The sequence below is a fragment of the Panthera leo genome, chromosome D3, assembly GCF_018350215.1.
Source record: "Panthera leo isolate Ple1 chromosome D3, P.leo_Ple1_pat1.1, whole genome shotgun sequence".
Classification (NCBI taxonomy): domain Eukaryota; kingdom Metazoa; phylum Chordata; class Mammalia; order Carnivora; family Felidae; genus Panthera; species Panthera leo.
The window spans coordinates 15,732,699-15,785,109 of record NC_056690.1 but is presented as its reverse complement, the minus strand read 5'-3'; the positions used below and the strand labels follow the sequence as shown (position 1 = coordinate 15,785,109).

At 43.6% G+C, this 52,411-nt stretch overlaps 1 protein-coding gene across 3 annotated transcripts; it reads right to left on the bottom strand.

The window, feature by feature from the left end:
* Positions 1-2,167: 2,167 nt before the first annotated feature.
* Positions 2,168-33,173, bottom strand: TMEM233 (transmembrane protein 233). Of its 3 annotated transcripts, none has more exons than XM_042910398.1 (3): positions 7,683-8,235; positions 6,562-6,698; positions 2,168-2,252 (listed from the first exon to the last, which is right to left on the bottom strand). In XM_042910398.1, the coding sequence occupies exons 1-3, from the start codon at positions 7,833-7,835 to the stop codon at positions 2,219-2,221; spliced, it is 324 nt and encodes a 107-aa protein (XP_042766332.1). In that variant the 5' UTR covers positions 7,836-8,235; the 3' UTR covers positions 2,168-2,218. The 3 variants fall into 3 exon arrangements, 2 of the variants coding, with proteins under 2 accessions (XP_042766332.1, XP_042766333.1); XM_042910399.1 differs by lacking the exons at positions 2,168-2,252; positions 7,683-8,235 and adding exons at positions 3,152-3,235; positions 32,985-33,173; XR_006195210.1 differs by lacking the exon at positions 2,168-2,252 and having other exon boundaries at positions 6,613-6,698; positions 7,800-8,235.
* Positions 33,174-52,411: the final 19,238 nt, after the last annotated feature.

Here is a 52,411-nt window from a genome sequence, read left to right as displayed (position 1 = left end):
CCATTTTTCGTAATGGAATCACAAAAATTCTCTGCAGACATGTCTGTGGAAACCAATCCCCAGGAAGTTTTACTCCAACCAGTAATATAGAAAAGAAGATGAATTTGCTTTTATGTTTTTGCAAAAAGGCCAACTTTTTGCTTCTTTCCTACCTTGACACATATGCTTATTTCCAATCCTAATGCAAGGAAGGATATTTTGAGGCCAGGAAAGGACTAATTCCGGTTTATTTAGAAGCCATAAGCTTTACCAGTGCATAATGGCTTAATATTTGCTAACTTTGTGTCTGCTAATGGAAGACACATGGGATCCTTAATCTACTTAGGAGGCCAAGTTCTTCCTGAATGAAAACTTTGGAACATGAAGGCTTTTATTGCTAAGAATGACAAACAAGCAATTTTAATACATGGTAGGGCCCTGCCTGGCTATTTAGATGCCTACACAGCCGTCCAGAGTCATAAATTCAGTGGAGTTGCATTGTACGTGTGAATGAACGTGTGTGTGTGGTGAATGAACCATACATGTTTCTCAAAAAGAAAAAAGCAACTCTTTAAATGGAGCTGGAGATTCTGGCCATCACCCTGTACAATGGTCATGAGGATGGGTGGGTATATGACTCCTATACCTTCTGTGTGACTTTGGGGCGTGGTTCCAGTGTTGCACATATGCCATGCCAACTATTTCAGCTGGTGTTCAACCCAAGGAATGTCATCTCTTCCAACACCGGTGGGAATACTGGGTCAATTGGGCTGACCAGGATCCAGGGTGGGTGTGAATCTCTAATAGGGCATCCCCCCACTGTAGATGCTTCCAAGATGAATTTTGATCATACTCAAAGCTCACCTGATGCCCTGATGTTCGAACTTCACCCCTCAGTAAGGTGAGACCTTCCTGAATATCATTTGTCATATTTCTGGTGGGACATTTGTCTGCTTTACACCCAAGCTTTGTCATAGTCAACTGTTTTTGCAGCTAAGGAAATTCCACTGAATTCTTCAGGGCATCAGATATGTGACCATGAGCCTGATCATGAGGAGAGAGGGAAGAACAAACTTGGGAGGTGTGTAAAGTGCGCTGGGGAGTAGGGACGAAGCAGCAGATGTGTCTCGAGATGTAAAAAACATCTTGTTTTGTGGCACATATTCATACATGGGCAAGAATGTTCCTCCATCAGATGCAAAGCCCTAGAACAGTGTTTCTGCAACTTTGGAATGCTTAGAACTATTTTTGGGGGGATTGCTTATGATAATGCATCTTTCAGGACCACTTAGGGTCTTGATTAGAGGCCATGAATCTGCATTTTCACAAACATCCCAGCTGAATTTGTCACAGGTGACTCCGAGACTTTGAGAAACACGATTGGAATAACCTCACTTTGCTCGAATCCTCAAGGCACCAGCAGAAAGTAAAAGCCCGCAGACAGGTTGATTTAGGCTGGGGACTTGAACGATTCGATTGATAAATAGACTGCAGCAACATTTAAATTTTTCAGCTCTGTGCAATTCATTTCTCCCCTTTCCCCAGCAGCTGGAGAGCAGAGAATTTTCTGACTTTGAGAGCCTGCAAGTTTCTGATTCTATTTGCACCAGAATAGTTCTCTTCTGAGAGTGCCACATTCTGTCCCAAGCTGTTGAATATTTTAGTGTCAGTGATTCCCAGTTTTTGTGGATTTGATGTCCCAAATCTCTCTTTAACTGCCACATGGCTTACATGGATATCCTATTGAAAGAGACCTTTTTCTGAGTTTGGGTAAAGACTCTTATGACCCACGTTTATCCACCTGGGATTTCCATCATTTGGGAGGGAAGGGATTGGTTACAGTTCTCTCGATAAGGACACGTAGTAATTTTTTAAAAGGTCAGGACTTCGGGATTAGTTTCGGTGTTGTTGATAAGGATAAAGAGTAATTTTTTTTAAAGGCAGGATTTGACAGTTTTTAAACAGACTTGTCTGTTTATTTCAGACAGTTTTTGAATGAGAATCAGAAAAGTCACCTATTCAAGGCTTTTTGTCTCATATCCAGGCTTGGGCCCCTCTAAAGTCAGACTTCCCCAGAACCCCTCAGTGCACGCCCTTGCTGCCTTGAGGATTGTTACAAAAGAGCCTTCCTGTGGGTACTCTCCTTGGCGGTAACTTGACTCCCCTCCTTGGTAATGAATGAGATACGACACGTTTAGGATGATGACTTTGCTGATGTAAATGAAAACTGGCCACTCTGTTAAAGGCCAGCTTCTGTTAGCGCATTCTTCCTTCTGTGTTGGGAGGGAGGACGTTCAAGAGGGTTGAGTTGACCACCTGCGTCTAAACCCCAGGGTAGGAATGGGGAGCTGGAAAAAGCAGATTCTTGAGCCTCACTTCTGACTTAGCGACTTGGAATCTTTTGAGATGGGGCCCCGATACCAACTTCTTTTAAACTTCCCCAGGTAACTCGCATACAGCTTAAAGTTAGAAACCTCTGTCTTAGTAATTCCACATTGCCACTCAATTCCTCCTAGGGCTGGGAAATTTTATTTCAAAGGATTACTGAGAAATTGGCCCGTTATTGGTCTTAATGGAAGATAGAATTGATTTCATTCTCTACGGGCTAGTTTCTTTCCTACACACACACACACACACACACACACACGCACGCACACACACACACACACGCACGCACACACACACACACGCACACAAAGCCTTTATATTTGAATTTCTCCCTGGGATTCTAACTCTGGAAGATATTTTTGTTTTCTCTGATAACATGGAGGGAAAGGTATCTGAAGGGAACCTGACCATACAGATGGGAAGTAATTCTATCCTTACTTTATGAATAGGGAAATTGAGGCTGAGAGAGTAACTTGCCAGGGTGGTCTATGTAGTAGAAGTAGGATTTGTATCCTAGTAAAGCCAGGACTGAAGTCCAGGCTCCAACCACAATGAAACACTGTTTCTTAGGAACCACTGCTAACAAAATCTCAATCACAAGCATATACCGGTCGATGCTTCATCTCCGGATAGAAATATTTATATTGAGAATGGAGAAAGTCCCCATATGTGAAGACTTCTGTGTCCCTTGTAGAACTGCTTGGATGGTGTCTAATGGGCAAACTGATCTTTGAAAGCCACATTGTCTACCAGAGACTGCAAAGCAGATGATGTCCAGGCTGGAGATGTGGTTTTTGTATGTTTTTTCGTCTTGCTTTGTTTTTGGGTCTCACCATGTGTTTACATAATGTGAATTGGTTGTCAACGTCTAAAAAACAGGAGATGCGAAATGAAAACCTAGCTTTCTAATATCTTTTGAAAAATGGGCTCCACGGGGTCTGCATTCCAAGTGGTAACAATCAGCTGGACGGTGCTCTCGAACATCACAGTCCCCACCACTCATATTGTGCTGTAACTGGGAACATTCATGCGTGTTCCTTGCAGTTCTTCCTGCTTCCTTCATGCAGTGTTTTGATTTTGCTACCCTTCGTCCTGTCTCATCACAGGTTTTTGTTTGTTTGTTTGCTTTTTGTCTGCTTTTTGTAGGTTGAAACGTCAGCATACCACCCCCATATAAATCAGCTCTGGAGCTAGCCACAAGTTGAGTGCTATCTCCTGGTTTTGTTACTGAGTATACTAGCTATTGGCTTAGAGGCAATGTGGCACTGTGGTTAAGAACACAGCTTTCAGGGCACCTGGGTGGCTCAGTCGGTTAAGCATCCGACCTCGGCTTGGGTCATGATCTCACAGTATGTGAGTTTGAGCCCCACACCGGGCTCTGTGCTGACAGTGCAGAGCCTGCTTCGGTTACTCTGTTTCCCTCTCTCTCTGCCCCTCCCCTGTTCACACTTTGTGTGTCTCTCTCTCAAAAGTAAGCAAACGTTTAAAAAGAAAAAAAGAACACAGCTTTCAGAGCCAGATTATCCCAGGTTAAACCCTGCCTTTATCTCTAAGTAGCTGTGAGACATCAGGCAAGTTATTTCTCTTCTCCGAGTCTCAGTTTTCTTATCTGCAAAGTGGGGAGGTTGCTGTGGGGATTCAGCAGGGATTAATTCATGTAAGAGCTTAGACAGTAGCTGGCCTATTAAGTTCTATGTCAGTGTCGGCTGCTATTATTATAACCCAGCTCAACACTGATCTGGGCAGTATGTATTTTCACAAGTTCCCAGGAGTTAGGCCAAGACTTGGCCTTTTTCCCCTGGAACACTGTCCTTTGAAATTAGCTCATGAGTGCAAAGCCATGAGCTCTGTTTGGTAGCATCTTAAATTCTGAAGTCCTCTCCCAGCCATGTTGATAACAGCAGTAATAATAGGATTAGTAAATGGTTTGCATTTATATGTATACATTTTAATGTTGGGGCACCTGAGTGGCTCAGTCGGTTAAGCATCCGACTTTGGCTCAGGTCATGATCTCACAGTTCGTGGGTTCAAGCCCCACATCGGGCTCTGTGCTGACAGCTCAGAGCCTGTAGCCTGCTTCAGATTCTGTGTCTCTCTCTCTCTGCCCCTCCCCTGCTCACACTCAGTCTCTCTCTCTCTCTCTCTCTCAAAAATAAAAACTTTATAAAAAATGTTTTTGATGTTTATTTGTTTTTTGAAAGAGAGAGAGAGAGAGAGAGAGAGAGAGAGCGTGAGCAAGGGTGGGGCAGAGAAGGAGACAGAGAATCTGAAGGAGGCTCCAGGCTCTGAGCTGTCAGCACAGAGCCCCATGCGGGACTTAAACCCACAAGCTGTGAGATCATGACCTGAGCCAAAGTCGGACGCTCAACTGACTTAGTCACCCAGGCGCCCCTGCATTTATATATATATATTTAAGTTTATTTATTTATTTTGAGAGAGAAAGAGAGAACAAGAGAAGGGGAGGGGCAGAGAAAGAGGGAAGAGAATCCCAAGCAGGCTCTGCACTGTTAGTGAGAGCTTGACATGGGGCTCAATCTCACGAACTGTGAGATCATGACCTGAGCCAAAACCAAGAGATGGATGCTTAACCGACTGAGCCACCCAAGTGCCCCGAATGGTCTGCAATTTTTGTGCACCAACTAAGGAACAGACATCATGCTATACACATGCTGTGGGTCATCTAATTAACCTTCACAATAGCCTTCTTAAATGGATTATACTACTATAATCCTCATTTTACAGAAGAAGAAACTGAGGTTAAGCACTTGGCTGACCATCAGTCACAGTAGGTAAGTGGCAGAGGGGGAAACTGCGCCCAGGCAGTCTGTTGCCAAACCGGCACCGTTGGCCCCACACCCCACAGCCCCGTACTCACACACGAGCACATTATGCCTTCCTTAAAGGATAAAGTTGGTGTCTGCACATCTATTCTCTACCCATCTTCTTCATAGACCAACACCATCCATTTTCATCTTGCAGGCAAGAGACTTCCTTAGATGTTTTAGTGTCCCTTTTTCCTCTCTTAGGTCAAAGCCATCTATTCCCCGCACCCCCCCCCCCCCCCGTGACACTTCCTGTTTTCCCATCTTCCCCTCCATTCAGCCGCCCTGATTGTTCCCGGGTCTGGCTCCTCTGATAGGAAGTTGACATGGACTACCCTCTTGACTGCCAAGGTTGGGTTGGCTGATTTGACAGGCTGACGGGTGTCTGCGTCCTCCCTTGCCCACCAGGTGAGCTTTCCTGAAACCAAGTCAAAGAGGCTGACCTTCTCAGCTTGAGGGACATGGTGTGGGGGTGGGGGCTAACCCCCTGCTCTGGGGGAAGAGCTAGAAGATTTCTCAGAGTCCTTATCTGCCTTGCCAGGAGCTACACAGTGAGGCAGAGACGGATCTGGGCTTGTCATTTCCAGGTCTTGATTGTCCATTGCACGACCTTGCCCCTGTCAAGCCTCTGATGGAAAGTGTCATTGATTCTAGCCGATGGAGCCCATCTGAGCTGGTTAGAGAAATCAGGATAAATGTGCCCAAATCCAGAGAGAAACAGCAACAGCATCCATCTCTTTGTGAGATGAGAGCACGTTGGCAATACCAAAAATATGTGGAACCCTTCTGCTCTTACAGTAAGAACAGGTCGGCTAGTTGAGTCAAAATCATGAAATCATTCAGCAGATCAGATGGTAAGGCAGAGGAAGGGACTGAGGCAGTGAAAATCCATGTGGGATTCTCCCGTCTTCCTCTCTCGTCTCTCAGAGATGGGAAAACTATGGCCCATGGGCCAGATACCAATTTTTGTAAATAAAGTTTTATTGAACACAGCCATACTCATTCATTTGCATATTGTATATGGCTGCTTTTGTGCTGCAGTGGCAGTTAAGTAGTCACGACTGAGATGGTGACAGAGGCCTACAATATTTACCCTCTGGCCCTTTATGGAAAAGTTTTGTTGACCCCTGTTCTACACAGAGCAGCTAGAAGATGGTGGAGTTTTGGATAGCCTGGACCCTGAGTGCCTGAGCAGAGGAGAGACTGTCCACAAAACGACATGGTTTGTATAACACCAGTGAAATGAAAACGAAAACTCTTTTTCTTTGGCATCGTTTGCTACCAGAACATAACCTAACCTGTCCTAACAGATTCCAACGGGCATTCGGGAGAAGGCATTTTACACTGGGACAGATTCAGAGAGCCTACTTACTTCCTTGTGAAGTGAACTGCACAAGAAATACCGATGATCAGAAGGCCAATAATGATGGAGGCGATGGCCACCCACTTGGCATTCCTCCCAAGCCGCTTGGATCCTTCGATGTCTCCATCGTTGTAGCTGTTCAGAGACTGGGGGACACAAGGGAAGAGCTGGTGATGACAGACAACCCACAAGGAAAGACATGTGTTTCTCAGGCTGATCTGATCATCACCTCCTCCAGGAAGCCCTCCCTGGGCTGACTTACTTCCCCTTGCTGATTATTTTCATCTTAGCGTTTATCATAGCACATTAAAATGATTGATTGGGCCTCTCCTATTAGAGTAGAAGTGCTATGTGGGCAGGGACCACTATCTGGTGTTGAGCACAGTGTACCAGTGCCTGGTGCCATATTTGTCCTGTAGAAGATTCTTGATAAATATTTGTCTAATGTACAGGTATGCATGTCTCGTCCAACAGAATGGGGTTTGCAAACTCTGGCCCATGGGTCAAGTCCAGCCTACTGTTGCTTTTTTAATGCTTATTTTTAAGAGAGAGAGAGAGAGAGACAGAGACAGAGGATGAGCAGAGGAGGGGCAGGGAAAGAGGAAGACCCAGAATCTGAAGCAGGCTCCAGGCTCTGAGCTGTTTGCACAGAGCCTGACACGGGGCTCAAACTCATGAACTTTGAGATCATGACCTGAGCCGAAGTCAGACACTTAACCTACTGAGCCACCCACGTGCCCCCAGTCTGCTGATTTTTTATAAATTAAGTTTGTTGGGCACACAGCCACACTCATTTGTTTACTACACTCATTTGTTTTACTATACACTCATTTGTTTATCTGTGGCTGCTTTTATGCTACAACAGAGTTGGGTAGTGGGTCAGAGACCATACTTACTGTTTGGTCCATTACAGAAAAAGTTTACCTCTCCTGCACTAGAAGTTCAATCCATGAGGTCAGGGATCTTGGCTGAACTGTTCACCTCTATCCCCAAGCCAAGCTGTCATTCAACTGGTACCTACTCATATGGCTTTCCCAGCTGGTAAAATACTGAACTACTTCTGGTTGGCTGGTAAATAGCAGTTACCCCTCCCCTCCTGGCCCCCCAGCCATCGTGCGTGGCCCTCACACCTTTGACTCTCCGCAGACTTCCCCATGATCCAGCAACTTCAGGGTTACCAGTTGGCCCCATCCTGATTGAATATTTAGTTGCGTATTTAAATACTTGTTGAATATTTTAAACATCACCTTAGTTGCTAGTACTTTGAGCAGTGTCTGGTACATGGTAGGAGTTCAAGAAATAGGTATTGGCTAGTGGGTGAGAGATGTATATCCATTTCCCTGCAGAATATGAGTTCGTTGGAGGGCAAAGTGGAGGTGCTCAGAGAATGTTTGCTGCTGGGCTGATGGCCAGGGCAGCTGAACAGTCCTCTAATAAACCCTCCTTATCATAACTCCTACTGCTGACGATCCCCTGAAAAGTTCTGCTGCAGCTCAAAGAAGTCTGGAAATAAGTATTCATGAGTTACAGACGGAGGTTGATCAGTGTGGTGAATTGCAGATTTCAGTAGAAACCTCTGTTCTTCATCCCCAAATCGCCGCACTTCAGTGATAGATTGTTCCTCTTCTTGGACTTTTAAGGGGGATGAAGCACATGTAGGCAATTACAAGCCAGGGAAACACCCAGTAGAACACCGAGCTTTCCACTTCCAGAACCTTCCATTAATTCTTGGATTCTGGCCACCTTAGCAACAAGCTGGGGGCCTCAGCAGTGAAGGGGGCCTCGGCAGTGATGGGGCTTGTTCAAAAGACTGGTGTGAAGGGGGAGGCAGGAACCTGCAATGATACCCAGAACTTCCAGCAGCATGAGCACCAGAATTCTGGAGTGCTCAACCCTGAGTATTTACTACGGACACGTGGCTAGTGATTTTTGTTTGTTTTATTATTAGTTTTAATATTTATATATTTTTGAGAGAGAGACAGACAGTGTGAGGAGGGGAAGGGCAGAGAGAGAGGGAGACACAGAATCCGAAGCAGGCTCCGGGCTCTGAGCTGCCAGCACAGAGCCCGACGTGGGACTCAAACCCGTGAGCCATGAGATCATGACCTGAGCTGAAGTCGGATGCTTAACCAACTGAGCCGTCCAGGTGCCCCTCTTTGTTTTAAAAACAGATAGATGTGCTGAAAAGATTCAGATTTAATTGGTGTGGGGACCAAATACCAGTTTTCTAAAAAAAAAAAAAAAAAAAAAAAAAAAAAAAAAAAAAAAAATTGGTAAAATACATATAACATAAAATTTACCATTTTAACTATTTTTAAGTGTGGGTTCAGTTGCATTAAGTGGCAGTCACTAAAGTGGTTTTGTGACCATCACCACCAACCATCATCCCAAACTGAAATTCTGTACCCATTAAACCCTCCATTCTTCCACCCCCAGCCCCTCCCCTGGCAACTGCCATTCTGCTTACTGTCTTTATGGATTGGACCACTCTAGGTACCTCACATAAGTGGAATCATACAATATTTGTCCTTCTGTGCCTGACTTATTTCATTAAGCAGTGTCCTCAAGGTTCAGCCCTGTTGTAGCATGGGTTAGAATCCCCTTCCTTTTTAAGGCTGAATAACATTCCACTGTCTGTATAATATCACATCTTGTTCATTTATTCATGTGTCGATGGACACTTGGGCTGTTGCTGCAGAATTTTTTTTTAAGATTCTTAGAATTGAAAACCTGTGGTCTAGGCAGCTGTCCTTAATGCCCTACAAGGTCAAGGTGCCCACCACCTTACGATTTATCCCAGGGGCACCTGGGTGGCTCAGTTGGTTGAGCCTCCAGCTTTGGCTCAGGTCATGGTCTCACAGTTCATGAGTTCTAGACCTGCATTGTGCTGTTCGTTATCAGTGCAGAGCCTGCTTCAGAGCCTCTCTCCCATTCTCTCTCTGTCCTCCCCTGCTCACACTCTCTCTCTCAAAAATAAACATAAAAAAAAAAAAAAGATTTATCCCAAGGAAGCACGTAATAGAGCATGGGCTCTAAGTCCAGAGAGAGCTGAGTTCAAATTCCATGTGTTAGTCGCTGTGAGAATTAGAGGAAGTTATCAACCTTTCTAAGGTTGATACATCTGTATAGTTCTCATCTGTAAATTGGGGGCAATGGTAATAGCATCTCCTTCACAATAGAGGAGCCAACGACTTAACAGTAGTAGTTAGCATTGCCCCAGCACATAGTATATACTCAATAAATGTTAGCTTTTACTGTGAATTGCCACTGTCTATCTTGTTCTTCCTCCAACACTAAGATCTTTGGGGTACAGTAGAATCATCTGGGGTACTTACCAGAATTACAGATGATCAGGGTCTGCCTCTTGCTGGAGCAGAATCTCTGAGGACCTATGTTTGAGGAAGTTTGGTTTTTGTTGTTGTTGTTGTTGATTTATTTTTTGAGAGAGAGAGAGCAGAAGAGGGGCAGATAGAGAGGAAAGCAAGAATCCCAAGGAGGCTGTGCACCATCTGTGCAGAGCCTGATGTGGGGCTCGAAGTCACAAACCATGAGATCATGGCCTGAGCCGAAATCAAGAGTTGCATGCTTAACCGACTGAGCCACCCAGGCACCCCAGGAACTTTGTTTTATAGTCTTCAGATCAAAGTCAATGTGTAGAATGTTAGACCTCACAGTCCAGTTCATTTTTTAAAAATTATGTTTTTTTGCAATCCAGTGTAAAATTACGCACATTCAAAATGCTCTTAAATTGATCATTATCCTGTTGTGTTGCTTTGGAAAACCGAGTTCTGAGATGCACTTAGTTAGGGCAACGCACTGGTGTTGATGTAATCAGAGGGAAAATATAGGGAGACTCCTCCCTCCCCGAATATTGTCAACTCCTGGCTGTTTGGATGAAAACACCAGTTCCATGTTCTCAAGGGGGAAGAACAGTAAGCCTGTGCCATATTGAGGGGTACATCTATATCTGTGCATTGCCCCTGAGCAATGGAAGCTTCCTGAGCCACGTGAGTTGTTTGCTACAGGTCAGCAGAGCCAGGCTGGTGACCTGGCCGAGGGAGATTTGGGTGTAAGCCATGAGTGAGTCTTGTTCAACCTTTGTCACCTGCTGCCACTCTGGCATCTTGTATGTGACCCTCCTCTCTGCAAACCACCACGTTGCTGGGGCTCCTAAAGGGAGGTGCTGAGTCGTCTAGAATTGAGGCCTTGGTTGGCTTGAAAAACAGATGAAAGCCTCTTTCAGTATTAGCTATGGATTCTCCTTCCACTGCCCACCCCCCTTCCCACCCCCGCCATGAGTTCTCTTATGAATCTGTTTCCTCCTCTGGTCCTTGAGGAAGGGGCTGTCTATGGCATATCTGCTGGGTAAATGTTAGGATATGGAGAGATGAGCGTGGCAGCTTTAGAACTCCCAGATTTCACTCTGAAGGACCTCACTGGTTGGGAATCTCGGGGTTCAAGTTGGAGATCTAATAATGAAGCGAGAGGCAATTAGTTCCTCCCTCCCCCATTCATTGGCTGCCATTCTTTGTGTCTCCCAATTTGGAATTGCATACTAAGGGTCTCCTGGCAGATGCTATGGACTGAAGAGGTGGAGATGGGTTGTAGAGAAAATGCGTGGTTTATAAATCTTTTTCTGAAAAGCTTAGAAAGCAAACTATCCCATCTGCTGTGGAAGAACTAGAAAGAAACAGGGGATGACTTAGATACTTAACATTTATATGATCTTATTAGTTCCTTTACAGATTACAAATGTAATTTGTGAACACGTAAAGCATTCAAATGCTACAGAAACAGCCAGTAAATAGTAAGTCCTTTTCCTCATCCTATTTCCCAGGGATAACCATTGTTTGCAGTCTGGTGCATTTGCTTCTAGATACACCGCCTTCCCTCCCCCCCCCCCCCCATCACCTCGCTCAGCCCACCTCCCACCCCCTGCCCACGAATAATATGAAAGGAAAGCTAACACTTTCTCTTGCTTCCATTATGACTAAGTACCTCGTGTCTATCAGTCAAGATAAAGAAATAGCAATTTGTACCCTGAGATAAACCAAGAATACAGGGTCAGTCTGTTGAGCCTATATCCCTCCAATATTGAAACCTTGAGTATTTCCCATAAATCTTGGCAAAGACAACTTCATCTCCGTCTTTTGCGATGTTGGTGCCCAAATGGAGGTCACACTTTTGTGGATATTGTAATCTCTTGAGAAAGATACTATTTTGCTTTGTTTATTTGTTTATTTTTAAATCGTGAACAGATTATTGTAAAACTTGGTTACCTTGGCAGTTTCGCAGTGGTTTTCTTTAAATACTTGTGTTGTGCTTTTTATTGGGCTAGCTGGTCCTTTTGAAGGTGGACTCCCTTGCATTTCTTTCCAAGTGAATTTTTTTCTTTTCTAAATGTTTTGGCCTCTGAGTCTTTCTTTGACAAAATAATAATGATAACAGGTAACACTGATTGAGCATTTATATGTGCTAGGCACTGTGTTAAGTATTTTTCTAGGATTATCTCATTTGTCCTCATAACAGGTCTGTGAGGTAGATGCTTTATTGTTTCCATATTACTAATGGGAAAGTTGAGGCGCAGAGAAGTTAAAGTGATTTGCCCAGAGTCACCCAGCTAGTTTGGTAAAGTGTGGATGTGTGTATGTGAATGTTTGTTGGTCAAATGTAGTTCTTCTTGATGAATTCTATGCTTCTATCATTAGTCCAGTTTTCTATTAGTTTGTCTTTTTCTTATTGATTTGTGGGAACTTTTTACATATTGTAGATCCACATTGTGCAATAGGAATATAATGGGAGCCTCATATGTAATTTTAAATTTTCTAGTTGCCACATTAAAAAAATAAGAATAAATCGGTGAAATTAACTTTAATAATGTACATAAAAGTCTGTGTGTACACACACACACACACACACACACACACACACACACACACAGTTTGTCTGTTTGTTTTCTCTTTATTCCAAAAATATGAATGATATTATACTATCCTGTTCTGCAACTTGCATTTTCCCACTAATATAGGGTGTGCACCTTTCCAAGCTAGTGCTTCTGGGTCTGTCTCATTCTTGTTTTCTTTCTCCAGGCATGATTTAAAAATAGTGAGTTATATTGATGGATTTCCTAATGTTGCATTATCCTTACATCCTTGGGGGGCAATATCTTAATTTGTCATGGCACTTTTTGTTGTTGTTGTTTTTAGGTAACTTTTTGTTTTCAAATAGCTTCAAACTTACAGAAAAATTGTCAGTGTAGTTGTCTCATTCTTTTTAGTGACTTTGTCACTTACATGGTTGCAACTCACCCATAGACATTTCAGTTACTTAAAGGTTGTTGCAATTACTTAATATGCTTCAGTAGACATCCTTATTCGTAGAGTTTTGTGCACGTTTGAGCCTCTCCTTAGTTAGGATGGATTCCTAGGAATGAAACTGCTGAATCAAAAGGTAGCTGTGGTTACGTTTGGAGAGACAGAGTCAAATTGCCCTGCAAAAAAAAAGGCTAGACAAATTTACACCACCACTAACAGTATTTAAGTGCCCTGTTCCTCATATCCTTGCCAACCTTGTTTATCTTTTTTTTTTTTTTTTTGCCACTCTGATAGGTGAAAAAGAATCTCAAAATAACATTTCTTTGGTTTAATGCTGAGGTAGAGCTATCTTTATGTCCTTCAGACCTCTGCTCAAATGTCACCTTCTTAGAGAAACTTTCTAAGAACAGTGTATTTAAAACCCTCTCTGGGGGCGCCTGGGTGGCTCAGCCGATTAAGTGCCCAACTCTTGACTTTGGCTCAGGTTGTGATCTCATGGTTTGTGAGTTTGAGCCCTGCATCAGGCTCTGCGCTGATGGTGCAGAGCCTGCTTGGATTCTCTCTCTGCCTCTCTTTTTCTCTCTCAAAATAAATAAACTTAAAAAAAATCGTTAAAAAAAGAACCTCTCTCTGGTGACCAATATAGTGCCTGAAACATAGGAGATCAATAAATACTTGTTATATGAATAAATGTTTATTGGTCACCTGTATTTATTCTTGATGAATTTTGTACTTATATCCTTTATCCAGTTTTCTATTGGTTTGTCTTTTGCTTATTGATTTGTGAGAACTTTTTATATATTACAGATCACCACTGTGCAATAGAAAAATAATGGGAGCCACATATGTAACTTAGAATTTTCTAGTAGCCACATTAAAAAATTAAACATAAATAGGTGAAGTTAATAATATATATTTGATTTAACCCAACACATCCAAAATAATATCATTAAAAGCTTTGGTGCCCCATATTTCAAATACTCTATAGTCACATGTGGCTAATGGCAACTGTACTGAATAGCAGAGCAGATGATATACCTTAACCTGTTACATATATTGCAAAATTTTCCCCTAGTTTCTTCCAGTCCATTTTTCCCCAAATTATAACTTCTATTTTGATATAGATTGAAGCTCATAAGAAGTTGCAAACTATAGATAGTACCAAGAGTTCTCAAAATGCTTCACCAAGCTTCTCCTAATGATGATATCTTACGTAACCATAGCACTTTGTTAAAACCAGGAAACTGACATTGGCATGATACTATTAACCGAGATGTTTTTGTTTGTTTTGGTTCGTTGTTTTGTTGTTTTTGTTGTTTTGCTCTGTGTGTAGTTCTGTGAAGTTTTGTCTCACGTAGATTGGAGTGTCCACACTCAAAGAAATTCTCTCATATTACATCCTTCCCCTGTGTCTGTGTCTGTTGTCTTCTAACTTGTATACGTGGTGCTGGGATGTTGCCCGGGGTTCCTTTCTGAGCTGTAGACCTCATGATTCCCTAAACCAACCACTCTTATTTTCAGGTGCTGGGTGGTAAGGTGTCATCTCTGTTCACCATGAAAATTATGTTGAAAAGAAGGACTTTTAGTTTCCTTCCAGTTTTTATTTTCCTCTGTGAGGCAAATGAAACTTTCTCAGGACATAGAGCAAAGAAGGCCTCACCGCACATTTTATAAGGCTCTTGAGAGTCCCCAGCAGGGCATTTTCTCTGTTGTCCAAGCTTGGGCTTATGCTGGGAGAACGGAATAGTTATTATAAAACCTAAGGACAGCACCCGGGTCTTGGTCAGCTGCCTTGAGCCGGCAAAGGTCTCACTTTGATAGAAACGTGGGCAAGTTCCTTTCTCCTGTAGTAAATACTAATGATGTCACAGTCACTGCATCAAGTTATTTCAGGCTTATTTATACATCCCTTCCCTGGATGGACACCTGATACTCAAATACCCACGGAAGGAAAGTTGGTCAGGAACCAGAATTGAGGGTGACTGTTTCTAGGCCCAACTTCAAAAAAACCGTAGCAGGGACCAGCAAAACTGTGTCGTGAGGCTGCACAGCCAGGACTCCTGGCTGCCTGTCAGAAGGTTCAGACGACTCCTGGCATCCACATTTGCAAGAAGGAGAGACTCAGTATAACTCCATAAATTTTGCTAACTGGAGTTGAACACCAGGGGAGCCAACGTTCTGGACATTTGTAACACCTTACATCAAATGGTAAAACTGATCGACTGTCCTGAGCCAGACAAATATGGAAAGCACTTTGTCCTTTCTCTCTGGTCTTAGAGCAGAACTCTTGACACATTCTGCGTGATCCCAGATGAGATGGTGTCACCTATGGGGTAACTGCTGTGCAAGCCTGAGATGCAACTCTTCAGAGTCATGCTTTTTAAATTCTCCTATGTTGGTGGTTCCCAGCCCCCAGCTGACCTTAGAATTACCTGAAGGGACTTCACAGATTCCTATGCCTAAGCCCCCTCCCAGAGCAATTGAATCAAGGTCTCTGGCACTGGGACTCCAGCTTACTTTTTTGTAAGCTTCCCAGGTTATTCTGGGAAGAGTTGAGAACCACTGTTGTAGATGGACATCCATGCATCCATTCAAAAGCTGTTTGTTGAGCACCAACTATATGCCAGACAGTGCTCCCCACCCACATGGAGCTCACATTCTGGTGGAGACTGAAAATAAGTAAACAGGCCAATATGATGATTACAGAATCTTACTGAGGCAAGAAAAATGGGGTATAGGGAGGGAGCTTTTGCTGAGGTGGGGCAGTAGGCTGACATGTGAAGATTTGAGAAGGGGCCAGGCCTACAAAAAGTGGGTGGGGGAAGAAGAAGCCTGGCAGGGGAAACAGCACATGCAAAGGTCCAGGGGTAGGAAATAATTTTCTTGTTGAAGGTACTCAAGAAAACCCAGTGTGACTGAAATGTAAGTGTGAAGGAAGGAGGGGGAAGGAGAGAAATAAGAGGCTGGAGGTAAACCAGAGGCCAGGTTAGTTATAATAATAATGAATTATGGTAAAATAATAGTTAATATTCACGAGGTATCTATTTTATGCCAGGCCCTGGACTGACCGTTTATGCCGTCACATAATTGAATCTTCACAATGACCCTCATAGGGGTGAAAAATTTCATGCCCCATTTTACAGGTGAGAAAACTGAGACTCAGAGACAAGGAAGCAAATAACGTTTCCACGTTCAAAGACAACTTTCTAAGGGGGCTACAGACTTAAGCAAATGACCATAAGTTAACTGACAAAGCTCTTACAATAACTACGCCATTATGTCCACAAAAACCTATGAGCTTGATTCAATACACTGTTGATAACCCGGCTTCAGGAAGCTGACTTGATTCTAATTTAATAAAAACTTGGCCACTGATGTAAAAAAAAAAAAAAAAAAATAGGGCAAATATATCTCCAATCTGTGCTACAGATCTCCCTGTCAAATATTTTGAAAAATTTTTCATTTTCTTTGTTCTTGTCTACCACCAAACGTGCTCAGAAATCCCACGTTCACCCTCAAACAGAATTAGCCCCCAAACCCAAAATAATAGCCATGGAAGACATTGTCAGTTGTTTGTTTGTTTATATTTTGGTTTCCTGGTCCTTATGGATTAAATGAGTTAATACACGTGCAATGCTTCGAGCAGCGCTTGAGAAATAGCGTGTCAGTCGGTAAGTATTGGCTATTACATTGATGTTATTATTATTTTGCCATATGCCGATTGACAGAGATGAAAACAAATGAGCTATTAAATATACTTTATTTAATATGCTCTACTTTTATTTAGTATGCTTTATATTTCCCTTGCCCAATTGCGGCCTCCTAGGATTATGCCTACTGTTAAGAAAAAAAGACCTCATAAAAACCAAGAGGTGTCTTCCCCCTTGGTAGGGCAGAGAAGGCACATTCCTGTTACCTGGGACAGGTAAGCAGAGAAGCCCCAGCAGCCAGTGACACCACAGCGGGAAGCAGCTTTTTTGGAAGGCTCTTGATGTCTGATAATGCGTAAGGGAAGGGAGCGTAAGTCACTTGTGTGGGGGGATGGGACGGGAGTGCCGAGTGGCATTGGCTGGAAACACATCCTTGGCTCCCCATGGCCCTGGAACAGATGCACATTCTTAATCATGGTCTTCCGAGCCCTGCAGGGTCTGACATCCGCCTGCCTCTCCAGCCCCACTTGGAACCTTCCTCCTTGCTCCCCACCTTCCTTTTTCCGGCCCCCTGGTCTTTGTCCTGGTCATTTCTTCTGCTGGGAGCCCTCTTCCCTTGATGTCTCATGTGGCCAGTGCCTGCTCATTCTTCCCGTCTCAGCTTTCATGTCTGCTTCCTCAGGGCGGCCTTCTCAGGTCAGGTCACTCCGTCTTCACTAGTCCCCTGACCTACACGCTGAGTCAGCCCTCGTCTCTTTCCTTCATGGCATCTAAGTGACTCAGTTATTTTACTCTGTTGCTTATTGACTCATTGAGCGTTTGACTCCACCATCTGACTGTGAGCTCCATGAGGGTGGGCGCCATGTCTCTTTTTACTCATTATTCGTTTCCGGTGTCTGATGGAGGACCGGACACAATATTTCCTTAACTCTCTTCGACGAGGTCAGGTTGACAGAAAAGCAAACAAATAACACAAACAACGCAACCAAACACTGTAATGAAGCAGTTGGTTAACTTAACTTTCTGACCAAGGTAACCAGTCATTTTGGTACTGGCAGAACAGAGGGTAAACTGAGTCATCTAACTTCTGTGTCAGAGTCCTGAAGCGTGGGCTTCTGCCTTAGGATAGCAGACATGGGTTTGCTGTCTGAATGAGCAGAATGAGGAATTTTTGGCTTGAGGTCAAATGCTTATGAAGGGATTTCAGCTGCTTTCACTTCAGAAGCCAGAGTCACTGACAGTTTTTCACTTAAATGGACCCCACCACCCCAGTCCTTGTATATGTGTATGTGAATTGTGCTATGCTTCATTTTATTACAGACAATATTTACAATAGATGTTTGGATCTTTAATAGGGTAGTAGCTGAACTCAAAGGAAAATAAGGCCTTGTGTGGATGGCTCTGAGTCTGTTTTCCTCACTTGTAAAATGGGGGTGATAATATCTACAGCACAGGCTGGTTGTGAGGCTTAACTGAAATAATGAGCGTGAAGGGCCTGGTGTTACCTCATTTAATCTTGAAAACAATGTGGAGAGATCTGCATTAACATTCCCGTTGAATAGGTGGGAAAACCGAGGCTCAGAGAAGTTAGATGAAGGGGTGGGGTTGGGATTCGAACCTAGGAGTTGACTGTAGAGCCTGAACCACAAGTGTCTGCCTTTGAATCTGTTGCCAGTTCTTGTTGGGGAGTAAACGAGAGAGAGAGGCTCCGAGCAAAAAAAAAAAAAAAAAAAAAAAAGAAAAAGAAAAAAGTCGTTTCATTGAAAACTTTGCAACACATAGACCACTTTGCAACACATAGACCCCCCCAATGGTCACAAGGCAAGTGAAAGAAACAAGGACCAGACAACCCACTACAGAGGAGACAGCATTGCAGATTACATATCGGATAAGGGACTTGCATCCAGAATATATAAAGAACTCTTACAACTCAACAATAGTAAACAAACAACAATTCAAACAAGCAATTAAAATTGGACAAAGGACCTGGGCAAAGGATCTGAGTAGACATTTCTCCAAACAAGATATACAGATGGCCAATAAGCACATGGGAAGATGCTCACTATCGTTAGTCATTAGGGAGCTGCAAATCTAAACCACAAGATACCCAGGAGGGTGACTGGAATAAAAAGACAAACAATGACAAGTTTTACTGAGGACGTGGAGACACTGGAACCCTCCTGCGTGAAAATGTAAAATGGCATAGCTGCTTTGGAAACAGTGTGACAGTTTCTCAGAGTCGTGCCATAGAGTTACTGTATGACTCCACACTTACACTCCCAAGTATATACTTCTCACCCGAGAGAAGTGAAAACATGCATACACAAAAACTTGTCCATGCACGTTCATGGAATGTTATTTAGGATAGCCAAAAAATGGAGTCAACTCAAAAGTCTATCAACAACTGAATGGAAAAACAAAATATGGTCTTATCATACAATGAAGTATTACTTATCTTTAAAAAGAAGGACTGACGTGCTAAAACCTGGATGAACCTTGAAAACGTTAGGCTAAGTGAAAGAAGACTGTCGTAAAAGATCATATAATGCATGATTCCATTTATCTTTATTATTTTTAAAGAGGTATTAATTTATTTTGAAAGAGAGAGTGCACAGGTGCATGTGCAGGGGAGGGGTGGGGGGGGGGGCAAAGAGGAGGGCTGAGAGAATCCCCAGCAGGCTCCGCGTTGTCAGCCCAGAGCCTGACGTGGGCTCGAATGGAGCCAAAATCGAGTTGGACGGTTAACCGACTGAGCCATCCAGGCGCCCCCGTATGATTCCATTTATACGAAATGTCTAGAATAGGTAAATCCATGGATACGGAAAGTAGATTAGGGGTTCGGGGAAAGAGGTGTGACAAGTGATTTCTAATGATTATGGGATTTCTTTGAGGGTGACGAAAATTTATTGGATTTAAATAGTGGCAATGATTGCACAACCTTGTGAGTAGAATAAAAATCACTTGAGTTGTATACTTTTTTTTTTTTTTTTTTTTTTTTTTTAAGAAGCAAGGCCTGGTGACAGAGCTTTTGTATCTTGAGGGCTCCAGTGGACCAAATGGTGGAGGCCAGAGAATTGGTAGTGTCAGGCAAGAGATGATGTCAGGGCTGAGAAGCAGCTTGAGGGTATATGACTGTTACCCCAATGTCTGCTGGAGACAGCACGAGTTAACCGTTACCACATTGCAGTTTTGTGTGAGAATGTGAGAAGCACCTCTCAGAAATACAGAATGGAATTTTGTGGGAGCTGCCTTAGCAGGGAGGGCCAAGAACCAGTGAAGCCTGGGCTATTGTTTGTTTGTTTGTTTTTATTTTTTTTAACGTTTATTTATTATTGAGAGACAGAGACAGAGCATGAGCAGGGGAGGGGCAGAGAGAGGGGGAGACACAGAATCCGAAGCAGGCTCCCGGCTCTGAGCTGTCAGCACAGAGCCCGGTGTGGGGCTTGAACTCACAAACTGCGATATCATGACCCAAGCCGAAGTCATGACCGGAGCCGAAGTCAGTTGCCTAACCGACTGAGCTACCCAGGCGCCCCTGGGCTATTGTTTATTAATGTCTGCTGTATTCGCACTCACAGCCCATTAATGCCTAGGGAAACTGAGACCCAGACAGAAATAGATCTTACTTCTTTACTGACCAGATTAATTCTGAGTGATTGTTCTAGTTTAGAATGAATTGAAGTAAAAGTAAACCAAAAATTGGTCCTAAATGTGGGAGCAGGTTGGCTTGAGGCCTGGGCAAAGTAATGATCTGTGAAGAGCTCTTGTGTGACACCTCATCAGATAACAGAAGCCCTAGCTTTCTATTTGGTGACCGATTCTGGGATTCCTTCCTGGGGGAGTTAGGTCCATTTTCAGTGGATGACATAGATATCATAGCATATGTCCCTGGAACACACCATGCTTTTTCTACCCCTGGGCCTTTGCACTTCCTGGTTCTGCTCAGATCTTGCCATGACTGGCTTATTTTCATCCTTCAGCCTTTGCCAACCACACTTTCTAAAGTAGAATCTCTTCTCCACCACCTGCTCCCACTAGTCCTTCTCTCTCATACTTCTTGTATATTCTCTTCACAGCATTTACCACTCTCTGAAATGATCTTGTTTATGTGCTAACTTGTGTATAGTCTGTCTTCCCCCACTAAGACAAGTTCTCAGAGAGCCAAGACCTTGACTGTCTCATTCAACAAGCAGGGGAAGGCTGTGGTTGTTCTGTGCTGCCCATAGAGTATAGGGTAGGTGTAGGTTGGCTCATTTTGGGGGCAGAGTAGATCACTTTGGAATGAACAAACAGATCATCTATTTGTTTCCTGTATCTTATTTCTTAACAAGTTCAGAACTCTTGGGGGAAGAAGAGAGGCTAATTCACTGACCCAACACGTGGGCTGTTTCTGGTCACTGAGAACCAGCTAGCTCACAGATGCCCAAAAGGTTAGCTGTGTAAAGCTGACATTTATCTACAGGGTCACCATAATGTCTGGCACATAGTAAGTGTTCACGAATTGTTGAATGAGTGAATGAATGTGGGAGAACCCCTGCTCCTTGCTTCCTACCCTTGAAAAAGTGGCCAGAGGGTTCCTAAGTGCTGTGGTGTCTTCTCTGAGGGGACCAGGCATACTCAAGTGATGTTTCTTTGTGTTGGCTTAAAGCTCTCTTCCCTCAACTGAATTCCTTTTTCCAGCTTTTCCCTTTGAAGCTCAGGGCTAAGTTCCACCCAGTCAGCTTCCTTCCATAGTGTCAGGGGTCAGGGACCCCATAACTGGAGGAGAAGGCTAATGGCCCAGGCTCTCTCTGTCTTTGGTCGTACAGATGTCTGTTTGCAATACCCCTGCCTCTTCTGTTTTCCTTCTCATTGAAAATGGGCTTTGGACTTCATCACAATCAAGCACAAATATGGAAGGGACTTTTTTGGGGGCTCATGGGATGTTGAAGTATTGGAGGTGTTCTGGCCAGTGTCCATTTACTTTCGTTGGTAGATACCTAGGAGATAGTGTGGCCCAAGGGAAGGCATTATGAGCCACGTGTCCTTCAAAAGCATGAAGAACGTACCTCAGGAGCATCAGGTGACCTCTGTGCAGTTGAGAGACAGAACAAAAAAGTGGGCTTCGCTACGGAAAACAGTATGGCATTTGAAATTTTTGTTATTGTTTGATGTGTCGGGTTGCCAGTACTGAAATCCCAGTTTTGGAACGTGTTCCCTTTCCTTCGAGACACGTCTTGTCTTTCAAGACCATTCTCATTTTCACCATCCCTGTATCTCTAGTACATATTTGGCCAGTGGGAAGTGAAGTTACCTCCCTTTCTCTGTCTCTCTTTGTGTATGTGTCTCTCTCTATCTCTCTGTCTCTGTCTCTCTCTTACACACACAGACTCACATACCTGAATAGACTTACATCAATGCCTGAACATAGCCTCAGATACTTTTGTTCGGGCATAAGAACTCTTTATATAGATCAGCATTGTCTTAGATCCCCAACTCCTCGGTAGCAGGCTCCATCAAAATAGCTTGATGGGTGTGGGTCCTTTAGTAATAATGTGAGTTTTCAGATGACTTTCAGATTTCTCATTTAGATTTTGCTTGCTCCTAAGTTTCTGTGCCTAAAGGTAGTGCTGGAAATTTAGAGATGGGGCTTGTAGACCACAAGGCCCATTTCCTTGTCATCACCCTTCATTCATTCATGCTTGTCTGTCTCCTTCTCATGCTTCTGGGCTGTTTCTCTCCATAAATATCTTCAAGGACAAGTGAGAATTGTCCTTTTGCCCGTCTATCATTAAAACCAAAAAGCTAGAGAGGAATTCTGCCAGGCTTGATTGAGAGTATTATATGATGCTTCTTTTATTGATGGGGCAAGTCTATTAAAAGGGAAAGCTTTCAGAACATCAAAGCTGTATTCCTATCAAAGGGCAAGGCATAGCCATAATCCTTCAAGAGGCTAGATTATAAATTCCATGGGGCAAGGACCATCATGTTTGATTTTGCCCACTAGTGTCGTCTTTCTTTCCTTTAAAAAAAAAAAAATTCCAGGGGCGCCTGGGTGGCGCAGTCGGTTAAGCGTCCGACTTCAGCCAGGTCACGATCTCGCGGTCCGTGAGTTCGAGCCCCGCGTCAGGCTCTGGGCTGATGGCTCGGAGCCTGGAGCCTGTTTCCGATTCTGTGTCTCCCTCTCTCTCTGCCCCTCCCCCGTTCATGCTCTGTCTTTCTCTGTCCCAAAAATAAATAAAAAACGTTGAAAAAAATTAAAAAAAAAAATTCCAGTGTAATTAGTATACAGTGTTATATTAGTTTCAGGTGTACAATGTAGGGGTTCATCAATTCCATATGTTACTTAGTGTTACCTTTCTGAGCCTTGCTTCCTTGTGGATAAATGGGGCAAACGGCTTTCTTGCATATCCTTGCTGGGATTTTGTGAGGAAAGAGTGAAGTTGTGTCCATATGAAAATGCTTTGAGGAGTAAAGACATATGGACAAATAAGATGATGGTGATGATGATGATGATAATGGCGATACCACACTACCAAAATTGTCCAGAACAAAGAACAAATGAAATTATCAGAAGAGGGAGTTAAATATAGAAGGCCTCCTTCAGTTTGGGAGAATAGGACACATAAAGAATAAAGGAAACAGAAAGACGAATTTCTGAATTTCACCTACGGGAGAAGAGAGCATGAGGGAGAGAGAACATCAGCAGAAGTTTGGGGAGGGGGACCCACTAAAAACACCTCTGTTGGAAGAAAGTGGGGAGAGGTGGGCGTACAAGACAAGAATGTTAGGGATGGAACACTTCCATATCAACAATGGCTCAGTCCGTTAAGAGTGAGAAGCTGTATCATTAAGAACAGTATTTCCCAAAGTGTGCTTTGTGGTGTATTAGCCTTAGGATCAAAGGGTCCTGGGCTACATGTTAAGCAAATTATGCCCTCTGTTAACTCTGCCACTGAAGAGCCACAAGGCACAGTGTTGGCCACACGTTCTGAGAAACCCTGAAGGAAAGGAAGGGGTTTACTTTTGCTAAACTTAGCATTTGACCTTCCAATTTCATAACCCCCTCCCCGCCCCTTTTTTGGTAAAACTTGTTAACATTGGGCAGAACCAGTTGTCCAAGAAGCATGGTTCTGGGAAGTCTGGTTTAATTCTTGACCTTGGAGTTTTGAGATACGAACCTAATGCCAGCATAATTGGAGGTTTTCAGATATGTTCAGGCTCATGCTTTGAAGGCATCGCATTTCTGGGTGAGTGGCTCTGAACTGAAGAGAGTCGTCCCATGGACTAGCAAGTTGAAGATAGAGACCAGTTTCTAAGCATGGACCCACTGGTCTGCAGTGTGAGGATGCTGGTGAGCTCCAGACCAGCCAAGAAAGTTATCGTTGGGAACCGAGCCTTGGCCAGCCTCTCGGTGAATCATGGCATTAGCCTAGTAGATCTCCTGGATATTTTTCAAAAAAGTTGTGGCAGAAATGCAGAACATAGCTCAGAAGCAAGGAGCATCCTCAGAGATAAAGGTAGGAACAAACTTAGGCCTCTGTAGCCATTCATTCATGCAGTTCATTCATTCATTTATCAAATAAATGTTACTTACTGACGATGTGCTCTGCATTGTGCTAGGTGAGCTCAAGGGGCACACGTGCACAAATTGGTGTGAAGAAATAAAGGTGCACTGAGAGAAATCTATTCCAAGTATAGTGGGCACAACCTAGGGTGAGGGAGAAGGGCAATCAAAAAGGCCCTCATGGAAGAGGTGATTTTCCAGCTGAGTTTTGAAAGAGGAGTAAAATCTGCATTTTAACAAGATCCTCAAGTGCTTGAAATTTGGGAAGCACTCCCGTGGGAGGTGAGGCCTCCTACTTGGTCTCCCCTTGATGATTCTTCACAAGTTTCCTCCGAAGTCATCATTAAAATTCATACGTTATAAGTCAGAAATAATTTGCTTATTAATGACAAACTGCCCCTCAACCATGGCCTGTTTTGCTGACTCATTTAATAGCTGCTATTGTTATCTGGGCAGTGTTTGATGACTTTGGGAAATAGGCTCTGGTTGGACTTTTTTTTTTCCTTTTTCCTTAAAAAAAAAAAAGGTGTTATGGGGGCACCTGGGTAGCTCAGTCAGTTAAGCATCTGGCTTTGGCTCAGGTCATGATCTCCCAGTTTGTGAGTTCGAGCCCCGCGTCAGGCTCTGTGCTGACGGCTTGGAGCCTGCTTCAGGTTCTGTGTCTCCCTCTCTCTATGTGCCCCTCCCCTGCTCATGCTCTGTCTCTCTCTGTCTCTCAAAAATGAATAAACGTTTAAGAAAAAAAAAACAGCTCTTACAGAATTTTTTTAAACATGAAAAAAATCATGTTCCCATGACCCAGCTTCACGAGCCATCCATTAGTGGTCAATCTTGTTTTATCTATATTTCCCATATTATGTTATGATGCAATCATCATATCATTTTATCAGTAAATTAAAATAGTATTTAAAATGTATTTTCTTTTAGAGAGGCAAAAAAATGTTTTCTTTTATAGGAACACACAGATTAACATCTTGAAATAGATGTAGTCTGTACCTCCAATAGCCTAGGACTGAAAGGACTCCAATAGCAGTTTAAGGTCTAGATTCCCAAGTAACAAATGTCAGTGGCCACCCTCTGCCACATAGTAACAAACAAAGCAGGGGCTGCTTGGCTGACATGCATATCTATAAAATCTGCAGGCATCTATAACAGAAATTTCTAACAATGCCACACTTCAGGTAAGGTTCTTACCAGCTGGAACCGTTTTTTTTACCCTTCAGAGCTGCATGTGCCAGAATTCATAAGAAATAAATCACAAGGGTCTCTTAATATTAATACCCCGTTTCTCAGCTGACAGTCGTGTGGGAAGAGCTAGAGAGGGTTGGGGAGAACCCAAACTGAGAGGCCTTATTGGGTCTATAGTAGCTTACAGTAGCAATAGACCCAGTATTGGGTCTATTGTAACTTATTGGCTACAGTATTTAGAGCTCCAACTTGTGAGCAGTGTTAAATCTCCTGGGTCAGCTTCCTGGACTGAGAGATCTGTTATTTCCAAGTTCTGCCTTGGTCCCGTACACACACACACACACACACACACACACACACACACACACACAATCTCCTCTCTAAATTTAATTGAAGTCCGCTTGAAACATAGCTTGATGGATGAGCAGTCCCTGGTGGAGCCTGGGTCAGATGGAAAGAACAGTTTGGTTTGCCTTTCATCCTGCGGGTATTTACTTTCTCTTTGACCACAAACCTTGTCTTCTAGAGCAGATGTGGTCAGGCGTGGGGCAGGGCTATAGCTTCCTCTGCCAGCCCACGACCAGATAATGGATTCTGACAATGGCTTTCAGACCACCCATCCACTATCCACTGAATCTTCTGCGGGTGTATGAGACCCATTGCCTTGTTATGAGGAGGATTTCTCTTTGCCTCTTTTCTGTGTTGGATCTTTTTTTGCTGGATTCTGTGTCTTTCTCTTTCTTGATTTACTGCTTTGTTTTGGGGGAGCACATCCTCCCATAGCTTTCTGAGAAATGGTGTATGGGAGATAGTTTTTGTTGTTGTTGTTATTGTTGTTTGGGTTTTTTTGGGGGGGATCTTGAATGTCTGGAAATATCTTTATTCTCTCCCTTGACCAATTGTTTGGATGGGTCTAAATCGAGGTTGGAAACAATTTTCCTTCGGGATTTGGAAGTCATTGTTTCACTGTTTAACTTTCAACATTGCTGAAAACATGGCATGCTCTTTCTTCTTCTAAAGTTTGTAGGATTGGGGAGAAATTTTACCCTTAAATATCTGAAATTTCACCACGATGTGCTTTGGTACACATTTTATTGGGTATCAGGGGACTCTTTCAATCTGGAAACTCATGCATTCAGTTCTGAACATTTTTCCTGTAATCATTTATTTAATAATTTCCTCTCTTCAATTTTCTTTGTTCGCTTTTGGAACTTTCCGATTAGATGTTGGATTTCTGGGAATGATTCTCAAATTTTCTTATATTTTCTTGAGTATTTTCATCTTTGGGGGAGAAAATATCCTTCCTCATTTTTTTTTATTGTGACAAAATATACATAACATTTACTCTCTTAACTATTTCTAAGCGTACAGTTCGGTGACATTCAGTACATACACATTGTTAGGCAGCCATGGCCACCACCCTCCCCCAGAACTTTCCCTGTCTTCCCAAACTGAGACTTTGTATCCATGAAATAATAACTCCACATTCCCCTTACTCTGCAGCCACTGACAACCACCATCTCCTTTCTGTCTCAATGAATGTGACTACTCTATGTACCTCATGTAAGTGGGATCATGGAATATTTGTCCTTTTGTGGCTGGCTTATTTCACTCAGCATAGCGTCTTCAAGGGGTATATTGTAGCATGCATCAGAATTTCCTTTCCTTGAAAGGCTGAATAAATATTCCATTGTATGTGTATACCACCTTTTATTTGTCCATTCATCTGTTGATGGACATTTAAGTTGCTGCCACATTTTTCCATCTTTTTGATTTTTGTATTACTTCCCTGAGTTTATCTCAACTTTGACTTCTAATCCTTCTGTTTTGTTTTTTTTTTAATCTACCCTCATATTTTTAAGTCCCAAGCTCTGTGTTTTGCTTCTCTGATTTATTTTTTTTCCCAACCTATTCTTGTTTTGTGGTTACCACCCAGTTTCTTATTTCTCTGAGGATGTTCATCATCTGGCCTTGAAGTTTTCTTGCGCCTCTTGGCATTATTTATTTCCTTGCACTTCATTTCTTCTGTAAACCACAGGTCTCTTAATTCAGAAGAATTGCTCCCATGTCCAATAATCTGTGACTGCCTGTTCATATTTGAAAGTGAGACACTGAAAAACTTCCTGGAAGTTTTGTGTGTGAGGATGGGGCTTGTCAACGGGTGGGTGGCCTGGCATGACTGGGTGGCAGTTCCATGATTTCTCTGGAGAACTTCTAAATGTTTGTGTCTGCAGGTTTGTTTTCTTTTGGTATGACCACATTCTTGAAGAGAAGTTCTCCAGTCTCCTACCTGGATGCCAGGGTAGGGGTACTAAGTGGGGACAGGGGCTAGAGCCTTCCTTGTTCCGTGGTGTCTTAACTGTAACCTCAGGTGTCTAGAGCCATTGTGTTTAATCTCACCAGAGAGCAAATCTCCCATCTTTTGTCAGGGTTGTTGAGGAAGTAGGTGCCTACTGCATGGGCTGACAGATGACCTCTGGTAATAATGACTTCTTAAACAGACTTGCAAAGATTCCTCCTCTCTTTGGCCCTACTTTTAATTCCTACCTTCAGAAGTGATATCTTCAATGGGTGCCTCCAATTTCTGAGTCTTTCTAGAGTTTTTTTAGGGTACACTGACTTTATTCTTGTTGGCTTCTTCTTCTGCAGGATTCAGATTTCAGTGTTATCTACTCTGTAAAGTCAGTCAGTGTTCAGCTAGCCATTTTCCATGTTCCAAGATTTTGTCACCTCTTTCATTGCTTCGCCTGTTCTCCTAATTTGTCCTTCGGTGTTTGTGCCCTTTTAAATTCACTTACTTTCATTTTAAGTGGTTTTGGAAGGGAGTGGAGGAGAGCAAGCATGTTTAATATTCTGTGCTTAACCAAAAGTCTTCCTTGTTTATTCGTATGCATTCCAGTTTAGCATTAATATTTACTTTTAGGCTGCAACAGTTATTTATTCCAGTGACATATTTTCTTGTCATTGCTTTTGTTCTTACTGAATTTTCTAGTCTCAATAAAAAGAGAAAAACTGCCACTGAAAAGGCAATGGCTGTATCCCTAAAATGTACACACCGTCATCTCCATCATCATCATCATCATCATCATCATCATCATCATTGATACTTATTGAATGCTAGCTGTGTCCTAGGCAATGGGATGAAAACATTTAACTTTTATCATCCAGTCTTCACAGCAGTACTTGGGTAAGTACTATCACAATGGCCATTTTACAGGGTTGGAAAACCAAGCCTCAGAAAGACTGAGTCAGTGGCATGAGATCACAAAAGTAGCAAATGGCAGAAAAGGATTTGAACCTCAGTGGTTGGTATCTAGACAAGTTCTCTAAGTGTGAGGGAGAAGTTCTGTTGAAAGAAGGCTTATATATCACCCAGTCAAATGTCATTGGCTGTTTCATATTCACTCTTAAGAGTGACCAGATTGGTTCAGCTGTGCAAATGACTGTATCACGTACTCATCAAGTATGGAGGCTGAGCATGGATTCAACTCCAGTCTCTTGAGCCAGGTAGCAAATACCAGCCACACAAACAACAGATGGTGAACTCAACCTGAAATTGCCAACACTCCTGCAATTTGCCTGGAACCTTTCTTCTACATCTAAGAGCACAGAAATCTTGCTGATCTTATTTACTGCTTGATAGAGGTAAAGGAGTATATCGACATCTGGAATCGAGCATGGCACATAATAGATGCTCAAGAAATATTTGTTGCACAAACAGACATTCTTTCTCCAGAGTCAGAAGCCGTATGGAAGTTATGGAGTTCCTTTTGGATGGAATAAACAAAGATACCCAGGGATGGATGGGAGCATGGGGAATGAGGCTTGAAAGCCAGCCTGAAGCTCCATTTTCCAAGCCATATGGCCTGATGCAGGGCTCCATCTGTATGGAGAAGGGGTGCCATTTTCAAATTCCTACGAATGTGCAATTTGGGCTAGCAGTGGCTCAGGCCGGGGACAAGTTCTTGAGACATCTGTCCCTGAAATTGAGTACAGGTTAAGTGCACTTTCAATGCAGGCAGAAGCAAAGATGTCTATGTCTCTGCCCCTGGCAATGCTTGGCTCATCAAAGTTTGGATACAACAAGCCATGTTGTACCAATTCTCACCTGTAGGGCACTGACTGCCTCACAACTCCCAGGACTTCCCTACCTCCACATGGGGGTGGTGGGAAGATCACAGATGCCCACACACAGCTTGAAGAATGTTCTTCCAAATGTATATTTTTCAAAGTAGTTTTATTATCCCTCAACATCTCCAACTGGGTAATTTATAGAAGGCTTCTCAGGCTTGGTTTAATAAAGAATCTCGATTGTTTCGAGATTTGCTGGTTCTTCCTACAGTTCTGGGAACTAGTTATTTTGAGCCTTATCAATATTTTCCATACATTCACATTCATGTGACTTTGTATTATCTTTACCGTGTTTCTTGATTGGGGTGTTGTTGATATTTGGGGTAGGTCAGTTCTTCATTGGGTGACAGACTCCAGCATTGCAGGATGCGACTACTCTTAGCTCTTTCCAACAAATGCTGGTAGTGCCCCCACATCACTGCGACACCACAGTTTTTGAGTGCCTCCATGGGGAATGGCATCACTCCCAGCAACGGTGTGCCTGACTTTACCACAAATTATGGATAAGTCAGACTTGGAAATAGCCAGATGGAAGCCCGCAAGACACCCTAGGGAAACACACAGCTGGCCAAGTTGGTCAGCCACCTCCTTCCTGCACACCTTTCCTCTTCCTCTTTATTCTTTGGACTTTGGAGTCTTTATCATGAAATGTGTTGAGCCCAGATCCACATGGTTTCAATGGGAAAGCACCTCAGAGGGAGTGCAATGGGGAGGGTGTGGGAAGCTCTTTTTTAGAATTTGGGTTTCATTTATTTGATGTTCTGTTTGGCTTCGTATGTGACATATGTTGTTTCCAGGCTCCAGATCTATCCATCTGTCTGAAAATTATTGCATGTACCTAGCACACTGCTGGGAGCTCGACATGCTTTATCTTGTTCCATCCTTATAACGCTTTTGCTCCAGTTAAAACGCTTTTCAAATTTCCATTTTCTTTTTTTTTTTTTTTATAAATTGTTTTAAATGTTTATTCTTGAGAGAGAGACATACACACACAGAGTGCAAGCAGGAGAGGGGCAGAGAGAAGGATCCGAAGCAGGCCCCAGGCTCTGAGCTGTCAGCACAGAGCCTGATGCAGGGCTCCAACTCACAAACCGTGAGATCATGACCTGAGTGGAAGTCAGATGCTTCACCGACTGACCCATCCAAGTGCCCCTCAAATTCCCATTTTCTAGATGAAGAAACCAAGGCTTTGAGAAGGTATGAAACTTGCCCGTGGTCAACATTCCCAACTCCAGTGTCTGGTTTCTGGCATTGGAGTGGTGTCTTGCTATAAAACTACTGGAAAAGTCTTGAGAGAGGGAATGGGGAGGAGGGGGTCAAAAAAAGAGGTTTCCATTCAAAGCATGTACCAGTCTTATCCCCAGGACACACCAAGTGGCATCATTAGTATCCAACCTGTCACCACCAGCTGGAGTGTTAGCTCATATCCGATCAATGAAGGAAAAAGCCTTTGCAGGCAGTTTTATAATTGGCACTGGGAAAGGGGTGAACCGTCTGCTGATTCATTAATAAATCAGGATAGAGTGTGGGCACCGATTCCAGCCAGAGTGTCTGCTGCTGCTTGGGGAATTTGGCTGCAGCATCCTCCCCAGTTCGCTGCAGAAAACCCAAGACCGGATATCTCTCTGGTGAGGAAGGAAGGGAGGAAACTGGCTGGCTGGTTCTAAGGAACCTGATACCACGGTTTTCCTGGCTCCAGTGGGGAAAAAGGCAGCAGGAGTTGAGCAGACATCATGATCCATTCACACCATTCATTCATTCATTCATTCCCTCACACATGCATTCATTTCATGTATTTATGGAGCATCCATCACCTGCCAGATTCTCTTCTAGGTGCTGAAGATACAGCAGCAAACAACACTGGCGAATACCCCTACCCTCATAGGGCTTATACTCTAAGGAAGGGACACAAACAGTAAGCGCAGTAATAAGTAAAACAATGTATCAGATGGAAGAGAAGTGCTTTGGGCGGAAAACAGCAGGGAAAGGGGAGTAGAGCTTGTGGGGATTTTGATTTTCAACACTGACATCTGAGTAAAGATCTAGTATTAGCGTCATGCTGGACACTTGTTCCAAGCGTTTTATAATCATCTCATTAACACAGCAACGTCAAGAAATTATGGCTATGATTATTCCCATCTGACAGACAGAAAGAGGCGGAAGGTAAGAGAGGTGCAGCGATTTCCGGAGATCGTACAGCTTAGTCTGTGGTCGGAACTCGTGTTTGAAACCAGGCAGTCAGAGTTTCAGCGGCGGCCCGCTTGCATGCTGGTGCAGACAGCGGACAAACGGGGTTTGGGACAGAGCAGGCTGAGCGTGCAGATGAAATCTTTGTGTGTACCCACCAAGCGAGTGTGGGCGGACTTGCGTGGGGGACGGGGGCGGATCTTCAGCTCGATCTTCCTGAGCTGAATCCCACTCTCGGTCTGCGGCTGCGGAGTTGGGTCGCCCAGCTGCAGGCGAGGTGGACCCGCGGGAGAGGGAGCTCGCTGCAAGGGTTGTCCCGGGACAGTGCCGGTCGGAACCTCACCCCGCCGCCACCCCCGGGCCAGCTGCTCCAGTCAATAAGGCGAGGGCCTCGAGGACGCTCGCCGCCCTCCTGGTGGGTTTCTCCCGGGAGTTCCCACCGGGGCTGAAGGGGGCCGCGGAGCCCAGCTCTGGGAGGGCAGACTGGAACACCAGCAGCGTCTGGGCGAGAGAGGCGCGCGGTTCGGGAGGCGGGCGCGCACAGGGCACGAGGAGTACCCCAGTGCATTCCCGGGAGCGCCCCGGGACAGAGCGGTGGAGGGGTGCCAGGGAGCCCTTGGGGGACGCCAAGAGAGGCGGAGATAGGGTAGGCGCGCCGCAGAAAGAGTAAAAGAGAGGCGAGGGCGCATGTCGGCGGGGGCGCTCAAGAAAGGCCTGGAGAGAGTGCAGGCCGCTGGAGAGAGGGGGCCGGGGTGGTGGGTGGTGGGTGGTGGCGGAAAGTGCCAAGGAGAGGGAGCTGGCGTAGGAAGAAGCAAGAAGGAACCGTTGCCTGGAGGGGTGTGCCTAAGAAAGCACGGGACCAGGGTCAAGGAGAGGGCGTCGGAAATCTCTTGGGGATCCCCAGAAAGACTGTATGCTAAAAGAGTGCCACGCGCTGGAGAGGGGGGCCCCGGTCGCGGCACGGAGCGGGCCGTAGAACCGGCGCGCTCAGAGAGTGGGGCGTGCTGTTGCCCGCACGGGTGGCGCACTTGGAGGTTCCAGAAAAGCAGGTTGAGAAGAGCCGCACCGGTGCTCAGGGATGTCAGAGGAGACAGGGAAAGAAGCCGCAGAGTCCACGGAAGAACTCCCCGTGTTGGAAAGAGTGCACCCACCATGGGCGCTGGAAGGACGTGGAGAGCCGGCCTGGGAGAGGCTGGGTCAGGGCTCTGAGCGCCCCAGGGAGAGCAGAGGAGGCGCTAGTGGTTGGTGGCGGAGTTCTGAGAGCCTGAGAAAAAGGAGGGGGCGCAGAGGACGGAAAACCCCGGGTGCGCCGGGCAGTGCGTAAGGGAGCGGTGGAGAGCGCGCTGGGTCCCCAGTACTGGCGCAACGCTGCCCAGGTCTCCCCTCCCCGATTGCTCCAGGTCCTAACTCACTCACCATGATGGAGAAGACGAAAGCCACGATGTTGATGGGGTACGCGGGGCAAAAACACGAGACGATGGCGAGCCACAGGTAGTTCTTGGGCCTGGGCACGTCCTCCTCGGTCTTGTCATCCTCGGTGTTGGCCTCGGGACTGCTGTCCAAAGCCCTCTTGAAGTCCGCGCTGGGGTCGTTGTACTGAGACATGGGCGAGGCCGGCGGCACAGGGAGGGCGGAGGAGCGCACGGTCGGCGTGGTCTGGGACTCTGGCCGCCCGCTCTGGCGAGGCTCTGAAAAGCCAGCGGCGCGGGGCTCGAGGGAGACGTGACCTCACTTCTCCGGCGTCCTCCGCCTGGGCTGAGGGACGTGGGCCAAGAACCTCGGCACAAGAGGGAGGGAGGGAGCAAGGGGGTGAGGAGAGGCGGCGGGGAGGAGAGGGAGCCCGCCCGCTTGAGTAACAGGGGGAAGGCACTTCTTGCAGACACACCCAGAGACCATCAGACAGACGCACAGACTCACTCCTGAGTCCAGAATGGCAGGAGGCACAGGGAAGGGGAGAGCGAAGGCCCTTTAAGGTGCAAACTGGCCCGCCTTTGGTCTGAAGAGGACCAGGTATCTTTTCGAGCTGCTGTATTTGAATACACTAAGTGTAACGGAGGGTAATGCAACCTTATCCATGTGGCCACAGAGTTCCTCCTTCCTCTTGACTAACAATTTGCTTTTCCTGACCCAATCCCTTCTGGTACTCAGACCCTGAACACTGAGCCCCAGTAATTTCTCTTCCCCAACAGGTGGTCTGGGAGCAAGGTACTAAACTTTGGGCCCAACCTTTCAGGCACTGCGCAGGGGGCCTCTGGAGACTGCAGCGGTAGCATGGAAGAACAGTGCCGGTTGCCCTGTGCCGTGTGCCCTGGACTTTTTCCCAACTGTGCAAACAAGGAACCCTCTCCTCTCCATTTTTCCACCTATGGAGCCCCTGGAGGGAGAAGCAGGTGGATCTGGTTGGTGTAGACAGTTCAAGTGGATAACTGGGATGGGGAGAAGAGAGACGGGTCCACTTTGGGAACCCAGATGAGTATAGCAATTGCATCACTAAGCAATTCATGGGAAGGACTATGACCAGAACTGAGGCTCCAAATCCAGACAGAGGTGGGAAATTGTCACATTTGAGCTGACTGACCTCAGGGAAGTCTTTTCACCTCACTGGGCTCCAACTCCTTCATCTGAAAAAAGTGGGTAATAGGGACCCTCAAAGTTCACAAAGTAGAACACTGTTAAATTGCATTTCAAACCAGGTGAATCTAAGTGCTCAATACATGTTAGTTATTATTAGGAAACTATTTCTGCAAAATATAGTCCTTCTGCAGTATCTCAGACCCAATATCCATTGGTGAAAATATTTCACCAAAAATCCAGATATTCTGAGCTGGCTGGTCACAGAGAAATGCCAAGTAATTTTATTATGTGTGGTTTCAAAAATAGTTGCTCACATCATAATACATCAAAAGTATTAATCATCTGCTTGGCTTTCTCAGAACATGAACTGATTATCTGGGATGCTTTCACTTCTCATGGGGCCATACTGATTTCATTATCTGCCTTCCTCACTGGACTACAGACTCACTGAGAGAGGGGACCATCTTGCTCATCTCTGGATCACCACTGGCACAGTGCCTGGAACTGAGTATGTGCTTTGTATAGCTTGCTGGGTGAACACATAAAAGATGAAATAGTGCCTTCTCCACCATGCCTTCTCCCCCAGTTTGGTTGGTTAATCAAGTGGGAATAAACCAAAACATTGGATCAACCAAGTTCTCAACCAAGTCTTTGCTTTGACTGTTCCCTCTACCTGGAATGCTGTTCCCTTAAATGGCCACATGGGTGGTCCTTATTTCTCAGCTATCAACTCAAAGTCACTTCCTCAGAGATAGGTCTTCTTTTTAGATTTATTTAGTGTAGGTCCTCACAGTAAATATTACCCTACGTTTTACCAGCTTTTTTACGACATGTATCATTATTGTACTTTGATTATGTGTTTACCATCGGTTCTTTCTCCACCCTATATGCTTTGTAACCTGTTCAGAGATCTGTCTCCAGCACTTAGAATTTTCCTGGCACATAGTAAGAATGCAAGGAATACTGCTTGAATAGATGAGAATTACCCGTGAGTATAGCAAAAATGATTTCCAGATTTTTAAAAAAATTTTTAATTATTTTTTGATTTCTGGATCTTCACCAAGACCTACTTGAATTAGAATTTCCCTGGGTGATACCCCAGAAATCTGTATTTTTAGAACATTCATCAGCGATTCTGATACAACTGAACATTTTCTTGTATGTCACTACTGTCCCTCGTTCTTAGGACGAAGTCTTGGATCTTTAGTTTGGAGATCCCCTCTGGAACTTCAAACTCAGTATGTCAAAGGGAACACATCTAACCTCCTAAGAACCTGCTTCTCAAGGCTTGGACCTTAGCTAGGTCCTGTCCACTTCTCCAACCATCTGTCCTACCAATTCTCTCCTCTCACTATACTTCAGTTAATGAAGGTATTTTTGCTCTATTCGCAAATACACCTAGCCTTTTCCCACCTCAGGGACTCACATCTGCTGCTCCTTCTTCCTCGAATGCTTCCCCTTCTCTCCACTTCGTGGGCCCCTCTCATCTTTCAGGACCCATCACCGCATGTGTTACCTCCTGAGAGAGTCCTTCCCTGACCATCTAAATATGGCCCTCTTATTTCCCACCCCATTACCCTGTTCATTGCCTTCATCACAGTTATCACCACCAGAAACTGTCCTCTTTGTTTATTTGTTTACTGTTCACTGTCTGTCTTCCCCATGAAAAGATAAACTCACAAGAGCAGAGATTCCCCAACCCCCCACGCCCCACCCCCCACGCCCCGCCCCCCGGTTCACTACGGTATCCCCCGTGCCTGGAATAGTTCTTGGCCCTTAGTAGGTGCTCTGTAGATACTCATTGGATCAGTAAACTTGTGCATTTAGTCATCCAGTTTGGGAACTCTTCTCTTTCCTTCAGCCTCTACATGAATGAGTCACCAAACCCTACTGATTCTGTTGCAAACACACTCTTCCCTTCGTTCTCTCTTCTCTTTCCCCAAGGCCAGTGTTACAATTGCAGCTCTTATCAACAGTGCAAAGGCTCAGTGGATTCTCTCTGAGCCATGTTTGTGGTCTGAGGCTGGTGAATTTAGTTGGTATGACTAAGCCCAATGTTTGGGTACCCAGTGGAATTTTGCTGATTCAAGGTCATGGACTATATTGTTTGCTCCAACCCACTTGTGCCACCCAGGGAAATACAAAAGAAGGAGTTGTTGACTCAGCATGGCCCATCTCCTCTGCCAGGGAAACACCTGTTCAACACTGGTCCGACACTCCAGAATCACCAAACATTTACTGAGTACCTATTGTCTGCCTTTGATGCATTCCCTAGATGCATCATCTCATTTGATTCCTACAGCACCATTGGTGAGGTACAGATGAGGGAACTATGACAAGCTGGGTAAAGGGACTTGTGTAAGGTCTTACAGCTAAATGGAGGTGCCAGAATTTGAACGAGGTCTAAGCTACTTGTTCAGCTAACAGGTCCAGGCAAGAGAGTTAAATGGACATCTCTGAAGTTTGCTGAAGTTATTATATTCCACTCAAGAGAGATGGTTTAATAGCTGTTGACTTATCTGAAATGTAGCAGTGAAATTGCAATCACTTGAAATATTTACAATTAAATGGAAAAGAAAGTGCCCACACCAGAAAGTGTAATGTATATGGTGCGGATTCTTGAGGGATGCATTAGACCACTCAGTAGGGGTTTCCAACTCTAATTTCCTGAGCTTCACTAATTTTCTCTTGAGAGGTCAGTTTATTACTCTTGGATGAAGCCTACTGCCTGATTGCTTAATAGTGTGACAATACCTTCCCTTTTTTAAAATGAGAGGGAATAGCCTGACTGGGAGAGAGAGAAGACTTAATTGGAGCTTTCTGGAAGCTGATATAGCAACTTACACTTTTGAAATTTGAAATAAGTTTATTTCCAAATGTAAAAGTAATGTGTATTCATTCTGGAAAAGTTCAAAAATGAATGAAAGCATAAAGAAGAAGAGAGCTCAACCTATAGCCTACCATCCAATAGTAACCACCCCCCAAAATAAGAGAATATTTCCTTCTTGTTCCCTTTCTACATGTGTATATTTTTCTCCAATAAAGTGGGATTGTAGGGGCACCCAGGTGGCTTAGTTGGTTAAGTGTCTGACTTCCGCTCAGGTCATGGTCTCGCAGTTCGAGAGTTAAAGCCCCGCATTGGGCTCTGTGCTGACAGCTCAGAGCCTGGAGCCTGCTTCAGATTCTGTCTCTCTCTCTCTCTCTCTCTCTCTGCCCCCTCCCCCAACTCATGCTCTGTTTCTGTCTCTCAAAAAGTAAATGTTAAAAAAATTTTTTAAGTGGGATTATATACAGTTTTGTTTCCTGCTTTTCTCAATGTTATATCACCTTTACCATTCTTTACAGATACATTTATGATCTGCATAATTTCCCATTGATTTGATGGATTGTTACTTATGTAACCATTCCTCGATCATTAGGTATTTAGGTTATTTTTGGTGGGTTTTTATTGTTAAACAAAATATGAAAAATGCTGTGACTTTGTACTCAATTTAGCATTTGTGATCATTTCTTTGTAACTCGTGATTTTATAGGGGAGAGATCTGTCTTTGGAAGGGCAGGAAAAAAAAAAACCCTTCAGATTGGCTGGTTGAGAAATTGTAGCATGAGATATGTACCAAAGGTAAAATTAAAATGTAGGCCAAGGGAACAGTCACAGATTCAATGGACTACAGAAATGAAGTGATTCGAACAAGATGAAATGAGGTGAATTCAAAGAATAGCTTCTCAATGCCAAATGGACCCCCAGATCTATGATACTTAATAGGGTGATTTTAAATCTACGCCTTTTGGTTTTAGGTATGTCTAGGATTCCAAAATAGAAGGAGGGAGGGAAAGAGTGAGAGATAGGGGTAGGGGAAGAGAGAGAGAGAAACGGAGAGAGGGAGAGGAGAGGGAGAGAGAGAGGGAGGAGATGGAGAGAGGAGGGAAGGGGAGAGAGGAGGAGAGAGAGAGAGGAAAGGGAGAGAGGAGATGGAGAGAGAGGGAGAGGAGAGGGAGAGAGGGAGGGAGGAGATGGAGAGAGGAGGGAAGGGGAGAGAGGAGGAGAGAGAGAGGAAAGGGAGAGAGGAGATGGAGAGAGAGGGAGAGGAGAGGGAAAGAGAAGGAGGAGAGAGAGGTTCTGCTGATCTGTGAAAATGGAAAAGTTAAGGCTCCAGATCTTTAGGAATGGTAAGACGTTGAATGCATCTGCTTCCAAATTTTGCATTAGTCTCAAGTACCAGCCTCTGACAGTCATAAAGTAACTGCTATGGTCTCAGGGGTTTGCTGCAGAAGAACAGTGTCTTTTTGGCTAATATTATTAGAAAGCCATTTACCTTTCCAGTGTCCAACAATTTTGATCTTCTCACAAGGATCACAAGTGGTGGTGGTTGAGGGGGAGCAAGGCTGGAGAGAGAAAGTATGAGGGGGAAACAGATTCTGTACTGTTAATTTTTTAAACCATGCCTTTTTATGAAACCACTTTCGGGTAGAGGGGCACAAAACACAAATTCTCTGACTTAAAACGCAATCCTTTTCCCATTCATCTGTCCTCCACTCTACCAGAGAACATATCATTTTTTATATATCAGTATACCATTATATATATCCATACATGCATGTATAATAAATATAATAAAATATAATATAATATAATATAATATAATATAATATAATATAATATATATACACAGGTAGAATATATAGATAATATATAATATCCAATAATATTATATAATATATATGCACATGTATAATATATATTGATAATGCATAATAATTGATAATATATAATAAAGATAATGCTGTGTTTTGGACTATCCTGTGCAACTCCTGGATGAACCAAATAATTAGCAAATGTTATAACAGTGGTCCTAGAAATCAGAAAGAAGTCACCCACACCCCAATATCCTAGCTATTGATATTTCCCATGAAATTTCTCATGCCTTGTGTATATCCAGGTACATTCCCACACACTTGCAGTGAAAGTGTACACACAACTTTGTATCTTGATTTTTTTTTTATCTTAATGCCCTATGCTAAATCCTTCCCACGTTGTGATCCTCTGTTGAATCGTCTTTGATGACTTTAATTAAATTTTATGATAACTGTTTTTCTCTTGTTGGATAATTTTGGAGCTCGGTCAACTTTGGTGTTAATAAGGAAAAGGGGATTTTTTTTTTTAACAAAGATGCTTCCAAGCCCTTCCTTCCTCTTCTCACTGCCCTACCCTGGAAAGTAGGATGAAATGGAGACATTCCAAGCAGCTGCCTGCGCTGGAGGTGTGGGAGAGGTCTTCTAAAGCACAATCATTTCCAAAGAATGTGGATTGCAAACCATTTACAGTTTGAAAGGTTGAACATCGATGTGTGGAATTGGAACCTGGAGTAATGGGAGGGGGAGTTCCTGGGAGTGATAGATGAGCAGGCTTGGTTTGGAGAGGGTATTAGGAAGACTGAAGTGGAATAGACAAGAATTACACTTACATGTGGACTGGAGAGGAGAGCTATGTTTGGAGGGTATCATTTGGTGCACCTGAGTTAAGGAGACCAGATGTCTTGTCAGCTGTGTCACACTGTATTAGTTAAGTCTTCCTGTGCCTTCAGAAATATTTATTTGAGAAGCTACCGTGTGTCAGGCACCGTTTTGGGTGCTAGGGATATGGTGGCAAGCAATAAAGCCACGATCCCTACTCTTACTGAAAAACAGATAAGGTGCTTACAATTTGTGCTGAAGGAAATAAAACTGGGTAATGTGATAGTGACTTGTAGTAGGGGATACTTAGATGGGGTGGCTGGAGAAGGGATGCCAGATAAATCCTGTTGAGCCCTGGAGACACTCTCTTCCTTTCTCCACCCCATCTTTTTTTATTTTAATTTTTTTAATGTTTATTTATTTTTAAGAGAGAGAGAGAGAGAAAGAGAGAGAGAGAAGCAGAGAAAGAGGGAGACACAGAATCCGAAGCAGGCTTCAGGCTCTGCGCTGTCAGGACAGAGCCCGGTGCAGGGCTCGAACGCATGAACTGCGAGATCATGACCTGAGCCGAGGTCGGCGGCCGACTGAGCCCCCCAGAGGCCCACTCCACTCCATCTTCTGACCCAGCAGTCTGCCTTGAATGTTCTACATCCAGGCCCAACACCATATGGCGCACTGCCTGTTTTTGTCAATAATGTTTTATTGGAACATAGCCACACCTGTTCATTTATGTATTGTCTGTGGCTTTTCTCATGCTATGATGTCAGAGTTGAGTCATTTTGACAGAGACTGTATGGCCCAGAAAGCTGAAAATGTTTACTGTCTGGCCCTCCGCAGAAAATGTTTGCCAACCCTTTTCAGCTGCAACAAGCTTCTTTGTCCTCTGGCTTCAGATGGGTTTGACCAACACGGAATCCTGGCAGGAGTATAGAAGGAGGGAGGAGAGTGATGTCGGGATATTTTCTTCCTTGGTTCTCTCCTTGCTGAATTGCCTTGAGCTGGTGAATCACTGGGTTGAAGGTCATGGCTCCTCCAGGGAAGCCTCTCTAAGGAACTCTCATTTGGGGTTCCAGAGAGCCCCATTACCCTCTCCTTCAGGCCCAGGAGTGACACTGGCCCCTCTGTTGCTTCTGCGGTAACGTACTATCCATTGTGGCTCCCCACACCTTGGTAAGTAGTCCTAATGTTCTAATGGGAATATGCCAATTGAGTCTTGCTGGGTCCATGACTGACATAGAAGGTCTCCTTGGGGAGGTGACATTTGAGTGGAGATCTCATGGCTAAAGAGAAGCCAGACATTTGAAGAACTGAAGAACGAGCATTCCAAGCAATGAGAAGAGCATGTGGAAAGTCTTTGAGGTGGAAAAGAACTCAGGATGCTTAAGAAACCGAAAGAAGACCAGTGAAGATAGGAGATGGGGTAGGAGAAATAGGCAGGGCCAGATGATGCAGGACTTTTCCAGCGCAGGTAAGGAGTCCGGGTTTTATTCTAGGAATAATAGGAAGCCTTAGAAGCATTTTAAACCAGATTTTGATGTGAGCCAATTAATGTCATTTTGTGCTAATCAGTTGCATTAAGTGAGTTGCCAGATATAGAATGTGACTAAAATTGGCTTTGGGAAATTTATTGGAAGGAGGATTTATTTCATGAGCTCCAAGAAGAGTTAGACAACGTGACCTTGGGGCAGGCAGGACTCAGGGCAGATGGGGACTTTACCATAGGAGTTAGGGTCTTCTCGTCTGGCTCCCGACCCACCTATGTCCGTGGATCAAACTCCAAACTCTTGTGAGAGAGAATCTGGCATAACTCAGGTCTAGTGTTCCTTGGGCTCCAGGTAATGGGCTGTGTAGAAGTCATCTGTTCCTTGATTCTTTTGCAAATCTTGTGCCAGATGTATGCCTTGTACTGTCCTAGGTGCTGGGGGTGGTTAAAATGATGAGCTAAACACACCTGTCCATGCCCTCATGGAACCTGTATTTCAAAGGAAGAGAACCCTTCCTTTTGGAAAAAAAAAAATGTAAACAGGAAATGCCCCTTGTGTGCAGGGCCTTTATCTGGTCACAGTTCTGTGACCAGAGAACGAACAGAGCCTGGCACAAAAGAGGTGTTTAATAAATATTGGTGGATTGACAACAGATAATAGCAAGGGACTCACTTAGGAGCGTCAAGGAAGGCCTCACTGAGAAGTTGACATTTAAGTTGAGGTGAATAGCATGAGAAGGAGAAGCCATGTGAGGAGCAGGGAATAAGCCCACTAGGCAGAAGGAATAGCATGAGCAGAGGCTTGAAGTGAGAGAGTATTTAGACACACAAACATACACACACAGGCTAACACACACATCTTAAAGGAAGGGGGAATTGGTGTGAACTTGGACATCCCCCTTCCAAAGGGATGTAATTCAACAGACATGTCAGGAAATGGCTGTGGCAGTCTCTACTTCAGGGTCTCAAGTGGACTAACTGTAAAGTGCTTGAGTTGCCTTGCAAATGACCAAATCTCAGCAACTCTAAAAATGGAGCCATTTGTGACTGATTTTTAAGTGCTTCAGAGTTTGAAGAATGCAGAACTTTATCCCTTCCCACACTCATTCTTGTGGTTTCTGAAATACTTTGAAGCAAAAGCATCTAAACTTGGGGTCACGTGAGTTCTAGGAACCTTTTTGGACTGGATCTCTGCTACCTTGTGACCTCTGTGGAGATCATGCTTTTTTGTTGTTTCTGGCTGTTTTTGCTCTTTGGTTCTCTGAAGCCTCTCTTTCCTTCCCTGTTGTCTTTTTGCCTCTGAACTCTTGTATCATATGCCATGCCACTGGTTGGAATGATGATGGACACTTTCCCCACAGCACCAACTCCCCCCCACTGCCCCCAAGGTTGTGCACCCATCACCTGCTCTTCTACAGAGAAGGCCCAAATCACTTTACCTCCTAACTTCTTTTTGTCATTTGTACGTTGCCCAGGTTTATACCATTTAGATTTCTTCTCTATAATACAGAAAAATTAATTCTTTTGGGTTTTGTCCAAAGGTTAAATTGAAACCATAAACTGATAGTTTCAAAGCGTTACATAAACGTCACTTACCGAAGAATGAATTTGTGTGATTGGACTTACTGGACTTAGGTGTCATTAGGGTTGTGTCCTTTAAAGGAGATACAATTAGGGCACCTGGGTGACTCACTTGGTTAAGCGTCCGGCTCTTGGTTTCGGCTCAGGTCATGATCTCATGGTTTGTGAGTTCCAGCCCCACATCGGCCTCTGTGCTGGCAGCGTGGAGCCTGCTTGGGATTCTTTCTCCCCTTCTCTGTCTGCCTCTCTGCTTCTCTCTTTCTCTTTCTCTCTCAGAATATATAAATGAAATTTTTAAAAAGTTAAAAAAAAATAAAACAAAGGAGATACAATTAATAAAACTTGGGAGGAGGGATGGTGGAAAGGGGAAAGTATACGACATATTGTAACCATATGGCTATTGTTATTTCCTCAAGCCTGTCTAGAGTCTGTGTCAAATACATTAGATGACTTATCTATTTTTTTTAGAGCTCTCTGACTTCCTGTTATAATTTGAGCCATTTGTTTTCATACGCACTTGCACAGCTGTCATTCCTGGGATTTGTTTTTATTGCACTCCTGCCTTAATTGTTATGGTTTTTTAAAAAGTCTGGATGTTTGGTAGGACAAAGCCAACTATCTTGCTTCCCTTCTTGGCTATTCTTGGCTATTCTTTTGGCTGTTCTTGGCCCTTTGTTCTTTCTTGTGAAATGTGGGTTTTTGATCTCAAGTGCAGAGAGCTGAGTTCATCATACTCCTCTGTTCATTGTATGTGTTATCATTGGCCTATTCATGGTTCTTCCCTTGTTTGGTTTTATTTTTTGACCCCTTTATTTTCATATTCTTAATCCCCTTCCACATCTTACCCACCTGCTCCTGCCATAGGCACCCACTCAAGTGTGTTTGATATATGTGTCTGGAGACCTGTGTTTCCCTGTAAAATGGATATTGTTATTTTAGATGTATATGTGTTCAAGTGATACAAACAGTATCATGCAAAAGATTAAAAATTTTTTTTAATGTTTTATTTATTTTTGAGAGAGAGAGAGACAGACAGAGCATGAATGGCGGAAGGGCAGAGAGAGGGAGACACAGAATCAGAAGCAGGCTCCGGGCTCTGAGCTGTCAGCACAGAGCCCGACGCAGGGCTTGAACCCGCGAACTGCGAGATCATGACCTGAGCCAAAGTCTGATGCTTAACCAACTGAGCCACCCAGGCAGCCCACGATACAATTGTTTCTTAATTCTTAAAAGCAATACCATGGTTTTCAGATGTATCATGTGCTGTATGTACCTCTAGTTAATTCCTCTGAACTGTTTGTTGCAAGGTATGCCAAAGCACACATTGGTTACAGTTTTGTTTTTAAATTTTATTATTTTTTAAAGTTTATTTATTTGCCTTGAGAGAGACGGAGAACGCAAGTGGGGAGGGGCAGAGAAAGAGGGAGGGAGAAAATCCCAAGCAGGCTGCATGCTCAGCACAGAGCCTGCTGTCAGGGGCTTGAACTCAAGAACCGTGAGATCATGACCTGAGCCAAAAGACACTTAACTACCGCAGGTGCCCCTGGTTACAGTTTTCTGTTACATTTCCCCCAGTGATGGACATCTAGCGATAGTTAGCTCCCTACTACACAAGCAGGTTTGCGATACACAGCCTCATGCATGTCACTGTGTGCTTCTGTGTGAGAGTTGCTATGAAGTGTATGTGTTCAGGGGAGGGGAAGGTTCAGCAAGGTTATTGCATATACTGACAATATACAGGTATCTGTAAAATCTCTATAGTACAAGAACTAGGTCCTAGGGCTTACATTGATTTCCTTTCACAGAATAACTGCCAGGTTGTTCTCTAGAAGGATGGAACCCATTTACACTCCCGTCAGCAATGCATGGAGATTCCAGTTATTACCTTACTTTCCAATCTTTGCCAGTCTGATAGAATAAAGTGGTATCGTATTGCTTTAATTTGTATGTCTTTGATTATTGGTGAGACTGGGCCTTTCCTCATTTATTTGTCAGCCATTCTGGTTTCCCGATCTGCAAATTGTCAATATCCTTTTCTGAATTTTTCTGCTGGAGTTTACATATTCTCTTGTTGATTTTGAGTTTCTTTTGTTTTCTAGATGTGAATCCCTCATCAGTTTTGTATGTTACAAACACCTTCTCTCAGGCTACCATCTACTGGTTAACTATGTGATTTGTTTTTTCAACAAGAATCCTTAATTTCGATGTACTCAGAACTACCAGTTTTTCACTTATGGCATGAGATTTTGGATTTTATTTAATAAGTTCTTCTCCATGGGGCGTCTGGGTGGCTCAGTCGGTTAAACGTCTTGACTTCAGCTCAGGTCACGATCTCACGGTTCGTGAGTTTGAGTCTCGTGTTGGGGTCTATGCTGACAGCTTGGAGCCTGGAGCCTGCTTCAGATTCTGTGTCTCCCTGTCTGCCCCTCCCTTGCTCACACTCTGTCTCTCTTTGTCTCAAAAATAAAATAATAAACATTAAAAAAAAAACAAACTCCTTCTGTATTTAGAGACCACAAAAACTCTTACAATGTCTTATGTTAGATTTCTGGTATCACATTTGGCATTTAGGTCCTCAAGGAATTTGGTGTTCACCTTTGTAAAGGACTGTGGTAGGGATCCAACTTTGTTGCTGTTGTTGTTGTTTTGTCCAAATAATGAGCTAGTTTTGCCAAATCATTCATGAGTTTGGATTTGTTTGGTAGCAAATTCCTATACCAGTGCTTCATGGTTTTTAACGCTATGACCCTGTATGATGTGGTAAAATTTGGTAGGGTGAAACTTCCTCATTGTTCTTATTTGCAAAATTGGCTTAGCCAGTTCATATTCACTTTTTTTTTTTAATTTTTTTTTTTAACGTTCATTTATTTTTGAGACGGAGAGAGACAGAGCATGAACGGGGGAGGGGCAGAGAGAGAGGGAGACACAGAATCAGAAGCAGGCTCCAGACTCTGAGCCATCAGCCCAGAGCCCGACGCGGGGCTCGAACTCACGGACCATGAGATCGTGACCTGAGCTGAAGTCGGACGCTTAACCGACTGAGCCACCCAGGCGCCCCTCATATTCACTTTTAAATGCTTATTTATTTATTTGTGAGGGGCGGGACAGAGATAGAGGGAGACAGAGAATCCCAAGCAAGCTTCTCACTGTCAGTGCAGAGCCCAATGTGAGGCTTGAACTCACGAACCGTTGAGATCATGACCTGAACCAAAATCAAAAGTCAGACGCTCAACCAATTGAGCCACCTAAGCGCCCCACATTCACTTTTGAATAACTTGCCTAAAACATGCACACAATATATTTCATGGATGGGAACAAAATTTGTCACATATTCGAGTGTTTCCAAATTTACATATATTTATTTTAGGACTTCTTGTAGGTATTTCAATCTTTTATAGTTTTCTTCATAAAGGTCTTCTATTCCTAGGTATACAATAATTTGTGTTGCTATTTGAATAGGATAGTTTTCCTTTTACATGTTCTAACTACACATGTAACTCCATGTAGTTCTTGGAATGTAGAGATTTTACAGATACCAGTATGTTGTTAGTATATGCAATAACCTTGCTGAGCTCTCTTATTGGTTCTAATAGTTTATCTATAAATTATCTTATATTTTCTCTTCCAATCATATTGGTTATAGAACTTTCTTCTTGTATTCCATTTGTTTAAAATTTTTTTTTAATGTTTTTTAAAAATTTTCTATCTGAGAGAGACAGCGTGAGCAGGGGAGGGGCAGAGAAACAGAGACACAGAATCCGAAGCAGGCTCCAGGCTCCGAGCTGTCAGCACAGAGCCTGATGCAGGGCTTGAACTCATGAGCTTTGCGTGAGATCATGGCCTGAGCTGAAGTCGGACGCTTAACTGACTAAGCCACCCAGGCACCCCAAACATCATTTATTTTTGTTGTCTTGTTGGAGTGGCTGAAATCTCAATTACAATTTTAACTGTAAGTAGCAAGTATGATATTTTGATTCCTGACATTAATGGGGATGTTTCTAAGGTTTTAACAATTCATCTGTTTGTGGTAGATTTTTCAAGAAAATGTTAATTCTTTTTTTATGAAAGTTATGTTTTATTAGAACTCTAAAGTTTACATGTGTATCTTTTCAGGTTTGGGTGGAATAGAATTCAGTAAAACTATGTAATTCAGAGTGATGTCTTATCAGTTGTTCTAGAACTTTTTTTTTCTTTTTGATATCCTTTATTGGTTGAGAAAGTTTTCCTTAGTGTGTTAATTTTTAAATCATTAGTAGATGTTAGATTTTACTGAATGCCTTTCTTGCATGTATCAAGATGATGATTCTGTTATTTTTAAAATTATTTTTTCGGGGCACCTGGGTGGCTCAGTTGGTTGAGCGTCTGACTTCAGCTCAGGTCATGATCGCTCAGTTTGTGGGTTTGAGCCCCGTGTCGGGTTCTGTGCTGACAGCTCAGAGCCTGGAGCCTGCTTCGGATTCTGTGTCTCCCTCTCTCTCTGCCCCTCTCCCACTCATGTTCTGTCTCTTTCTCTCAAAAGATGAATAAACGTTAATAAAATTAAAAATAAATAAAATTATTTTTTCATTTCCATTTTCTGTTCTCATTTCTGGGATCGTTTATTAGACATACTTTGAATGTCTTGGGTTATACCTTTATAGTTTTTTAGTTTTCATACCATATTTTGAATCTCTTAGTCTCTCTTTATGTTCTGGAAGATTTTCTCAGATTTTTTCCAGGAGGTCCACTAAATCAAAAATTGTAGGCAATAAAGTTTTAATTTCTAGGAACTCCTTCGTATTTGCTGCAAACTTCGGTATAATTAGAACCTACAATTATCATTACTAATAATTACTATTTAAAAATGAATATCTTCTTGAATCTCTATGAAGATACCAATTATAATTTTAGGGAGTTTTTTTTTTTTTTTTTTTTGAGAGAGAGCGCATGCACACAGCAGGGGAGGGGGAGAAGGAGAGGGAGGGAGAGAATCTTAAGCAGACTCCACGCTCAGCACAGAGCCCAATGTAGGGCTCGATCCCACAACCCTGGGATCATGACCTGAGCTGAAGTCAAGAGTTGGATGCTCAACCAACTGAGCCACCAGGCACCCCCTAGAGATTTTTTTTTTTTTTTTTTTTTTTTTTTTTTAATGCTTTCTCTCCTTTGTAAGTCAGTTGTGTTCATCTCAGTTTTCAAATGTCTGGGGACCTTTGGTTGTCCATTGATATTTACAATGGAATTGGTTAACTAATCCTAGAAGCTATTGTGGATTTCTTCCACTTTGTATGAGACTGTTTCCAGCAGGACTTTTTCCCTGAATGGAAGGCCATTACTGTGTATAACCTGCAGAGTAACTTGTATTAGTTATCTCTTGCTGCAAAACAAGTTATCCCAGTTATCCCAAAATGTAGCAGTGTAGAACAGTATGTATTATGTCATGGTTTCTGTGGATCAGGAATCTGGGTGCCTTTTTGATAGATACCCCTGACTCAGGGTATCTCCTAGGCTGGGACTGCTATCCTTTCAAGGCTTCACTTGGGGGAGATTCATTTCCAAGGTTGTTCTCATGGCTGTTGGTTGGCCTCATAGCCTTGCTGGCGGTTCACATGGCAGCTTGTTTCTCTAGTACAAGAGGAGAGAGGGAGGAAGGGAGGAAGGGAGGGGGAGAAAGAGAGAGAGAGAGAGACAGAGACAGACAGATAGACAGGGCAGTGCGGGGAGGGAGAACGTTTTTGCAACCCAATTTCAGAAGTGACATCCCGTCATTATTGCTGTTTGCTACTGGTTATAAGCAAGCAGTCACTAGATTCAGCACATACTCAAGAGGCGGGGATTGTACAAGGGCATAAATGCCTGAAGGTGGAAATCATGGGGGGGGGGGCATCTCAGAGGCTGCCTGCCATAATACCCTAGGTCCTGTTACTAGCTCCCAATGAAGAACTGGGGCTGAGTAAGGTTAAATCGCTTGCCCAACATCCCACAGCCAGTCAGTCGTAGAGTGAAGTCCGGAACCCAAATGGAACTACTTTCAAAGTTTTCCCTCTTAATTGCTATGCCACCATCTTCCAAATTGTAGGATGCATCACCAGTGGAATGTAAAATCACTTAAGGTGATACAGAGAATCTTGGGTTGGTGCTAACATGCCTTTTATCCCTTTAACGCTCATTAATCTCCCATTTAACCAAGAGAGAACTGACCTGGAGCTCAAAGTCTTGGGAAGACAGGAGTATCTGGCTAGACTTTAATAACACTGTTTTCCATTAATGGTGTTTCCTTCCAGTTGTGGCAACTAGGAGTGGCTTTAAACTAATGATAGTGACGTAAAATTTTCTTTTAAGAATGCACCCTGAACCTGGGAAATAAGTTAATTAAAGTAAAAACTGCAAAGATGGCGTTCAGATATGGCGAACATAGTGAAGGTGATGCATGGATTGTTCAAGCTTGGGAAATACTGCCTAAATTATAACGCTTCGATTCCGAAAAGGACCTCAGGGATAATAATCGCATTCTTCTGGTTCAGTCTTTTCTTCCTTTGTTGTATAGACATGTAAAATGAAATTGAGAGAGGGTGACTTCCCCAAGGGTACACAGTTCCCACGATCACAGCCCGAAGCTCCATGGCCTTCATGCCAATGTTTTCTTTTCTCCTTCTTTTATCTCTATTAGTTGTCAGCTTGAAATACTTTTTTTTTTTTTTTAGCTCTCCCTATTTTAACTCCACTGTTTCCAATTCACTTTTGTCTAATCAGACTTTCTCAGGAGCGGCACTGTTGGCCTTTGGGGCAGGAGAGTTCTTTGTTGTGGGGTGTCCTACGCACTGTAGGACGACGTGAGGCATCCCTGGCATCCACCCTACTGGGTGCCAATAACATCCTCACCCCCAGTTGTGGCAACCAAAAATGTCTCCAGACATTGCCCAGTGTCTCCTGGGAGGCAAATTCAGCCTCGTTGGGCATCACTGCTCTAAAGCAGTGGGTTTTTTTTTGTTTTGTTTTGTTTTTTTGTTTTGTTTTTGTTTTTGTTTTATTTTGAGAAGATCTCAGGTGCTGGTGCTGCTGGTCTGTGGACCAGGCATTGAATAACATTGCTGTAACTACATAGCCCACTAAGGTGGCTATTTTTTTTTTCCTTACATTTTTGGAGACTGTGCATCAGAATTGTGATGCAAAATAACACTCCATTCAGTACAGTATTGCTATGTGGAAGGTGGGGACTCCAGCATTACATTTTCAGAAACAAATTGTTCCTGAGGGGGTAAAAGGGAACATAATCTAGTTTTACTCCGCACCCTTAGCAAATTAGAAATCGACTGGATAAATTAAAAGGAAATGCTCATCAAAAACAGACGTTTCATTATTTGTTATTTTTAAAGAAGTTAACGTGCCTCACCTACGTATTTAGCAAAGCACAGTTTGAGAAAAGTTTATAGAATGTGTACCCTTGAATAGCCGCTAAATGTGCTGCTATAATCCACACTAAGGCGGGGGGGGGGGGGGGGGGGGGGGGGGGCGGTGCTCAGACTCTTGCTAGGGGGCAGAATTACCATTTTTAATTGCTTAAGAGAGCTTCCTGAGAGAGCTGCACATTAGTGAGGATTTGGAAGCAGTTTGTGTATAAGCAGGAGGAGTTGTAATGCTGTCCTAAGTATCTTCAATTATACATGAAGGAGTGGGCTTTCCATCACAATCCAGCAAAAAAGCCCTTCTTGGGCTCTTGGGGAATTTTCATGCATTAAGGATTGAAACTTCCCTGGATCTTTTTGTCCAATGAAGGTACAGCATGCTTTTGGTAAGGGGTGGGGGGGGCAAATCTCTGTATTGTTCTTTTGAGTAAGAGTGAAAGTGGGTTTTTAAAATTCACAATCATAGTTGGTAGAGCCCATATTTGACTCCTTCTCTTTCTGTCCCCATCAACTGTCTCCTCTCCCAACCCCTGTCTTCCTTTTTCTCTTCTTTCTATTCCTTTGATCTGTTTGCAAAGTGGGTATAATGAGGCACACGTGTGACTCTTTTGTTTCATGGTTTGTACTCTAAGATGCTCTGTTTTTTTTTTTTTTCCTTATAAAAACCAGAACAAAGCAGCATAGTTTCAGGAAGTGGGATGTAAACTTGTTTATCATCCATAATAACTTCCAACCATATGGCATTGGTTTTTGCTGGATGACTCCCATTTCTTCAGGCAACCAAAATTTGGGAAGGGCAGAGTTCAGGCAATGAAGAAAGAAGGTTCCAAACATTAGGACTAATCAAACTGGTACGTAACGCAATCCATTTCTGAAAGTTTCCCGGCAGAGTCTGCCTATGTCAGGAAGGTCGGGCAGAAGGAGCCAGTCTCCTCCCTGGCTGCTCACCAGAATCACCTGGGGGAGTTTTCCAAAAGAGGCAGATGTATTTTTAGCCTTGGGTTCAAATCCTGGCATCTCTATTTTTTTTTTTTAATCCTCCCTAAAAACTCAGATGGAACCAACTAGGCTCTGGTCCCAAATGGCATTTGGAATCAATCAGTAAATTAGCAGAGCTAAAAGGTCCCTTAGAAGGGCCGGAGGACTCTCTGACATCCTCCATGATTTTAGGAACTAATTTAGGTCAGGGATCATGTGTACCACGTGGAGAATAATGGTAGTCAATATTGTGTAACCTAAAATGGCATGGCGCATGCCTGGACAGGTCAAATCCTTGGTCCCCCACTTGCTTGGACAAGTCACCCAGTCTCTGTGAGCCTTGTTTTTTTTTTGCCTGTAAAATGGTGCCAGCCCTTCTGGGAATATTGTGTCGATTAAGGAGATAACGTATGTGAAGTGCTTAGTTGGATCCCTGACACATAAGTGCTCAGTAAGTGTGAACTATTAGGGGGTCGACAAAGACTGTTATTTTTATGAAGAGGACGTGAGGTGGCACGAACTAAGCTAACCCACTGAGATGCTTCAAGTTAGAAGACAGAAGCTTGAGAGTAGTTGTGATCTGACTCTAAACTCAGGAAAGGGATAATGGAGATCACTTGGTTTTTAATTATCTTTTTCAATTGTTCTTATTGTTATTATAATTTACTTAGCTTCTATCTCCCCTGCTAGTACAGACACCTTCTTTTATTGTTGTATCCCAGGCCTTAGAACTGTGCCTAGCACATAGGACATGCTCAGTTAATATTGGTCCAGTAAAAAAAATACTGAGTGAGTGAATAATGATCAAGAGAATGAATGAAGGAATGAATGAATGAATGAATCACATGACATATAGATGTCAAAGCCATAATTAAAAATTTTTTTTTAACATTTATTTTTGAGAGAGAGAGAGAGACAGAGGCAGAGCATGAGCAGGGGAGGGTCAGAGAGAGGGAGAAACAGAACTTAAAGCAGGCTCCAAGCTCTGGGCTGTCAGCACAGAGCCTGACACAGGGCTCGAACTCACAACCTGTGAGATCATGACCGGAGCCAAAGTTGGATGTTCAACCAACTGAGCCATCCAGGCGCCCCTCAAAGCCATAATTTTTATAAAGAAACCAGGGTATCTGTGGACAAGCATTCTTAAGACTTAACGGGTCCACCAAGATGATTAACTTCAAAGTACTCATTTTTAGAGGGGATGGTATCTTTAGAGATTAGGACCAGGTTTAGTGCCCTGGTATCCAGGCTTTTTTTTTTTTTTTTTTTTGCATCCAGACTTTTTTAAACCACCATTTTACTCAGTTACCAAAATTTGAGCATGTGTCCCACTGAATGTAAGGATATGCACAATGGCAAGGGAACTACATTTTTGAAATTAGGACTCT

Coding starts and splice junctions, on each gene's coding strand:
- TMEM233 (XM_042910399.1), bottom strand. CDS start 33,173: ATGTCTCAGTACAACGACCCCAGCGCGGACTTCAAGAGGGCTTTGGAC. Junction 6,699..32,984: donor CTTTCGTCTTCTCCATCATG/GTGAGTGAGTTA, acceptor TGTGTCCCCCAG/TCTCTGAACAGCTACAACGA.